Source organism: Desmodus rotundus, chromosome 1, assembly GCF_022682495.2.
Source record: "Desmodus rotundus isolate HL8 chromosome 1, HLdesRot8A.1, whole genome shotgun sequence".
In the NCBI taxonomy this organism is placed as follows: Eukaryota; Metazoa; Chordata; class Mammalia; order Chiroptera; family Phyllostomidae; genus Desmodus; species Desmodus rotundus.
In genome coordinates this window covers 34,010,552-34,082,640 of record NC_071387.1, presented here as the reverse complement: position 1 = coordinate 34,082,640, position 72,089 = coordinate 34,010,552, and the positions used below count along the sequence as shown (strand labels likewise).

At 40.7% G+C, this 72,089-nt stretch overlaps 1 non-coding gene across 1 annotated transcript; it reads right to left on the bottom strand.

Moving 5' to 3' along the window:
* Window positions 1-29,059: 29,059 nt before the first annotated feature.
* On the bottom strand, window positions 29,060-29,163 carry LOC112304646 (small nucleolar RNA U13). Its single transcript, XR_002974776.2, has one exon. It is a non-coding gene; the product is annotated as a small nucleolar RNA U13 (small nucleolar RNA).
* Between the last annotated feature and the right edge of the window lie 42,926 nt (window positions 29,164-72,089).

The window sequence follows — 72,089 nt, the reverse complement described above, 5'->3', positions numbered from 1 at the left end:
TTGCTAGAGTTCTTTATTATGAGATAAAAATGAAGTATATGCAAATGTACCTTGTGAAATAAAAAGATCTATACAAATGTGCATGGTTATTATTATTAATATATGCTGTAAGTCCTTTTCCACATCAAGATCAGAATAGTTTCTGTCTTTCTGTTTCTATTGTACAATTTTAAAAGCTTTGAAAATGTTTACAGGCAGAAAAAAATGCTACTTACCAAGACTAAAAATGTTATGAGCTGTCTTCTGAAATAAATAACAATGAAACCTCTTCAAAGAGCCACCATCTCTTCCCAGCCCTTCTCACTAAACACTAACTGGCAAATACAAATAATTTATTCTTCACTTTGTAAAAATAGTCATGAATCCTTTATTTCAAAAAGACTCACAATAATAGAATTATGAATCAGGATAATATTTTAATTGACTTTATCCCTGAGGGCATACGAAGCTGTATCTGATCAATGGCAATTGAATAAATATATTTTATTTTATTATAACAAGCTAATATAACATTAGTAAGTGATCATTGAATGCTTCATCATTTCAAAATATCATAAATTTATCTTTGCATATCTTCCTAGCCCAATGTCTGGTATTCAAGTATTTATTAAATATATTTGAATTAAGTTAATATGAGGCATATTAGGGCACAATAGTCTGATTTCCATTCTCAATTAATTATATCTCTCACCTCCATGAAATTCTTTTTTTAATGCCTGTGTTGATGGCCAGTGTAGAAATACGCAGGATTTCTTGAAACATAAACTCCAGAGGAATTGTTGTTATTTATGGGCAGATTTCTGGAATTCCCATTGTCTTCCAGTTGGCTTGTAATTAAAAAGAAAATCTAACCCAGTGTGTTAAGAATATCAGGCAAGAGTATTCTGGAGTTAAAACTCATCTATTAAACTAAAACTATTTGTTCATGTCTAGAGATAATTTATATTACTTAAAAATTTTTCAGATGGAAAAATAATTACATGGAAAGAACCCTTGGCTAATAGAGCCTTGCCTTGGTGTAGAGTTGAGATTCTGTCATATCTGCTTCATTGCCTGAAGAAGAAAACAAAAGTTTAACATCATGGGAATGTTTTATTTTAGAAATAACCTGGTGATGTGTACCATTTGATATCAAAGTTGTAACATGGAGCAGCATGTATGGAGGTCTTCCAAGTATATGTACACCCAGGCGGTTATTCACTAGGGATACATGTTCATACCCTTTCGTACAATCTGTTGCCTGTTGATTGTCCACCTCAGAGTGAACACACAGAAGAAGGGCCCGGTTGAGAAGATGGGCATGAGGGAACTTCAGAAGTAATCGTTGTATTTTTTATCTTTTGATAAATAAAATTCTGTGTGACTCATCTGCCATTGAGGATAGTTCATGAGGCTGCTGTCCCAGGGACGGAGGGCTAGGAATCCCTGCAATAAAGAGATTACTGTACCACCTCAATTCACAAAGTCGATTATTCTGGGCTCATGAGAAGACAATATGCTTAAAAGCCAAGCTTTTTAAAGAACATCTCTTTTCTAAATTCTTCCTTCCACACCTTTATGTCTCTCGTTTAGTAAATATGCCCAATATATATCAGTCCTGGTCTACTCAGAAAGCAGTTTTTATGTTGATATAGGTGAAAAAAGAGGAGGAGATGAGGAAGGCAATCCAAGATAAAAGAAAGAGCCTTTTCTTCACTGGGAGAAGGTGAACAGGAAAGGCTGGAGGAGATAGAGAGAAGAAGGAGGTAAGACTAGAATGAGAATGCAGCCTGGATCCCTGGCCACCCTAGGCTTCAGCCTAGGGGGCGGGTGAGACAGTAGAAATTCTGATGGAAATCTCAGATAGATGAGGGGCACTCGGAGAACATCCAGATTAGCTTTCCACTTTCCATGAAATCCTACATGGCACAGCACAGTAGAACAGCAAGGACAGCAGGAGACTTCTAAACAAATGAGCCTGAAATGGCATTCCCTAGTCTCCCTGCACATCATATGGGTTGTGAGGGCTCCAGTAGTTTCTACAAGTACTGTAGCTGGTACACAAATGACGACTGAGGGAAAGGCTGGCTAGCTTGCCAGGGAGAATTATCTCAACAAGGAACAAACAGACCACTGGGGCTCTAGAATGGTGTGCTCACACTTGGGACTACACTGTAGACTTGGCAAGGCCTTGCCAAATATACAGAACATGAAAGGGCCAAATTGGGCCTAATCAATGGGGAGAGGTGGCCAAGTTTTCGAGATCAATCGTGGCATCTCATCCACAACTCAGCCCAGCTATGCATGTTTCAGTTGCCAATGCCAGTGCCCAACAGAACCAAAAGGCACCATGTTCTCTTCATCAGGCCCCAGTGCATTAGAAGCCTCTGAAGACCTAGCAGACAGCGTTCCACTTCTGGTCCTTCCAGGGCTTCTTGCCAGGAGGCAGTGGAAGCACATCTTTCCAGTTTGGGAACGCAGAGAGGGGAGGGGAAAGAGAGGAGCTGTCCTGACAGAGACTTTAACCTTAAATTGAACTTGACTTAAACCAGCAGAGACTGGGTTACTTTCAATTTGGCAAGTTTACATTAGCTGGAAGACTCCAGAGAAAGATGAGTTCAGTAATGAAAAATAAAGGAAGTTATAATTTTCTGCACATAGAGAGCTTAATGCATAAATTTTAACCCAGTTGCCTACTTTAGAAAGGTCAGCTCTCTCCCTTGCTCTGAGAAATCTTGTGGCCATTTTCTTTGCCAAGGAAACCAGATTTTAATTTCTCACAGATTCTCCCCAAGGATTTGGGGGATATCTCAACCTAATCAGCTTTAGTTTTTGCAACCTTGTTGCTTTAACTTTTCGTGCTGGCATGTTTGCCAACCTTTCAGGCCTGGTAAAGCATGAACCCCCCACCTCATCTGGTCCATTAAGTTATATTCGACCTCTCTCCACCCCTTGGAAGTTCTGCTCTCCCACAACTACTACTTACTGCATCCATATCTCATTCGATTCCATGTTAAACATCCATACTGTAAGTTCTTAATGAAAGTCTGTATATGTGAATATCTGTACACATGTTTTTTGCCCATACAGAAAAGATATTTCTTACTTTCCTCTATTCACACTAGGCATTAAAAGTGCATCTATTTCAAAATGTATTTAGATACCTCACATAAGTATTACATCTAAACCAAAAAAATTTAAGGGCCTAACAGTAGCTAGTTTGCTTATCATTATTATTGGTTATATGTGGGTCCTCATACTTAGGCACAACTTATGAAACTATTGTTTTTCTTCTGAAATCACTGCCTATACAGTTACATGACACCAGGTTACATTTGTAGCTAATTTGTGACAAAGCTTTCTTTTGTTGTGTTTCAGTAGAGTAAAATCCCAGGGCTAATTTTACCGTTATGTACCTATAATATCACTTCCTGAAAATATATGAACATGAGGGTTTTTGTTGTTGTTTCAGTACAACAAAGTAAGGAATGCTATAGAAGAAATGGTTAGTTTATATCACAGGAATGTGCGTGAAAGACTAGGGGGATAGTTTTCCTCAAATAGCTGCTAAACCCAGCAGGTCCCAGCCAGCAGCCATTTAGCAACTAGATCCCCAAACTTTTACCTGCATGCATTTCAAGTTTCCTGCTATTCCACCAGCTTTGGGTACAAATGGAGTCACATTAACAATAACAGTCTGTATTTCACCCAACCAGTCTTCTGCTTCTCAGCTCTAAATTAATTTTCCATAAAAAGTTCCCTTAACTATTTCTGAGATAATCCAGGGAGGCTCACGTGAGCTTACTAACAAGTCTGGTCAGACGTTTCTTGACGTCCCCCAGGTGCTGCTGTCACTTGCAACACAAACCACAGTCCCTACTAAACCCCGCCGTCCCTCAGAACACGGCCAGCTTTCCTGTGTGGACAGCAAGCTCATGGACAGGCTCCACTCAGGCTCTGGCCGCCTTCTCTCTGTCTCACAATCAGAATTGCTCCCATTTTAGAAGGTCACTCAGAGAAAGATGACTGCTTTTCTCGCTGGGTGTACACGTTTACTCTTGGGGAGACACAAAGCAATGTCACAAATCGATGTTCATCGAAATTACTTTTTTAGTGTATACATTATGTGAGCTTTTTCTTAGGTTCCAGATGGGAATCCGAGGGACTGACTGGGCCGAGGGCAGAAATGAGTGACAGGCAACATTGGACCAGAAGAGCCCTAAACCTCAGCTGAGGCTTTGCCACCAGGCAGCAGGCTTATTCCCTTAGCTCATCGGGAAGACACTGACAAGTACAGCTCCCAGCTCAGCTCAAGCTGGGCACCTGCTACATACTGTTTATGTAGACATGGAGGTTCCATCTAAAGACAGTCTGCAGATGTACAATGAAGTCCACACTGGAAATTTAAAAAATAAACAGCAAAAGTATTTTGATCAAAACAACAATGAGATACCATCTTACACCCATTCAGATGTGCGATGTGAATAAAAGAAAAGAAGAAAAGAAATCACAAGTGTTGGAGGAGATGTGGAGAGATTGGAAAACTGTGCACTGTTGGTGGGAATGTAAAATGGTGTTGCCCCCGTGGAAAACAGTCTGGCCGTTGCGGTGGTTCCTCAAAATGCAAGCTGAGAATTACCATAGAATGTAGCAGTTCCAGTCCTGGGTGTGTACCCAAAGGGGTCGAAATCAGGGACTCCAGCAGGGTTGATATACTCACGTTCACAACAGCATTGTTTACAAGAGCTAAAAGGTACAAGCCACCCGAGTGACCACTGAGAAATAAATGGACAAATAGAATGTGTTCTATATATACAACAGAATATTATTCAGCCTTAAAAAGGAAGGAAATTCTGACATAGGCTACAACATAGAAGACACTTGAGGACATTGTGCTAAGTGAATTAAGCCAGTCACAAAAAGATAAATATTACACGATCCCGCTTATGTGAGGTACCAAGAGTTGCCAGACTCATGGAGACGGCAAGTAGGATGGTGGTTGCTCAAGTCTGGGGGCACAGGAGGATGGGGAATTTCAGGTTTATGGGGACAGAATTTCAGTTGCACAAGAGAGAAGAGCTCCAATACTGTCGTCCATCCACAATGTGAATGTACCGATGGCACTGAACTATATATTTAAAAATGGTTAAGTTGGTAAATTTTATGGTATGTGCATTTTACCTCAAATTTTTGTTGTTAAAAAAGTGTTTTGAGAGTTTAAATTTTAGTCATGGCTGAGTAGGTTATTTCAGGCCAAACCTCTTTCTAAGAACAACACAAAAAGTTGGATTAAAATAATTTTCTTTATAAATTTTTTAAAAACCATATATGTTTTGTGTACTTTACCATGTGTATGTTATGCTTCAATAGAAAAGTATTTTAAAAGTCTTTTTTGATTGACAATGTTCTAGTACCTATTACAGCCCAGGTTTTATTCAAGGCACCAGAGCTATAGCATTAGACAAAAAAAGCAAAAATTGTGACTTTATGGAGCTTACATTTTGGTAAAAGCATAACAATTATAATAATAGATGTGTTTTCCATACAAAGTTGATAGAAACTCTATATTTTCTGCCAATAATTTTTAGAATGAGTTATTATTGACCGACACCTGAATTGAAAAAAAAACTATCTAAATAATAGGCATGTTGGTTGCTACGTAATTATACCTTTGTTAAAAAAAATTAATAGTGTACTTACCCTGAAGTTAAGTATGACTGTGTTATTAATAAATACATATATTTCTAATTAATCATTAAAATTTTAAATATACTGCACCATGCTGACAAGAAAAAAGACAATGTTGGAACACATACACACAAAGACAAAGTGGGGGCTAGAGCACATTTCTCTGTCACGAGTGCAAGCCCATCTTCAACAGCCGAAGCCACTCCCGCAGAGGCACAGTGTGTTTGAATCCCGTGGCTCTGGGAACTGGCAGTGGCTCAGCACCTCCTCTGCCCCAGGCGCCGTGCTGGACGCTTTGTACATATTTTGACAGAGAATCACAGGTTCTTAAAGTTACAACTTAACTGATGACTAATGACTACTTCAATTACCTAGCTAACACACAAATAACTTACCCTTTTTAAAATTAATGTTTCAACCTAAGTAACATATTTATGGCTTAAAGGGTCAAAGTTAACCTCCCTCCTCCCAAAATGAAAGAAATCCAGCCACATCTGCCTAGCCTCAATTTCAGCTTTTTAGAGGCAACCATTTCCAACATTTCTAATGTTTCTTGTGGTACTTATGTTCATATTTTAAAATAACCAACTGAAATACTGCTGTTTCTTCATTCCAGTCGCCTTTAAATGTTCATTGTTTTTAATGCTATGGATGCTGAGGATTTAGTTCTACCTACTTTCTCATATACATATCCCCCCTTCCTTCCAATTGTGCTACATTACTTTTTTTTTAGTGGTTAAGTGGTCCATTTGTCTATTCAAGGGAATACGTTACATATTATACCTTAAGATACACCTTAACTATTATAAATTTTTATATACAGGCACAACCATTCCCCAACAAGTTTAAAAAGTGGTCTGAAAAGACAAAAATATATATACAGTTCCTCTTACTATTTTAAGCCCTGGATATCTCATGGAGATGGAACCAAGTTCTCGATGCATTTTCTTTAACATAGTCACAGATATTAAATCTACATAAGTTTTTTAAATAAATGGTCTTCTATTGCTTACATTATTATGGCTACATAAATATTATTCACACTGAGCCATATAATATACTAAAAGTACATTTTACTCCTCTAAAAATTTTGCTTTTTCTCGAGTTAATTTTTTGAACATATTTTTAGATTTCTAATCCCATCCTCAGTCTCTCACACAGGTGATCTACACGTTTCGCACTTTATCAGTTGTATTTAGATGTCTGGCTGCTTCTCATACAAATGTTCAGCCAAGCCTCCCACCCCTCTGCTGTTCCCCCCTTTTTGAGACATTCCTGTTGCTCTAATTCCTGAGGGTTTTCTGAGGCTCCACGACTCTAGGCGGGACAGATGCCCAAGAACTCCTTGATGTAGAAGGTGCACAGCCCAGCTGCCTGGGACTCCAAGATGAACTCTGTGGCATGGAAGCCAAGGGAGGCTGGACGGTCTCTGATGCCACTTCCACCTATGTTTCCACGAGTTTTTGCTGGGCTCTGCCTTTCTCCTTCACTCATCCTCTCTGGCTGCCTTTCCCACTCCCTGCAGTCCTGGGAATCCTTTCTTACAGTGTGTACCAGGTGATGCGGATGCCTTGACCCCACAAGTTTTTCCTTTGTTCTCTGTCACGCAGAGTCGGTTTTCTTTTTTCAGTTCATTTTCCTGTGATAACCCTGTCTTAGGACAACCATGGCTGCCCAGTATACCTGAAGCCTGCTTGCTACTGCGCAGGGATAAGGGAAATCTGGAGAGTGGCGTTAAGGGATTGTAAATTCTCTTAACCTCGACCCATGCTGACTGACTTCCTTCCGCACTACTAGCTCCATTCCAGGTTGGCGTTCATCTTCATCATTACTTCTCTTCATTGTTTCTCACTTTTCAGAAGTTCACGTTCACCGTGGATTGTGGATTCCTTCTCATTTTACATGCACGACTAAGATGGAGAAATAGGGTCCCTGGGTGTCCTTGCCAACGTCATCTTGGAACAGCAATCAACATCTCACCACTCTGGGAGGGTCCCCAGCTCCATGCAGCGTACAGCCTCTCACCCTCTGACTTGGTGTTTCCCCGTTTCTGCATTTACCGTTCCTACCCCTTTTTACTTCCCAGTAGGCTTGAAAATACACAAAAGCCAGTTGTTCTCCGCTCAGTGTTCACTCTGTAACTTCCAGATGTTTGCTTTTCACTATCAGGTAGGGGTTTTCTTTCTTCTTTTTTTTAGCATTAGGCAAAATGCCTTAAATTTTTGACACTCTAGTTTTTGTTTTAATCAGCTCCTAAATCAAAAATCTAACAAGATATTGAATCTCACACTTTTCTGTATCAAAGACATTTCTCCCTCCACTCTTTCCTCCCCTCCTTCTATTATTAGCTTGAAAAGATTTATCCAGTACATACTGCAAAAAATCAGGTTGGGCAAACCAGACAGTTCTCGTTATTTAACCCATCATCAGATATTTTTTAATGAGATAATTATATGGATTTATTAGTACTTTACTTTTACTTAAATTAGTGTAAGATATTTTTATACCTTTTTGTTCCTGCTTCAGGTAATTTTGCAAAACATGACAGAGGCAGAGAATTATATAACAAACCCCATGTAATGATTCAGAAATTAACTCATGGCCCATCTTATGTAATCTATGCCTCGTTCACTCCTTGACCCAAAGGTTATTGTGAAGAAAATCCAAGACATCATATAACTTCAACTCTACTTTATTGCTCTAAAATATAAAGATCGGTCCTTTATTTAAGCAATGTAATACCATTAAAAGTAGTATTAAACTACATAATAATTTAATACAATTATACTATTTATAACACCATCATCATGAATTAGTAATTTTTTACTATTACCAAATGTGTCTTCAGTGTTCAAATTTTCCTAATTGTCTCATAAATGCCTTTTGTTTTATAATGTATTGTTTGAATGAGGATCATAATAAGGACAATACATTGCAATGGGTTGATTACAACTCTCAAGGTCTCTTTTAATCTCTCACCTTCTTTTTCATCCGCTCTTTGCAGTGTATTCATCGACACAACCAGATCGTCTACACTGTAGTTTCCCAGCGTGGATTTTGGTCATCGCGCCCCTGCCCTGTTGTTTAACCTATTTGTCTGCCCCTGTGCTTCCTATAAGTCAGTAGGTAAATCCAGAGGCTCGTGCCATCTAGGTTTGCATCCCGACTGGACTGCACAACAATGTCTCTTTGTGGGAATGCTCTGGTTAGTACTTTCATTTGCAGGAATCAGTGTGGGGTGTGTGCACATTTTGAAAGGGATATGTATTTTTCTCCCTTTCCTCACTTAACTGACACTGATAAGTTCTTTGAACTTGCTTTCTCTGTGCTTTTTGGACTAAAACTTGGGCTGTTTTTATCTTCCCAGAGGACATTAAGGAGATTAAAATTGTGAGCTCGTTTCAGTGAAATCAGAATTCCTGAATCCAAGACTCTCCATTCAAGTTAATACTGTCTCAGTAACAGGCAGTTTCTCCATCTGACTTCCAGTGGCCACAATAAGTGCACGAAGAATGTGAATCTCCAGAATATTTTCAAGGAAGAAGTATTTAGCTGTGCTCTTTCTGACATTTCCCACAAATATTTATGTAATTTAGTCCACGTGGATATAGTTTGGCTAAAATAATTGTGAAGATCCAGTGCATTTTGGCTCCCTACTCTTTGACCATAGAGCCTTGTGTGTCTCAGGACCTGGCAAAAATGACTACACCTCAGCTACCAGCCTCAATGAGCTTCCAGTCTTGTATATAAGCACATACCTTACTAACTACAGTGCAAAATGTACCAAAATAAAGATCACAGGAGAAGGGTGAATAAAGTCCAATGAAGGTTCTTAAGAGGGAAAGATCCTAGCTAGAGAATAAAGCCTTCAAAGAGAAGGTAGGATTTGGGAAGAACTTTCCGGGATAGATAGGATTTTGACAAAAGGAGGCAGCAGGGACTGTGGGGGCGACAGAAGGTGTGGCAGGACAAAGGCAGAGGTGGGAAGCAGTTGCGGCATTTAGATTGACCCCAAGGAAGTCTCTGGCATGGTTCTGAATTGGGCTGCAATTAGAGTTTTGAAAACTACAGAGGCCTGTGTTTCTCCCTAGACCAATTGACTCAGAGTGTCTGGGGAGTGGAGTCTAAGTATCTGGTATGTTTTACAGTTTCCCCAGGTGATCTTCAGGGGGAAATACAGAGCTTATACCTGCATAACCTGAAAAGGCTGTGCCGTCCTGTTGTGGAGGGTTACGACTGGAGAGGTGCAGAGCTGGGCATGTTTGGCCGGACCATTCTGATTTGCAGTAGAAATCATCACACAGTATTATATAGAATAACAGAGCTGCCAGAAACTCTTAGAGATCGCATGGCTCAATCTTTCTCTTTGGATTATAAGTCCTAATTACACAAGTAATGTCAGAATGGAGTCTTGAGGTCAATGATCCAAACAATGAAAACGCGTACAGAATAAAACCCAGAAAGGCTCCTACCGCCATTCTCCTATTCCCTGACGCCCAAAGGTTACCATTGAAAACCATTCAGCTCTTCTTTTTCCCTGACCTCTCTTTATATATTAACATTCTTAGCTGTCGGTAAGACTTTTAGTTCACATCCGAGAGTAAGATAAATACCGCATTTATTTTTTGTCCCTAAACAAGTGTAATTGGTTCTGAACCCCATCTCAATAAGCTGGTGGGAAATTCCATTCCAGTAGACATTGGGGTTCCCTCTTACACCCTTACACCATCAGAACTGATTTTAGAAGACTTTATGCCTTCTAGAATATTCTAGGAGGGCTCTCTATTTTTATTTCATGCTAATCTATCCTGACAGACTTACTACCGTGTCTATATCTCCCTTGAGGACCATCAACACTCTGAAGTTTCTGGGGCAAATGTGGGCACAGGAGCATTTTGTAACAGCTTCCAATGCCACTACTCTTAGGATGCATTCCCAACCCAACCCCTGAGAATCCTAGTTCGTTCTCATCTGGATGCTGCAGAGAAGTGGAATCCAGATGTTGACCCCACACAGACACTTCTCATTCTTTCTTTTAGACTGGCAGGCTAACTGTCACCTCTTTCTTCAAGTTTCAGCATTTTTTGCTTCTTAAACTTGAAATATTTTCCTCTAGCGCAACCCCTTGTGGGTCAGTCCAGCACAATCCCCCTCATTGCATTAGGCTTTCACAATAAGAGCCCAGAGGGTGTTGTTTCTTTGGTTAGTATTCCGAGGCTCTCACAGGTCCTGCATAGCCTGGATACTCAGTTGGCAGTCAGCAGTTTTGCCATGGGATCAACCCTGGCATGGCAAACTGGCCCCTTGACAAAAGCTGGAAGCAGGCCAGGAGACCAGGTGGAAGGCATGGCAGGGACACACAGAGGAGGCCAGTGAGAGCCTAGATGAGATACAGCTAGTTCCTAAGTCCATCTGGCTATGACCATGTCATCTGAGACAGCAAACAAGTTCATGATCAACAGATTTCAGGGCAGCCTTAGGGCAGCCAACAAACAGGTGGTTAGGGAGACTGGAGCGGAAGACATTACATGGACATAACATACAGATTTGGGTCCTCCTCTCTGCTAATCCCACACCATAAAGACTCAATAATTTTCTTTATACACTCAAGTCATCTTGCAGAGAAACAAGAATAGTGTGTAGAATCCTGGAACACTAACTAGCATTTCTTCACCTAGAGCCACTGAGCAAAACCGTGATAGGCTATTTGCATTATTGAATTGATGTAAACTATAGCTATTAGAATAGGACACATATATTTGAGCTAAGAAGTCAGTTAAAAGCTCAAGGCAATGCTGCATCTTTCAGATACATTCCAGATTACCTACTGGATAATGCACACTGTACATTCATACCAACAACATAAGCAAAGGCCAGAGCTAGCCTTAGATTTTTATGTTTCCTGAGTTTTCTTGATTGCTGTCTGATCCTTCATGTTGTTCCAACATAGAGTGATTTTTAAAGGAGAATTTAATTTAATATAAGTCTGAATATCCTTTGGAATGCTAGAAACCAGCATTACTGCAGCAACCCTAATGAAAACCATAAGTTCCGTGTACCAATTTGCGGTCAGAGCCAGCATTCCAACCCTGCTCTCTCGTGGCTGCAAGTACTCCATCGTGCTCCTTTTCCCAGCCCTTTGCTAGTCTAGTTAAAGATGTCAGAGGCTGTGGCCCACATGGCATGCTAAACAGCCTCCTGCTTACAGCCAGCTCCTAGCTCAAGTGCAAAGCCTCTGAACTCAAAAAACACACAACCACCACCACTGCCATCACCATCACCACCATCACCTCCAAATGAAAGGCTCAGAGGATTTCCAATTAATGGCTTCACAGATAGAAGTGCACTTATATTAAAACACCCAAATGCACATAGATACATTCCCATATATTCAAGACAAAGAACACAGCACCTTCCAGAAGAAAATTAACACAGTTGGGTTGAGGCTGATTCACTCACATGTTTTATCACCGGTGTGGAATGCCAGTAACAAGGGCAATCATTTGTTTGTGAATTCACGGAAGACTGGACTTTCACACTGGCAAGGGACTTCCTAATGAATAGCAATGGGGAGACTTGCTGTGTATTAGCATATTTTATCTGCCCTTGTTTTGAAATTAAACAGAGTTGTGGTTGAAAAAGACCAGGCACAGATTGCCACTGGATGGGCTTTTTAGAAAAGTGGCATTTGGAATGAGGTTTAACTAGGTGGGCAAGTTCTAAAGTTAACTGTTGGGATCCTCTGGTTTGCACAAGACGTTTCCCCCTCCTCATTTGATAACAGAACTTCCTAGTCACTCTTATTCTTTCTTAAAAGCTACTTGTTCTTGGATACAATGCCTCTCTGTTTTGTCTGGAGTTACTTAAATATAAATCATGAGAATTCTGAGCTGAAGCAAAGGCTAATCTGCAAAGTTCAATTAAATTTTGTTCAACATGTATTTATTAAACATATACAATGTGCCCAAAGCTATTCTAAGAAACTTTGGGCAGAGTAAGGAGAGAATATGTGAATAATTTCAAATGCTTCTTGAAGGAATACTTCTTAGGGTTCTCTATCCACCTGGAGGGGAAGAAAATAGAGAGATGGATAGCTAGATACAGATATAAAAAGAGATGAATAAGACAATAAGTTAAAAATTAGGAGTATGTCATTAAGACCAAAGAGTATTTTAGAAGTTCAAAGAAGAAAATGATGGGCATGAACTGGAATGTTCAGGGAAGATTTCAAGAGAAGAGGTGAGCCTTCATTTAAATTTGAAAGTTTGCATGTATAAAGGATAGGCATTCTAGAACTGGGGGGCATTAGTTACTAAGCACAATAATTAACTGTGTAGGCTCTGTATTGTCGAGGTATAATTTACAAAGTTAAAAGCATGATTCTCATAAAAATATATTGTATGCACCTTTCAAAGAGCCACTTTGCTCATTAATGAAGGAATCAGTTGTATAATAAAGCTGACTCAACAGAACAAAGGAGAAATCAAAGTATATCTTGTTAACGAGAGTCAGAATGCTGAAATAAAGTTACTAAATTAAAAACAAAACTGGTTAATGTTCTACAAAACAACAAAGCTGTAACTTTCAGGGCTCCCTTTTCCACTGGAAAAAAATTGGTGTATGTCTACTGCACAAAATCATTTGCAACTTGACAATCTGCACTGAGCCTGGGCCCTAATCAATAGTCGATTTAAGTCAAAGATATAGTTCCCCAAAGAATCTGTTACTCCATGTTGAGGCCTTTTAGCCAATGCTCCAGTGTGACCTTGAAAAGGATATCAAGAGGGGGAACCCTCCTCTAAGTTTGGGGGTTTTCTTAACAGTATTCAGGCAGAAGGGAGTTCTCATCTTCTTCTGCCACTTGCCAGCTGTATAATATGGCAACTTCTTAGTTCCTCGGTTTCTTTATCTATAAGATATGGACAATAATAATTTTCAGCACATCAAGTTGTGGTAGAGATCAAATGAGATAATATACATTGCATTTTGAATAAGACCTAGCACAGAGTAAGGGATCAAGATATGTTCCCCCACACACACAAATGAGCAAAGACCCAGACACAAAAAAGAGCGAGTGTGTTTGGGGGCCACTGGATAGACCAGCCTGGCTGAAGGGGACATTTTGCTTTGGGAAATAGAGGAAAATAAATTGAATAAAGAGTTTAGCAAGACTAGCGAAATTATTTTTTAAGTTAAAAAAATAAGAAGAAACAGAAAGGCACACACATATTTTAAAAACTTAGATTTTTATCCTGAAGTCACTAGAGCTACTGGTTTTGGGGGGGTTTTTTGTTTGTTTTTTGCTTTGTTTTTTGTTTTGTTTTGTTTTGTTTGAGCTGCCAAGTGGCATAGTAAATGCAGAATTTTGGAGAAATCATCCCAACCCTCTACAGCGCAGTCCGATTAGAGTCAGGAAGCAGTAAAGAATTAAGGAGCCAAAGAGAAGAGGAACCACACATCACACATGATTACTAGATTTTGAAACTGGAAGATTGTAGAAATGGTGTTATCTTTGGTATAAATAAGCAACTTAATTAAAGACTATGTTTTAAAGTAAAAATAAAGAATTCTGTTTTGCATCTTCTGGCTATGTTTGAGAATAAGGAACATGTAAGTAGAAATGTTCAAGTAGCCAGGCGGAGCCTGGAAATCAGTGGTGGAGACAAATACGTAAGGGTCACCCTCACAAATGTGGCAGCTACAGCTGCGACAGTCAGTGCACTACCCCAGCACTGGAGAGAAATGACAACGAGACAGGGATCATATGTGTCCTTTCTTCTTCTTTTTTCAAAAAGTGGCTGTTTTCCAAAGACAGACATAGCAAGTCATTGGAGAGAGCAGGAACAAAGGTTTGTGACATCTTGAAATGAGCTCACGTAGCAGATGGAGCTAAAGCACACTGAGTTTGGTTGATTTCACCATTAAATAGAGGACACTATGGAATGGTGATACATTGGCTTAAATTCGCTCTAAGGTCTAAATAGCCCATATGACAGTGATTCCTAATGCAAGAGTTACATTAAAGCAAGGGGGAAATTTAAGCTAAGGAGATCAGAGTAGGCAGTACCCGAGACAAAATTTCAAAGGTTAACTTCTGTTTCCTGCAAGACCCAGACTGATACAGCACCCAGTTAGAATATAGGCAATTCAATGATAGAAACCCTTTCTTAAGCTACTCTCTGAACCTGTCCTTGCTAAAATACACCACAGCAGTTAGTAGAACTTAAATCTCTGAGATTCAGAGTGGACCCCATCAGAGGAAAGTGGCTGTGCCTGGAGAGAAAGCACTTTCGGTGAGGGCGTTGTAACGTCATTCTTTTTCCCCAACAAATACTGAGAGCCTAATATGCACCAGGCACTGTTCCAGTCGCTTGGACTATAGGATGAGCAAGACAGGTTTCTGACTCATAAGGTTAATTTTAATGGAAGGAGGTAGTTAATGCACACACATATACATTTAAAAAGGCAAGTTGAAATAAAGGTAAATAATATTTTTAAAGTACCCAAAATGAAACAGTACTATTTGGGGTTGGATGGCTGACAAATAAATGCTCATAGGAGTTAATATCTAAGCTGATCAGGCATTTTTCTTAGCATAACTGAGACATCTCCACATTTGGCCTCCTAAAATCATGGAGGGTAATTTTGAGAGATGCTGAAGCAATGCATGAGCAGGAAAGAGCAATGGTCACTGAAATCTGGATCTTAATGTTAAAAGGACTTATAACCCAGCACTCCAAGGCTGCATTATAAATATCTTCATCCTCATCACATGTTGTCTCTACAAGTTCACTAAAAACTGATTCATTGAATAGTTGCTACAATTCTTTCTACTCTTAGAGAGGCTGCAGCCCTGGTCAAAATGGTGTGAACAAGTTATTACTTGGGCTCTGCAAACAGAATGGAAATGCCTTTTGGCTGTGTGTGTGTGAGGTTTTTCTCAGGATGGAATGGTGAGGGTGAGCACTAATGTGCTAATAAACCACTCTTTGCTGGAAACACTTTTTGTCAATGAGCTTTGAGAGATGCAGGATAGAGTCACAGGAAGTCCTAAAATGGGGTCAACTTTACAAGAATTGGAACTAAATCCAAAAATTTTGTGGTTCAGCCATTTAAACTCCTACTTAAACTTTTGGACATGTATCCATCTCTGGTCCAGCCTGGAGCCACTGTGACTTTCACATGAAGTCCCCTGCAAGCTACTAATTACTGTCTTCACAAAAACCACAGCGCAGGCAGTAGCTGAATGCTGAAGATGGGTTTTCTGCTCTCAAGGAATAATACCAAAGGGAGAAAATTTGTAGATAGCTAGTATTACTACCCACAAGTATTTCCCCAAGCTTCAGCTTCCTTGTTCTTAACCCCATAACTGCCAGCTCCTCTCATCCCTTTGGCTTCTTCCCCTGAAAGCACTTTGATTGTAACCATGCATAAGGTTGGTTTCTAGAGCAAACTGACTCAGGGCTGTGAGAAGTCATCTCAGGTGACTGTGATAGCTTATGGACGGAGACATTTGTCATGGGCCCTTGTCAAAGTGTTAAAATGCTTACACATCAAAGGTCTGTCCAGAAAAAGTCCAGCAATTGTTAATATAACAAGAATGGTTTGCACGACATCAATGTAATCTGGCAGCCAAGGAGAGTGGACTGGAATGTGAATGTGTAAACAATGATAACTTCACTGTACTAGTCAGCAGGGGCAGTAGATGCCATTGAGTGAGTGTGTGTACTGTGTGGCTGTCGCATTCAAAATGACTGAGGTAGTTGAGCAACGAATCTGCATCAAATTTTGCATTAAGCTTGAACATTCTGCAGGGAAACTAGTGGGATGGTTCAGAAGGCTGCAACTATGGGCAACTGGTGATTGGCAGCTTCATCATGACAACAGGCTCTCTCATACATCACGTCTTGTACAGAGTTTTCTGGCGAAACATCAAATCACCCAGATGACTCAGCCCCACTAAAGCCCAGATTTGATGTCTTGTGACTTCTGGCTTTTCCCAAAACTAATATCAGCTTTGAAAGGGAAAATATTTCATACCATTGATGAGATTTAGGAAAATATGATGGGGCAGCTGATGGCGATTGGGAGAACTGTGGGAGGCCCAAGGTGCTTACTTTGAAGGGGACTGAGGCATTATTGTCCTGTGTACAATGTTTCTTATATCTTCTATCTTCTTCAATAAATGTCTCTATTTTTCACATTACATGACTGGATATCTTCTGGACAGACCTCGAACACATGCCTGGTAAGGAACGTGCCATTTGCCTAATGTAACAATGAAGGCTTGGTAGCATACAAACTTTTCATATAAATGACATGTGAAAGGCAGTGGTTCTCAGACTTTTTGGTTTCAGTACCTTTTCACATTCTTAAAATTATTAAAACTCCCAAAATACTTTTGTTTGTGTGGATAATAATGGCTATGGATGATCCCTATGTTAGAAATTAAAAGTGATCGTTTTGGTCTTAATTTATTTTAAAAATAACAATAAAAACATGACATGTTAATATAAAAAGCATACTTTTATGAATAATCAGTGCATTTTCAAAAGAATAAGCAGTAGGAAGGATCGCATTGTTTTTCAGTTGGGTGACTCTCTGTCATTTAACGTCTGGCTGAAGAGAAGACAGCTGGATTCTTGTTTCTGTTTCTGTATTCGACCTGCCGTCATATCGCGTGTTATGTAGATGCTGGGAAGCTCACTGCAGACTTGTGAGAGAATGAGAGGAAAGAAGACAATGTTTGACCAGGCTGATAAAAGTAGCTTTGACCTGGCAGATCTCCTGAAAGGGTCTCAGGGACCCTCCAAGCTCCCAGATGACACCTTGAGAACCACTGTTGTCAGGGAAAAGTGCTACTATTTTTCCCAGGTGATATGGAAACAGCTACACAAGGAAGGAGAGTGGTCGGCGGGAACATCAGAAGAACTCTGCTAATCCCAAGAACGTGCCAGTGAGATTTGGAGCGTGGCAGGAAATAGGGTTTTACCCCCATTTCACTGTTTAACCCTTTGGAGCTACATAGACAGATTTCTAATATTGGAGCTGGGTGGGAACTTAAGATCACTTGACAAACCCTTCATTCTAAAAAACAAGTTGATTCAATGACTACTTATTGGGAGGCCCAGCCAACACCTGGGGTGTAGCCTGAGCTTGAATGATGGGTCCCCAGAAGCAAGAGGAGGAATGGAGTGTGCTTCCATCCCCCCACACCACTTCCCTTTTTTATTGCGGAATTGTTCTCTCCAGCAGCATTGGGCTCCATCCAGTGAATGTATGTTCTGCTAGCCACTTAACAAACTCAAGCTGTGGTTTGGGGCTGATAAATAATTATGTTAATTAACAGGTAGGAGGAAAAAATATGATGTTATTCGTGTGGAATGCTCTGAGAAGCTGGAAACACTTAACTGCAAAAACGACATGTGGTGAAATAACCAATAATTTGCTTAAAAAGCCCACATCTGGTTTGCTGGCTCAAAGCAGGGGTTAATAGTCATTCGAGGGTAGCTAGTGGTAGAGGGGGTCCCAGGATAAACAGCCAAGCCTTCACAGCAGGAAATATGCTTGTTCTTGTAGCACAAGCATTTATGTTGGCTTCTAACCAGGATGAAACGTAAAAGGAATTGTTTAGTTTACCTCTTTCTTCTTCTTACAACATACAATACAAGAATGTCTTTGTCATATTTGTACACTTAAAGATGGGAAAGAGAGAATAGCCATGAGAAGAATGTAAGCAATTATTTGTTCCAAACTTCCAAAATGATGCAGCAAGCACATCTCAGCAGAAAGGAATAGAAAAGTGAGTTTGAATGTGTATGCATAATTATCTATTATAACAGACATGCTGACTTGGTAAATATTTATCAAGCATCCTCCTTGCACAAGGCACAGACATGAGTGCTATACCTCATGCATAGGTGGGTAAACTGTGGTCCCAGATCCCAAAGATAAAAGAGTTCAGTAGAAAGACTAAGACAAATACACGATATGTGCATAATACAAATCCCAGGGCGATATGCCATTAAGGAGAGGAGAGCAAGTGTTCCAAGGGGAAGGAAACTCCATGTAAGATCAGAGGAGTCCTCAAATGTCTCCTATCAACAGTGGTATTTCAGCTCAGGCATTAAAGATGACTAGGACTCCCACTGGCGGAAACAAAGGCAGAATGGATTGGATGGAGCACACCAGCCCATCCACAGCATCCATTCTATAGCAGGAAACAGGCACAGCAAGTAAACCCCGTTGACTAGAATTCAGAGTAGATGAAAAGAGATTGGAAAGGTTAAGCAAGAAAACATCTTAATTGGAACTATCTTTCAGAATATCGATCTGGGAGCAGCACCGTGTACAATAAAGTGGAATGGAGCAAATCTGTGGACGAAGATGGAGCTCAGAAACAGTCTCATGATGGTCCAGGAGAGGACTGAGGAGGCACTGTAGGTTGACCATCACCATCTAGACATTAATGTAACATGAAGACTGGTAGGAAATGAGGGCCAAGTATGGAGAGCAGTCAAAGATATTTTCCCAGGCTCCATCTGCAGAGACTAAGAGAATGTGCCTGAATTTCTGAGCTGCCGGGTAGACATATCCAACAAGTGGTTACAAATTAAATGTAGAGGCCGGAATCATGAAGGAATGGGGACAAGAAGAGAAAGCACAGCCATTAGAAGGAAAGAATATGAAGCAGGCTCCTTGAGTCCGCTGCGGTCTTCTTCCAATGCCCTCAACATGTAGCCATCGACTTCTGAGATACACAGATCTGACCATGGCATGGATATGCTAAAGGCATTCCAATGGCTTCCCATGCTTTTGAGACACTATCAGATCTCAACATGGCCTACAAGGCCACACGAGTTCTGGTAACCACTAACCTCTCAAGCACCACTGTCTCCCTCCCTCCACGTCTCAGCCATGCAGCTTTCTTGTTGTCCCTGGGGCCTGCTAGGCAACCTCCTGCCACAGGGACTTTGCCTATGAGAGCATTTTCTTTCATATCTTTGCCTCATTGCCCTCTACACATCATTCACAATTCAGTGGCCACTGCTTAGGGCAGCCCTTAGTACTTTTCTGATTGAGAGGGTCACATCTTCCCATTACATCCTCTTTTAGCACATTATATTTTTTTCTTTCCATAGCTCATCACAGCTCAAATGTTTACCTTTATGTAAAATCATTTGGTTTATACTGACTCCCTCAAGAAGCTGTAAGTTCCTAAAGACAGAGCCACCATTGCATCCGTCAATCCCAGAACAGTTCCTGGTCCTTAGCAGGCTCGAAAGATATAGTTGTTGAGTGAATAAATGTTTAACTATGATACAAAAATGCTCTCACTGGCATTATGGCATTTGCTCTCCATGACATACCTAAGAGGTAGATACTCTAATCCAAGTTTTACTAACAGATAAACTTGAAGTTGGTTTGCATCTGGCTGAACACCATATAGGAGTTAGTGGCTGCACTGTGACCCTGACTCTTCCCACAATGTCGTCAATCTCCCTCAGGAGCAGAATCAAGATCACAGATGCCGAAAAGGGACACAGCTTCCATGTGAAGCAGACACAATGACAAGTACCAAATGTCACAAAGGGGCTGTAGGGTAAGTGGAGGCAGGCTGGCTTCCTCACCCAGGTGTCTGGGTAACTAAGGGAAGCAGTGTTCCCATAGCCTTGAAAGGGCTGATAAGTAGTGTTCTCATAGTCTTGAAACTGGGTCTGATAAACTGTTCCCGTAACATGAAGTGGGTTCACATGCATAGAATTGTGCTATGTTATATAATTTTCTGGCTTTTTGCTGGCTTTGTTCACCTGTAGTAGGAAAAGACAGTAGGTGTGTCTCACCCACCCGTGAATAAAGGCATGTCAAGCATCTCCATGGCTCCATGCATATTCTTCTATCTCCCAGAAGCTACAGTGGACCTGCCCAGCCTTGACAAGCTGCAGCACAGGGGTAACAGAGGATACAGGTAAGGGTACTCCACTGATTTGGGACATCATGGATGGTCTTTTATAAGGCAGTATCAGAGGAACAACTAGAACAGAAATCAGACTGTGAGTTTTTAAGTAGGGTGAATCAAAGAAAGCTTTTGAAAAGAGGTAGAGAGTTGCAAAGTGATTAGAAAATGTCATGTAGGTTTTTCAGATGGGGCTAGAAAAAATGGGAACGGTGGGGACTATCAGCACTGCAGGGTGGAATCCTCCCCGGTGCTAATGAAAAGACAGATCAGAACCACGCTTCCTAAATAAGGACACTGGAATGCTATTTCAAGACAATTCATGAGAAATAAAAATGGCAAAACTATAGGAAAAAATTACTAGCAAATAATCAAAGAAATAAAAATTAGAATTAATGGTATCATTTTTCTTTATCAGACTGGGAACTTTTTAAAAATAAAGATGTTTGATGTTGTATTATTATTTACCTTCTGACATCCAAGAGCCAGACAAACCGTACACGGCATAAGGGCCACGGTCCAGAGAGTTTGGTGTCCTTGAGGGTGATGAATGAACATGGTGGGTGTTTCAAAGGGAAAAAAAATACCAATTCTCTCCCTTATTTGGCAGATTCTTCTGAGAACGTCAGTGTGAAAAACCATCTGCTCTACAAACTGCTGTTACAGAACATGCTTCCTGGGTGGCAAAAAGGCCTCGTCATTTTAAAAGCAAGGGAAACATATAAGGTATGTTTGTATGAGTAGTAGTCCTGCAAGGCAGATATTGCCATTAAAATGCATGAGTAGAAGCTTCTAATTAAAAAAAAAAAAAAAGTAAAGAGTATGGCTATAACTCGCCTGCTGATATTCCAATCAAACTATCTGTAAAGACATATACAATGAAAGAGGAAAACACCTTACATTGAAACTGATACTGGAAACCAACCTACTGTCAGAATTTGGGAAGATCTCCAGTACTTCAGGAACGGCGGACTAGTGTGTGACTCATGTCTGGCCACCTGAAACAGACTGTCCCTGCCGCTGGAAAGGAGAGCCCGGGGCTCTGCGTGTCCCCTACTCTCAGCCCTCTGACTGAAAGATGAGAGCTCCACCCAACTTAAAAACACTCCTTCTATAGCAGCAGTATCATTTTTTAGAAGATTTCTCTGCTTTTCATCTGTCTTTCTCATGAATAAAAGTGTAATTTCTTAACCCCCAAAACGGTCTTACAAAAAAGTGGCTGTGATGACACAGTGCATTGTGGGAGCTGTAGACCTACTACGTAAAACACTGTAGAAAGTTTCAGGGCATGCTGAGGAAGGGAGTTTTGTTGTATACTTGGGTATTTTTACTTTTCAGAAAAATAGGCAGACAAGGAGGGAAGAAGATGCCTCCTCAGTCCAGCTGAATTTACTGGGGAGCTGTAGGTGGAAGAACATCCTCCTGACCAGCAAGTGGACAGGCAGCAGAGACTGTGCAAGTGAACACCTTCACCAACAGTGCCTGGGCCCGGGTGAGCTTCCCTTCCCACTGAGGTGGGGGAAGTGGACAAATGAGAGACATGTAAAACACTACAAAGCAAGGGAGCTAGAAATGTATAGTAAAACATTCAGAAGAGCAAACATGTCTATGTCCAATAGATGTATAAAATAGAAAAAGACAAAAATTTTTTGCTTATAAAATTGGCAGATTCTTAATAAAATATTTAAAGGCTACAAGGTTTTGAGAACAGACCATGAAAAAAGTATTCTCATATGCCATCGAAGGAAACATAAATTGCCAGAAAGTTTCAGGAAATGACCTAGGTTTACCTACCTTCATCATTTCAGTATTGCCTAAACAACCTTTGGCCTAAAATAGAAAAATAAGTAAATGTTTTTTATAAACACGGTTGCATAATAGTTCACCATAAGGATACACTTTGATTTATTTAATGACATTGGGAAATGTTTATGCTATAACTTTAAGTTTAAAAAGCAGAATACAGGAGGTTTGGGGGAGTAAGTGAGAAAAGTAAAGGAGATTAAGATGTACAAATTACCAGTTATAAAATAGCCATGGCAATGTAAAGCGCAGCATAGGGAACAGAGCCCATAATACTGTAGAACTGTGTATGGTGTCAGATGGACACTAGACTTGGCAGGGCGATCTCTTCACAAGGTATGTGTTTGTCTAATCACCATGTTGTACACTGGAAACTGATACAATATTGTACATAAACTGGAACTGGAAAATAAATTAATTTTTTAAAAACTAAAAGAATTCAAAACAAGAGCTAATTATTTTTAAATGCAATATGACATGGATTTAAAAAAACAAACCCAAAACAAATATAGGCACAAAAAAGGATTGAAAACACTAAAAGAAAAATGGAAGAACTACATCTGAATGTTAACAGTAGTTATGGCTTAACGTATATAAGATTTAGGATTACCAGTAAAGCACAATTTGTTATATTTTGTAACAAAATACATAGATTCATAAAAGAACTGTGGAAAAATGGTCTTCAGAGATAAGCAGAAAGGACGGGCAGAAATGGAGGTGGAAGATCTATGTGTCTAGCACACTCACCAGCCCAGTGACGACATTATTTGAAATGAACACATGTCAGAAACAATTTTCTTTCCCCCTAAGCAGGCCCCTAGAACATTTAAAAATGCAGAGGACTCGAAAGGCAAACACATGCCTGATGGATACCTAACAAATCAGTCGTGAAACAGTTTTATTCACAGATGTTTTATAGGAAAATGATCTCATTCCACATGGTGCTTGTGAACCCATACTCTGAAGTAAGGGAAAACTATCATAACAAAAAGACTTTATGGAGTCATAAATTAACCAAGGACACCTACGCTAGCAAACAGATGAGATGGAGAGAACCCCGGAGTCTGGCTCAGGGACTGTCCCGCCCCAGGCTGCAGGTGTCCTTGGACAGGTCGTTTACCTCTCTGGGATCAGGGCCCGCCTCTATAAAATGGGGATTGGAAGACCCCCAGCTCCCCTCACTGAATTATCATACATAACAAAAGGCAAACGCATGTGAACACAGTGCTCGGCAGGCGTAAGTCATCACTGCATTATTCTATTAATGAGAGACGTGCGAGGGACTCAGGGGCTGTGAGCCTCCGCACAAATGTAGTCTTGGGTTGGCCAAAAAATCCCTATGGAGTTTTTTCTGTAAAATATGACACATTTTTCATTTTCGCAGATAACTTTATTAATTTGGGATTTTGAGTATGTCAGCTATCTCCCACATGGTAGAACATTGATTGTTCTCAATTAAGGTCTCAGTTTGATCGCTGCCAACTTCAACTGGTCTACCCATCCAGCAAGAAATGTTCAGCATGAAACTTCGCAAACCACTTTTGACACGTTTGATCAGTCACAGCACCTTCTCCACACACTGCACACATCTTTTTTTTTTTTTTGCATTTCAGTTGCATCTTTACCTTTCTTGAAATAATAAAGCATAATATGCCAAAAAGGTTGCATATTTTCTTCCATTCCATGTTCAATATTAAAATGGCTACACAAAAATTCACCGATTTTGATTTCTTTAAATGCTTGCTGATATGACAGTTGTCACAATGCAACCCAACAAAATTGTTTCAAATGAAGTTAAAGACAACTAAGCGCTGCTACAGCCGTCTTATGGAAACAACCCATGAACTGTTTGGCCAACCCAATATTTTGTGGCTCTGTATTTCCCCTTACCAATGGCACTAAATATCTGCATCCCTAAAATGAAAAACTTGAAAGATGATTTTTTCCAGATGAAATTATTTCCTGAAAAGCTAAGCTAAAATGTGTTTTATTTATCATGCTGGTGTTTCTATCTGTTGTTTTTTCAGAACACTCAAATTGTTGTTCACATTTGAAATTGGTAGTTCTCACGTACTTTCCAAAGGTAAGACTGAAATGGGAAAGCATCTATAAAACGTTAAAATCAGTGTGTTTGGGATGTATTTGATCAGTGTTGTCAAGAAGAACCTCACTTTTCTAAAATGTTCATAATCATGGACGGGTGTGCCTGTACACAGTATGTGTGTGCCTGCGGATGAACGCGTATATTCCAGTGAGGAAGAGGACAAATAATTCTGTGAGCTGTAAGATGCAGTAGTGACAGTACACCCAGATCTGTATTCCTTCCTGCTGGTCCCCAAAACATCAGGACAAGTTCTGTAAAAGGGGTAGATCATGAGTGATTGGCTGGGGATGCTTACAGTTTTTTATAAGGGAAAAAACATTCAAGGCAACAAATAATTAGTTAAGTTCCACTGAATATAAACTGTCTGTGGATAAAAAATAATACACACAAAATATATGTCATGTTTGTAATAGAGAAGAAGTACAGATCTACTGAGAGGAAACTGGTTAAAATTCACTCATAAAATCTAGGGAATTTTATGGGCTACTGTCCAAATATGATAAGCATCTCCTATTCAGATGTTGAAAAATATGCATGAGCTAGCAGAGTGAAAAAATACTATGTATATCCAATATATACTATGATACAATTTTTAACTATAATCTATAAGTATATTACATATTAATGTCTATATTGCATAGGAAAAAACCTAAGAGGGTATACCCTAAAATGTTAACACTATTTATTGCAAAGTGACCCAAATTGAGATATTTTTAACTTTACATTTTGCTATAATTGATGGAATTTTTAACAGTTTGACTATACTATTTTAACAACCATAACTAAAATAAAACCTTTTTCACTTTGAGAAAAATAACAAAATATCTTGTCCACCAAAAAATGCTAAGACTCCAAGCTTAGGAAGTTAATTGAGAATAAAAAGTGATTATTAGGACTAAGAAGAAATTAAGGATTAACCTCATCCCTTCCCATCAGAGTTAGGTAATGTATTTGTATCTGTCCCTCTTAGCCCAACTCTGACTTTGAAAAGTTAAAGTTTAAGGAGGAATCAACAAAACAGCTCAGTTGCTCAAGAAAATAGCTTCAGATGATTGATGTAAAAATTCCTAAATCTTAAATATCCAATCAACACACTCTTTTCTCTCTGAGCTTTCTTGTCTCATGGTGGAATAGTACCAATAGCTTTGACAACATTTTTAAAAGCCACAGATAAAGGTAAAGCTTGAGTGGAAAGCCAAGTAATTATTTCTGGAGAATTAAAATCATTGTGGGTGAGGATATGGAGCCAACTAAAGTTGATTTAAAGTAGGTTTAAATCAGGACTTCCAGTAGGAAGAACTAGTTTGACAAATCTGTTACACCTAGTGCACTAGGTAAACAAAGATTTCATGTCAAAATAGCATTAACTATGATGTTTGGTGAATAGAATGAAATGTTTTCCTTCTTCTAATTCTTTCTTTAAGGTAGATAGCAACCACAGGGACCTATTATGGAATTAAAATTAATTCATATTTTTTAGTTTTTGTATGTAGCCAATAATTTCTCTAAAATCTCCCTAGGCAGTCAAGCATTATTTTCCAGAAAAAAATGTTAGCAAAGTAAGGAAGGAAGTGTTATGAATTCCAAGAAATGTTCTCCTCCATACTGCAATTCCCCTTCATACCCAGAACTATGCCAATCCAGGAAGAAGCCTCATTGGAAACAGTGGGTTAGAACAAACCAGAAAAGGCAGAACGTAAGGAAACATCTGTCACCTCCTGTCCTCTCACTTGAGAGAAAAAAGTCCTTTGTGAAAATTTTTAAGCACACAGCTGCACTTCTGTGGTCTGGTTTTCACTTTTACACTACCAGCATGGTCCAGGAAACTCCAAACCAAAAAATTAACCTGAAAAAAGGTTGTCCTGGGGACCAACCAGGAAACCCTCAATCCAGACTAAATAAGATTCCCACAAAATAGGAGCTAAAAGCAAATGTAAGAAGAAACACAGGCAGAATCACATAATCAAAAACATCACTATGGAATTATTAGAAACTGCCTAGAAAATTAAAATGAAATCATGAAGCAATTATAAGAAAAAAACTAGATCAAATATAATTGTCCAACACAACTTGAAATAGAATCAGATAGAACTTACTGAAAATGGAAAGTCTTTGACATTGAAAGCTCTTTGGATAACAGATGAATGGATAAACAACAGTGGTACATCCACGTAATGGAATTCTATTCGGCAATAAAAAAACTACTGAAATATGCTACAGTATAAGTGAACCTCAAAAACATTATGCTAAACGACAGTAACCAAACACAAAAGACCACATACTGTATAGAAGACCATTTATATGAGATGTCCATAGAAGGCATACCTAGAGAGACAGAAGAGATTAGTGGTTTCCTAGGGCTGACAGTGGGGATAGGAATCAACCATAAATGGTCATGAGCCATTTTATGGGGATATAGAAATATTCTGAGGCTGGATTATGGTGATAATTGCACAACTGGATACATTTACTAAAAGTCATTGAACTCTAAATTTAAAATGGTTGAATTTATATATGTAAATTATATGCATTGTGTAAATTATACATGTAAATTATATCTCCATAAAGTTGTTTTAAAAATTCACTGGGACATTTCAAGAGCAGTTTAGACTCTGTCAAAATTGTAATATAGATTCAAAGAAATCACACAAAATGCAGAACAAAAAGAGGTGGAGAATATGAAAGACAGGGAGAGTGGGAAGGGCAGTGAGAAGGTCTGATATGTATCTAATAGGAGCTCTAATAGGAGCAGATACAGAAGTAATGGAGAAAAAAGAAAAGGAAGAGAGGAAAAAATTTTCTCAAAGAAATGAAGGTTGAGAATTTTCTAGAAGTAATGAAATATATCAATCACGAGCTAAGTTGTAAAAAAGAATAAGCACAGGAAACTGGTAGGAGACAAGTTTAGGGAGGGACACACCGCCAAGGTAGATTAGAGTGGATGTTGAAAGGCTCTCTAAAGATTTGGATTTACTGATCCACCATAATTAAAAATGATCCCTGGTTGATTCATAATGGATATGCTTTTTTTTTTAATCAAGTAGACTCGTGTTTCACAGTAACTAGAGAAATTCTATAACTTTAAAACTGAAAAGGCATCTTTCTAAAAGTTGGAATGCATTTTCCATTGGAACCCTTTGGAGTCCGGAAGTCCAAGTTAAACCTGAACCTGGAAAACATGGGAAGCTCCAGGTTACTGCTGGGACATATCGGTGCTCATCAGGCAGACGATGGGCACTGCCTCAGCCTCCCCTGTATATTTTCTTTAAACTCCTATTAATTTAACAGGCCTGGGAAAAGGGTGAGTCATAAAGGTGGAAAAATATTTTGGCTGTAGCTTTGGTGAAAGGTGAAATGCATTAACCTTGCAATGAGTCATCATCACCTCAGGCAGCTTAAAAGAAAAAAATCCTCAACCACAGTGGGTAAGGATCTCAGAGTATGTCTGACGGACTGGTAGGATTTGGTAACTTCTTGTCTGGTGTGTGTGCAGCCTGGTGTGAGTTTCTCCAGAAGAAGGCCTGAAATGACTCATTTCTAACAGGCAGCCTGTAGGGCTGGCTCTCCCACCCCCCAGACCTCAGTGGGAGACACAGCTGCAACCCACCTGCTTCCACGGAGCCAGTTTCACTCCATTGTGAAGGAAGTACTAGCTGCTGGTGCCAACCAAGGCCCTAAAATAGACAGGCTTTAAAAATCAAGTGTAGCCCATTAAAGTCTAAGAAAATGGCATTGGTAATAGAATTATGTGGAATTACGTTTCTGAACTGTGACTGCCAAATCACTCGAAATAAACCCTAACAACTCATTAGTAGGTTTAAATATGAACAAAATTAACCATTCTTCCATTATATCATTTTAGAAAAATAATCACAAATCCTTCACCTTATTTAAAAAATGAAAACTGCCTGAATATCACGTTCAGGCATGTATTACTGTCAAATGTTTACAAAGAAACTAATGGCCTTGGATTAGCTATTGGAGGTTGGAAAGGGTTTGAAGGTCTCTCAAGCTGTATGAGTAAATAAATGCTTGTTTACTTAGAGATTAGCTTCAGGCCTCCTATAGCCCAGGGAGGTAGCAGACAGTACTGGCCAGATGTGGAACTGAATTTGAAACTAGCTGCTTAGAAGCATGTGATCTTGACCAAATTACTTAGTCTTGCTGAACCTCCCCTTTCTCAGAAATCAAGTGAGGGGATAACATCAGTTACAGGATGCGTACGAGGACATACTGAGACAACAATTGTACCGTTCCTTGGTACTGAATAATGCCAGCTCCTCTTCCCTGTTTCCTCCCTTCTTTTTAAAGTATATTTTATTGATTATGCTATTAAATTTGCTGCATTTATTTTCTTCCCTTTGTTCCCCTCCACCCTGCACTGCCCCTCCTACCAGCATTTCCCCACCTTAGATCCTGTCCATGGGTCGTACATATAAGTTCTTTGGCTTCTCCATTTCCTATACTATTCTTAACCTCCCCCTGTCTATTTTGTACCTGCCATTTATGTTTCTTTTTTTTCTTTTTCATGTCAGATGGTTAATGTGCCAGTGTCATAACAAGGTTTGTGGGAGGCGCATGTCACACAAGAGCGTGGACACCCAATCATGACGCCTATGAACTACAAAAGGATACCACTTATGCTTCTTATTCCCTGTACATTGTCCCCCATTCTTCCCCTGCCCCTCCCCACTGATAACCCTCCATGTGATCTCCATTTCTCTGATTCTCTTCCTGTTCTAGCTGTTTGCTTCATTTGCTTTTGTTTTTGTTTTTAGGTTCAGTTGTTGATAGTTGTGAGTTTGTTGTCATTTTACTGTTCACAGTTTTGATGATCTTCATTTACTTACATAAGTCCCTTTAACATTTCATATAATAAGGGCTTGGTGATGATGAACTACTTTAACTTTGCCTTATCTGGGAAGCACTTTATCTGCCCTTCCATTCTAAATGATAGCTTTGCTGGATAGAGTCATCTAGGTTGTAAGTTCTTGCTTTTCATGGCTTTGACTACTTCTTGCCAGCCCCTTCTTGCCTGCAAGGTTTCTTTTGAGAAATCAGCTGATGGTCTTATGGGTACTCCTTTGTAGGTAACTGTTTCCTTTTCTCTTGCTGCTGTTAAGATTATCTCGTTCTCTTTCATTTTGGGTAATGTAATTATGGTGTGCCTTGGTGTGTGCTTCCTTAGGTCCAACTTGTTTGGGACTCTCTGAGCTTCCTGGACTTCCTGGAAGTCTATTTCCTTTGCCAGACTGGGAAAGTTCTCCTCCATTATTTGTTCAAATAAGTTTTCAATTTCTTGCTCTTCCTCTTCTCCTTCTGACTCCCCTATGATTTGGATGTTAAACCTTTAAAGTTATTCCTGAGGTTCCTAAGCCTCTCCTCATTTTTTTGAATTCTTGTTTCTTCATTCTGTTCCTGTTGAATGTTTATTTCTTCCTTCTGTTCCAAATCGTTGATTTGAGTCCTGGTTTCCTTCCCTTCACTGTATATCTTTCTTTATTTCACTTTTCACAGCCTTCATTTTTTCCCTCTATTTTGTGACCATACTCAACCATTTCTGTGAGTATCCTCATTACCAGTGTTTTGAACTCTGCATCTGACAGGTTGGCTATCTCTTCATTACTTAGTTCTTTTTTTGGAGTTTTGATCTGTTCTTTCATTTGAGCCATATTTCTTTGTCTCGGTGCACCAGTTACATTGTAAGGGGTGGAGCCTTAGGTATTTGCCAGGAGGGCAACCCACATCACTGCCTTACAGTGCTGTATGTGGGTGAGGGGTTTGAGAGGGAACAATGCCTCTTGCTCAGCTCTCCTTCAGATTTCAGTCACTTCCCCCACTTCCCACAAGCAAATTGGGCCTTTCTGGCGCTGATTCCCCGGTGGGTGGTTTTCTGTATGTTCTAGGACCCTGTGGGTCTCTCCAATGAACTCTCCTGTGGGACTGGGAGTTTTTCCCACTGCTGCAACTCCCATAGGTTTTACAGTCAGAGCTTTTGATGTTTTCTTTTCCCACACTGGGACCCTGGGTTGCTCCATCTGTCTCGCTCCCCAGTTGTTTTCCTGGTTTATCAGCATGCAAATGTGGGACCATCCAGTCTGCCAGCCTTTGCCTTGTCACCTCCAGCTGCTTCCTCTCCATGCATCCTCTCCTCCCCGGCTGCCAGTCTCCACCCATCCTACCACTCTGGCTGAATGTTTCTTATTTAACTACTTGGTTCTCACACTTCTGTATAGTTTGATTTTCTGGCAGTTCTGGTTGTTTTTTGTTTCCACATTTGTTGTTATCCTCTTTTGGTTGTGCAAGGAGGCAAAGTGTATCTACTTATGCCTCCATTTTGGCCAGAAATGCCCTCTTTCCATCCTAAAGCCTTACCTGAAGGCACATCAGCTAGGTTAGTCCATGAAAGGAATGGGTAGCAACTGGATGGGCAAAGGAGAAATGAGACGGTGTTATTGATAGCAGAAAAAACATGAGCTACTTTGAGGGGAAGTTGAGAGACAGTGAGGTAGGCATGTAGTTGAAGGAGCTGCTAACAGCCTAACTGTGATGGCGAGTCAAGTGTGGCTGGAGAAAGGAGGACCTTGGGTACTAAACTGAAGCACTTGGAACCTGTACCACAAAGAGCAATGAGTCTGTGAAGGTTTTGGAGCCGGGAAAAATTCATCTGACATTTATGACTTGATTCTGACTATCTCGTGCTCTTTTGCTCTGAGTCAGTTGGGTGTGTTCCTCAGAACCAGGGAAGCATCAATACTTCCTAAAACTGCCTTCTTGCTTCCTAAGTAAGAGACTGACACTGAACTTTTGCTTTTCCAACCACCCCTCATTGATACTATGAAAATGCATTGAAAGCATCAAAATGAAAGGAAAACTTTGGGAAGCACATACACCATAGGATGCAATAAAGTTGTAGGATTCACTATGCCCCCATTATTCAATTCTCTGCCTTAAAAATTCATGATCTCTCCCTAACTATTAATGTTGAGGATCTAATTCTTGGAGATAGCTAACTTATCTCTAAGATGTCAGTAGCTTCATTCAATACTATGAGCATACTTGTGTTGATGGGAACACAGCATTTTAGCAGATTTCTTCCCTTAGTAGCCCAGCCCAGATTATTAAGGTGTTAAGACATGACCAGAAAACTATGTCAGACTGCCAAGAGCCTGAACTGAAATTCACAGCCCAGCAGACAAGAACACTGGCGTCTGTCTGGTTTAGGTAGTTATATACTGGCTGGAACTCGAGTGCCCTAATAATATATAGTCAATAAGCTCAAAGTAGTCATCCCAAAAGGTTAGTCGGCAAAAGGTACTTAAAGGACTTTCTATAAAGGACCTGGTATTTGAGCTTCACCGGTTACCTCACTTCTCAGCCAAAGAGAATAATGACAGTGAACCCTCTCTAAGCTCATTCTTTATCTACCATCTAGAGAATCTTCTCTTTCACACTCCTCAACCCTGCAGGCCTCGGTGCTTCTCAACTTATATATACAGAAGCAAAACAAAAAACGAAGACTTCTCCACCCCTGAGTAGTTTAGCATCAAGTTTCCATACCATCCTGAGCAATTTAGGATTAGCTAGAGGTTGCCAAATGAAAGACCCAACTGTATTACATAGATATGCTATCAGTGAGAAATGGCAACCCCATCCTTCTAGACTATATGGATAGGAGAATAACCTCTTTTAGTCTTCAGAGTTATTAAAAAATCTAAGAAAGTATGCACCTTACAATATATGATGTACTCCAATCAGTACTGGAGGTGACATACCATAAATTATCAAGGTACCCTGAAAAAAGGTCATGCGTTATTTCTGTCTTAGTTTTCTCTCATTTCCTGCCTAACTATAGGAAACATGTTCTTGAGTCCATATGGTAGAAGAAAAATTGCAAAAGAGATAAAGCTTCTCAAGAGAAAATTGAATACATGTGACAATAATGTAAGTTTACCTTAAGCATATTTTGAAACAAGACAGATTTTAAAATAGTGATAAAAGCACTTTCAGTGATTTTTACTCAGATTTTGACTTGCCTGGCACTGTTCCAATTCTGGATTATTTTCAGGTCTTTCTAATGAAATGGATCAAAGATTGTGCTCTCCAACAGAATCTGCTGTGATGCTGTTCTGTGCTTAGGGTAAAACTAAGAAAGCTCTCTCAGAAAGAGAATATTCTCATATAGACACCTCAGCAAAGAGTGTGAGCTGTCCTTCTCCCCTTGCCATCCCTTCTCCCCTTTCTGTTCTGTGCTACACATCTCAGCACTCCCACAAGTAGCTTGGCCCTTGCTGGTTTCTGCTTGAATTTAGCCAATAGGGGGCACTATCAGCAGAGAGGAGGATAGGAGAAAAGAGGGGTCCGAGTATTTCTTCTGTTTCCTCCCTGTTTGTTGCCACAACTCCAGTATTATCTGTGCCTCACCACGTCTGCTGCTCCAGCTAAAACCCAGCTCTCCATGGGCTCCAATATGCTGTATGTCCTCCTTGTCCCTCCATCCTAAAGGAGCTGGTAACAGACTTCTGCTGGTACAAGTCTCAAGGTTTCTCAATATCTCTTCTTCTTGCTCTTAATCTTGCTTCTCTGCAAGGAGTGCCTTCATTAAATATCTTTACCTGAATCATCAGATAAACTTTTATTTCCTACTGGGATGGTGGCTGATAGGAAGTCTTAATTGCCCTCCCAGTAGGGTTATGTTAAGCTTATCAGCAGGAGGGATGAAGGCTATGGAAATTGCCCTCCTATTTCCTTTCACATAGTAACACCTTTGCTTAGTTTTACTACCTTCATTCTATGTGCTTGGTCATTTGGGATAAAAGGGACTTTTTCTCCAAAGGTCACCTAAAAAAGCAGACTTGTACTTGAATCCTGTCTTTTGTATTTTAGAAAACATTAAGTTTCCCAATTAATAATGATAATGAGCATCAACAGTATTTAAGTACTTATTGTATAATTGGCATTGTCTTAGGAAGTTTGCAGTGTTCCAGGTAGTCGTCTCAGTCTATTGCAAAACAATTTTAGTCTTCATTTTATTAGCCAAGAGCAGTGCAGTGAAATGTCCAGGATCACACATCTCAAGCCAGTAGCTGAGGGATGTCTGTCTGTCCCCTGGGCCATTATGATCTCCCTGTGTCAGCTGTCACCTGACCTAGCACTTCAAGGAACCCATGTGCAGACAACTGTTGTAAGAAACTAGATGACACAACAGGAAATTATGAGCCACCATGCCGCCTTGTTGAACAATGGGCACCATACAACTAAATGAAGACTCATGAAAATGTGGGGCCATTTTGTTCTAACCTGCCCTAGGAGAAGTGATGGACACTGGGTTCATATACGCCCTTTCTGGGTTTCCAATGGCCGTAGGAGCGACAGAGGGGCTTTCTTTGAGTTTAAGATTTCTCCAGTCTCACTCTGAAGTGTTTGCTCTTAGTCTGTCTACAGTGGAGGCTGAGAAGGTACATTTTAATAACTACCCCAGGGATGCTGAGGCAAACAGTCCAGAACCACACACTGAGAACTGGTGCAAGAGAATGCCAGGAAAATCATCTGCCTCCATCACTGGCACGTTCTAGTGCGGAGCCAGTGCTCTGATCCTCGGTTTTGAATGAATGAAAAATATGCAAAAGAGAATCAACATCTGAACTCCCTTTTGCTCAAGGCCTTCATCATGTGTGCTGAAATCTAGTGGTCCTTCCATGTGGCAGTGCTCCTGATTGTTTAAAAAACACCCACGCATTCTGCCCTTGGGCATGTGGGTTGGTCTGTGGTCAATCCATTGGACACATAGCTGATTTTGAGAGGCACAAGTGGATACTTGGCAAAATGTCATTTTTTTTTCATACTAGTAAATCCTTCAACATACGCTTTCAAACTAAAATGCTTACTTCATAACACTGTCTCTCATCCATGTATTCACCAATATTTGTTAAGTGAATTTAGTAATTGCCTACTTTGGGCCAGGCACTCCACTGGATATCAGGTGAACAAAATAAAACAAAGCCCCTGAGCTTACAGAGCTTACACACCAGGAGCAGAGACAGTGTTAGCTGCATGCTCAGACAAATCAACGTGACATTACAGCTGTGGGGTGCAAAGAAGAGATAATGGCGTCATGAGAAGGTTTGGGGATATGGGGGCTCATCTAGTGAGCAGAAGGCCCAGAAGGATTTCCCTGAGGCAGAGATGATGAAGTTACTTGAGGCAAAAAAAGAAGGAGAAGGTGAAAGAGGGTAGGTGGAAGAGCGTGGCAGGGAGAGGGGCCAGGAAAAGCAAAGTATGTTAAGGATGTCTGAGGACGTCTGGGTAAAAGAGACAAGCTGGTGAGCTCATGTTGAATTGTTAAACATGTTGCTCAAAAACAAAGACAAAAGCAGAACTCATGGACTTTGATCAGAGCTAATTGTGATTATGAAATGCAGCATGCAAAGAGCTTTCATTAAAGACATTGCACCCAGAAAACTGTTACAGTAGGAGTGGGGTCTGTTTGCTGGTTGGATCCTATGTAACTCCCAATGGCGTCACACAGCGACAGAGTGATCATTTTTTTCAAACTGCTAAGCTGGACAAAATACTTAATGCTTCTTTAGACCACCATGTGATTATCTTGCTGAATGGCAAAATTGCTTTACTTATGCCAGACAAGGTCATAAATGACAAATAGGTGTGACAAATAAACATAAGAGAAACACTAAGTATGGTAATAGTCTCTGCATTGTTAAATGACACCAAGAACGCACTTTAAAAATACATAAAAAGGAGTGTTCATATTTTGATTTACAAATTGTCCTTTTCATGTACATTGATAAAACTATATATGTTTACATCTCTATTATATCAGGCATGCAGGGTAATTGAACAATTCTGTGATAAAATATGAATCTGTATTGTTTACACACAAACATACTTTGTTTTGAATAAAGAACAATCTAATATTGACATCTATTAGCTGAAACTACTTTAACTTGTAGAAAGTTGACAATATTTTTACATTCAAAAATTTCTGTTGAAAGTATAAATTTTTAAAAGCACACAGGAACATTTCTGTAGACAGTTCAAGGAAAAATACTGCAAAAAGACTCAGATTCCACAAGCCCTGCTTTCACAATACTCCATCATCACCGAAAGTCTTAGAGGTACTAAATGGAATATAGTCATTTTAGCAGTGCTTTGCCTAGTTTTTGCTCAAGCCAAATGTCTTTGGCTAAATCCTAGATGCAATAAGCAACTCTCATTAAAAATTAAAGCCTGTAATATTTGGCACGGTGGAATAAAAGACCCTTTTAATTGCCTTTCCAGTTTGCAAAGTATTTTAAATGCATTGCTTTACGAACTGGTTATTAAAAGGTCTGATATTTCTTGCAGTGCGCGTGATTTTGAGCTGTTCGTTCATTTACGTTGATAGTATGTCACGCACTACATTCTCAGCTGCGCGTTGGAACCCGTTTCATCAGGCATGCTTATGAAAGGTGTCGGGAAGGATCCAGAACGAGATAGCTGGAGAGCCTGTTTCTCCCAGTCAGACAGGCTATAAATTGCAGCCAGTTAAAAGTCTGTCATGCTCTAGGATAAGCTTCAAGTTATTTTTATCATTATTTATTTAGTATTTTTCATTTCTCAAACAAACCTGTTACTTGAAAAAGTCTCAAAGGAATAATTACAACTTTTTTTGATAGAAACAACTTGATTACAAATTAATTTAATAGGTAAGTCCTTTCATTATGAGATGGGGTTCACCAGAAAGACAGTTTGTATGCAAGAGTCTGCAGTGCACTTGTCTTCAGGTTTGGCCTGACTGACATCTCTCCAGAGGGGGTGGGTCTCTCGGCTCATCCACCCAGCAGCAGCCTGCAAGTGTTGCTCCTCCTCAGTTCATCTTAATTCTGACGGTTTGTCTGTTACCTAAAACCCCAAAACACAGAAGGGTACTGGATTAACATGCTTGGGCTACCATAAGGAAGAATACAAACTGAGTGGCTTAAACAACAGAAAAGAATTTCTCCTAGCTCTGGAGGCTGGAAGTCCAAGATCAAGGTGTTGTCAGGGTTGGCTCCTTTTGAGGCTGGGAGGGAGATCCTGTCCCTCTACTAGCTTCTGGTGGTTTGCTGGCCATCTTTGCCATTTCTTGGCTTGCAAAACATCATTCCTATTTCTGTCTTCGTCTTCATATGGTGCTCAATTTGTGTGTATACCTTTGTCCAAATTTCTTCTTTATATGAAGGACACCAGTCATATTGGATTAGAGGCCCACCCTACTCCAGCATAACCTCATTTTAACCTAATTACATAGTTAATTAGTTAGTCAAACTACCCTATTCCAAAATAAGATTATATTCTCAGGTACTAGGTCCTTAAATATGTGAATTTTTGAGGTGACAAAATCCAACTAATAATATCTACCATATAAATTGTAATTTAATATGTAGTAAAAGTACTGAAATGATACATACTAAGCAATTGACCATGGTTACCTCTGGGGATGAGAGTTAGATAGACCAGGATGGGGGTAGAAGTCAAAGAGGATTTACCTCTTCGACAAGTTTCACCTGTCGTATCTTCATTTTTTGCAAGGAGAAGTGTATTGCCTGTGTAAGTAAAAAATAAAATAAATAAATTAAGGTTTGTAGGGATTCCTAGTGGAAATGTTATCAGCTGCCAAGGTATGTTTTGGAAATCTGTGGAGGGTTCTGTTGGCGGTTGCAACTGTTTGGGGCACTTCTGGCAGTTAGTGGATGGGAACTTGGGGGTGCCAAGCATCCTGCAATGCTGGGGATTGAAGATGGTGCCTGTGTCCCACACCGTCTTCAAATGCCCTGCTAAACATTGACATATAAAACTCAAAGGACTTTTTGACATGATTTTAGTATATACTGAATTTTTCAGGAATTCAACCTCTGCACCCGTGGGGGAGATTGTACTTTGTTTGGGTCAGAACGTTACCATGAGTTTTCACCTTATTGGAAAATTATGTCATCAACATCGATATCACTCTCAATATTTGAGTCACTGCGAGAACATGCCCACAGTGGCTGCAGCGGCAGCCGTCGCATTCACGATGATTCTTTTCACCGGGGCCCACTTAATTCTGTTTTCCAATGTGGGTATGTCGAGCCTTCGTGTACTGAAGTATGTGTTATACTATTATAAACTTCTTTGATTCCATTTTTCCTTTACACATGTTCAGGTAGATTATGTTACTTATGACTTCTGTTTCAGGGTAGTAAAGGGGGTGTAACCAAATATTTTCATGAAATGGGACCATTTGGTCTGTGAGTGCTGAGCACTGCCAGGCTTCTCTGATAGTCTGAAGCAGAAACACTGAACACCTGAAGTAAAGCTTTGGAAAGGGAGGAGAGGAAGTGTATGCAGGAGATATTCTGAAAGCAAAAACCAGAAGACGTGACTGTGTATCATATCTTAGATTGAAACAGATGGAACTGTCAAAAATGCCTCTGAGATGATTAACTTGGACTAATGGGTAAATGAAAAATATAAATGTGGGGAGGAGATGCTGGATTCAATGTGGGACATTTCACCCAAGTCACCAAAGGGGGCAAGAGAGAGATGTCCACAGCATTAAATGACACATGTATGAGTTTAGTGACTAGGAGACCTTGAGCTGGCAGTGACCATATCACCATGATTGCTAGAACCCTACAAATGGAGAATGTATAGAACAATAAGGGGAAAAGCCTCTATATAACAAGCCTCAAGAGAGTTCTGAGGACACACACAACTGAGGAAGGTCATGAACAAGACTTGTCTTTCTTCAACCTTCTCTCCCTGCTGAGCTTGATGCTTCTCAACATAAAAATCAAAAACAAACAAACAACAACAAATCACAAACCCTGTGATATATATCACTTTGGTATTCCTCACAATGCCTAGCGTAGCACTGGATATGCTATTCAACTGGTTTTCCGTAGCCTCTTTCCTCCTGGAACATTCGGGAACGGGGAAGAACATTTGTGCCATGACTGGGCTTCACCAAGCACAGATGGCCATACTGATCCGTGGAAAGATTTCTCCCAAAGCTCACTGACTATCTCAAGGCTCAGAACTCTCTGGCAGGCAGAGAGGAGACCACCTTTACCTGGGTACTGCCATGGCTGTGTTAAGGGGTGGCTATCACACTCAGAAACTGCATTTGCCCAAGAACTGGTGACTTCACCTGTGAGATAGGCCATCTTTCCCCACCCCCACTATTGGACAAAACCATAACTAAATTTAATATCAGAGGGAGTGTTATTCCCAAAATGCCTCATCCAGCCCAAATTCAGAAAAAAAAAATGCCACAATCATCCAAAGCCCGTATTCTACACTCGGGTGCACACTCTCCTGACAGTGACCTGGTGACCTCGGGGGCACTCCCTCTGGGTCCCTTGCACATTCCACGTGCCTGCCAGGATGTGCAATATGGAATAGGAGATCTGTCACCAAGGGCACATACCTGTGGTCACATAAACACATAAACACTTTCACTAGCAGCCACGTTCTCCAGCTCCGGTCATGAGAGGCAGCCGACAACCAGACAGGAGAGACGCTGCTGAGTGCTGGCTGCTGCACGGCATCCACCGTCCACTCTGGCAGGAAATGGGTTCCAGATGTGTCCTCAGCTGAGATGCTCGTGGAGTCAGACTGTCATAAATGGGCCTTCTGGCCTGGGTCTCCAGCCTTTATCAATCTCTCTCAGCAATGCTGAGAAAGGGTAGGGAAGGAAGGTGGGAAAATGTAAGACTACTCTGCATTACAAGGCAGAAAGAAGACAACGTGTTCTGAGTTTTCAGGCCCTGTTTTTCTGTGTTTGTTTGTTTGTTTGTTGTTTGGAGATAACGCTCTGTGTGTGTGTGTATGGAAACACAAGGGGGAGGGGAGCAAAGGAAATGGGGGAAAGGAAGAGGAGATCCTCTATCAGTTACAAAAAGGTATTGTGCATTTTAGACAAACTAAAATAATATCATAATCCCATGTCAACCCAGGAAATTCAAAAACACAAAAGAAAGATCAATACTTTATCTCTGTTTCATCTTTACATATGTAGATGCTTCAGGATTGTGGAAACAGAGCTCCTAATTCAAGTTTGTTGAGTAATCCTTTTCCTGTTAAACTTGTTAAAAACTGTTTCCTCCTAGCTTAATGACAGTTATTTGACTTTGTCTCTGGAGTCTTTGATGAATAAAAATTTTCCCTTCTCTTTCTTCTTTAACTATTCTTTTTTTTTACTTTTTAAAATTTATTTTTTATTGTTCAATTACAGTTGTCCCACTTTTTCCCCATTGCTCTGCCCCACCAGCTCCCCCTGTCAATCCACACCCCATTGACTGTGCCTATGAGTCCTCCATTCACGTTCCTTGCTTGCCCTTTCCCCTAAATTCAGTGTAGTTTTTAAAAAACTATTCCCTATTTATTTTAAACTTTATTTCTATTGTTGACACTATTACAGATGTCCCTATTCTTCTCCTTTGCCCCCCTCCCCCCAGCCCCTGCTTCCCCTCCCTCTGGCCGTCCTCACACTGCCGTCTGTGTCTGTGGGTTGTGCATACATGTTCTCTGGCTGATCCCTTCACCTCCTTTCATTCAGCCCCCCTCCCGCCCCCCCGACATCTTCTTTAACTATTCTTTTTTTTTAAATATATTTATTGATTATGCTATTACAGTTGTCCCATCCCCCCCCACTCCACTCCATCCTGCCCACCCCCCTCCCTCCCACATTCCCCCCCTATAGTTCATGTCCATAGGTCATACTTATAAGTTCTTTGGCTTCTACATTTCCTACACTATTTTTACCTTCCCCCTGTCTATTTTCCACCTATCATCTATGCTACTTATTCTCCGTACCTTTCCCACTCTCTCCCCCTCCCACTCCCTTAATGACAACCCTCATGTTCTAGTTGTTTGCCTAGTTTACTCTCATTTTTGTTTTATGTGTGGCCGTTAATAACTGTGAGTTTGCTGTCATTTTTACTGTTCCAATTTTTGATCTTCTTTTTCTTAGGTAACTCCCTTTAACATTTCATATAATAAGGTCTTGGTGATGATGAGCTTCTTTAACTTGACCTTATCTGAGAAGCACTTTATCTTCCCTTCCATTCTAAGTGATAGCTTTGCTGGATACAGTAATCTTGGATGTAGGTCCTTGCATTTAATCTTGGGTAATGTAATTATGATGTGCCTTGGCGTGTTCCTCCTTGGGTCCAGCTTCTTTTGGACTCTCTGAGCTTCCTGGACTTCCCGGAAGTCTATTTCCTTTGCCAGATTAGGGAAGTTCTCCTTCATTATTTGTTCAAATAAGTTTTCAATTTTGTGTTCTTCCTCTTCTCCTTCTGGCACCCCTATAATTCGGATGTTGGAACGTTTCAAGATGTCCTGGAGGTTCCTAAGCCTCTCTTCATTTTTCCAAGTTCTTGTTTCTTCATTCTTTTCTGGTTGGATGCTTGTTTCTTCCTTCTGGTCCACACCATTGATTTGAGTCCCAGTTTCCTTCTCATCACTATTGGTTCCCTGTACATTTTCCTTTGTTTCTCTTAGCATAGGCTTCATTTTTTCATCTGTTTTTCGAATAGATTCAACCAAGTCTGTGAGCATATTGATAACCAGTGCTTTGAACTGTGCATCCGATAGGTTGGCTATCTCTTCGTCGCTTAGTTGTATTTTTTCTGGAGCTTTGAAGTGTTCTGTCATTTGGGCCTTTTTTTTTTTTTTTTTTTTTTTTTGTCTTGGCGCGTCTGTTACTTTAAGGGGCGGAGCCTTAGGTGTTCTCTGGGGCGGGGTAATGCTGGTGGCTGCGCTGTGACGCTGTACGTGGGGGAGGGGCCGAGTGGGAGCAATGGCGCCGGCCACACTCTCCTCCGGCTTTCAATCTTTCACTCCGCTACCCACAATCAAACTGGGCCACTCTGGTGCTGGTTCCCGAGTAAGTGGGCCTGTGCACGCTCTAGGCCCCTGTGGGTCTCTCCAACAACCTCTCCTGTGAGGCTGGGAGTCTCTCCTGCTGCCGCCCCAACCCCCACGGACGTTTTCAATCAGGTTTGAGGCTTTATTTCCCTGAGCTGGAGCCCTGGGTTACGAGGTCTGCTTCGCTCCCTGCCGTTTGTCCAGTTTATCTGTGGGCGAATGTGGTGCCGCGGGGTGCTACCCGCTGCTCTGCCTGCCCCGCTCTCTGCCACTCTGAGTCCGCCCCTCTGGGTTTATCTGTGCAAATATGGGGCCGCAGGGTCTGCTAGTGCTCAGACTGCCTGCGCCATTTGTCCCACACTCCGCCAGTCTTAGTCCCGCCACAGCCACGCGAGTCCTCTCCACCCCGGTGCCCGTCTCCGCCCCTCCTACCAGTCTGGATGAATGGTTATTTTCTATTTTCTTGGTGTTGGTCCCCCTTGCTGTTTGATTCTCTGTCTTAACTATTCTTTATACACATATGCAAGTGCATAAATTCATTTGTGTAATCAGTATCCCACACGTGTTTCTTTAGCGCAGTCTCTGTTGTCCTTCCTTTCACTTGTCTCAGGCCCCTCTGTCTACACCAATCTTAACTCTTTTTGGGCTCCTGCCCTGCACCCCTTTCATTCAGCTATATGGGAAACAATAAGGAAAAACATGAGATTAAAAAATAAAAATGGGGGGAAATATAACAGGTAAATGCTACAAACTAAAAGAAAGTTTGTTACAAATATGTTACTATCAAGCAACACAGACTTTAAACAAAAAAAAGATTATTAAGAATAAAGAGGGTTACCACAAAACTGATCCAATTCACTAAGAAAGTGAATTGGATCTAAACTTGTATGCACCCAATAACAGAGACTTATAAGGCACAGAGCAAAATTCTGTTTGATTAAAACAAAAATTGCTTTCTCTAGAATTGTCTTTTCCTCTTTTCTGTTAGCACAGAGTTGATTGTCACAGCAGCATGAAAATAGGATTTAAAAGTACATGAGATGAAGAGCAAGTCACTAAAATATATTTTAGTAATAGGGTAAATCATACCCATTTCTCTTATAAGACAGTACCAATCAAAAGGATCAGAAGAGATCCTTTTGTTTATGGAAGAGTAAAGGAAATCAAGGTAGATTTAGAGAAAAGACACTTGCAGTAAATGAGAAACCAAACTTTCAAGGAAAATTCCTGAAAGAAAATTTTTTAGGTTTGGCAGTTTGTGTGTGTTTTGCATTTTAATTACAAAGTTCAGTGTTTCAACACTTGGTTAGGGAATCATTTATAATTGGGACCTCCTGACCACAGGCAGCAAACCTTCCTTCACCTCCAGGAGGTTTGGGAAATCAAAACAGAGCCTATCTGCCAGAGAGCTGTGGTCCTCATCAAACAAAAACAGCCCACAATTGGCACAGCGGCGCACTTCTGCTTAAGAGATGGCCTCAGCTACCAGATGCTGAGACTAAAATATCTCTCGGGCTGGTTGGAAAGTGGGTAAATTCATAGTACAGAAACTGGCCTGTGTGAAAATCCCTCACTTGGAGTCAATCTGCATGTGGCTTGTGGAAAAAAAGAGACATTTAATTTCTGTTTCTTTCCATTCCGTGTTATAAGCGCAAAATTTGCTCTTCAATATTCAGCGAGTGGCTCTAGTACCTTTCACATTCTGAAATGTGGGGGGAAAGGTGTAGACACTCTTAATTGCTCTGCACAAAGATTTCTCCAAGGAGGAAAGGGATACATGCACCTGAAATGAGAAGAATCGTGAGGAGTTTGCTTGCAAATACTTTTACCAAAAAACATGTCATTTAAAAAAGGTATAGTTTTCTAAATAAAATAGCTTTACTATTAACACCTCCATCCCCAAAATGAAGGTGCCGATAACTCCTCATTGGGTTGTTTCTCACGCTACCATTATCAAGGTTTCATAAACCTGAAATATATGACAAATATATGAAATGCCAGTGAAAACTGGAAAAAGGAAGGAAAAGACACATTTACAAAAATCACCAAGCCAGAATTTGAAGGATTTCATCCTAAAAGGCTGTTAGATAACCTTAGGAAGCTATAGTCACAAAAATGGTTAGATATGGTCCTACAGATTTTTATTAAGGATCATCTTTCCAGACCATTCTAGAAAGTTTCTTCCAACACTTCAAAATCAAGATAAAAACAAAGCTCATCCTCATAAAACCTCCTGCTTTTTTATTTCTGTTAAATAAACTCCACAGAAATGTATGGCAAACACGCCTCTTTGCCCTCACCTGTGTGCCCAGTTGGTTATCCAGGCTGTCCATCTACCCCCAGATGTCACTCACAGTTGTTCCCAACCCCCTAGTCAGACCCTGTAGGTCTCACCTGGACTATTGCAATTGCATTAGCATTGGTGTTCTCCAAGCCCTCTCTCTCGGATCCCTTCTATGTGCTCTTTTCAGAATAATCCTCATAAGAAACATATCACACCTGGCCATCCAACAAAATAACTTAAGTAGTTGTCAATTTCTAACCACTTTCAGTGAATATTTAAGCCCTCTCTACATTTCTTATAAACTAATGCCCAGCTAAGTTCCCACTGTCCCTTATATTAGTAGATGACCCCAACTAATGGCTGTCCATTAACCACCCTACTACTTCTTGCCTCAATGTCTTGTTCAAATTTTTCCCTCTGATTAAAATCCTATTCTCTCAGCTTCACCCAACAAAGTCTGAGTCTTTGTCAAAGGTAATGTCAGATTCTCCACCCACATGAATACGCTTCCTGAATCTCTGCTCTGAACATCACACCCCTCTGCGTCTCCCTCAATGTGCTTTGTCAAATTCTGTCTTTACTGGTAATACCAAACCATGGGACATCGCGTATACCCTCATTCTTCCTTCCTGTGTCCAAAGAAGACATCATTAATCAACCTTGACGCTCTTACTAAACCCAGACAAGGTCTCAGGATCCACCTCAACACCATGCTTCAGGCAGCCTCTGTCAAATCATTAGAGTTGAAACATAAAAGCAAGACCTGGATCATAGTAAATACCCAATAAATGGTAGCTATTATTATTCCCTAGTATAATACTCATCACATAAAAGAGAAGATTGTTGAAGATAAGATTATCAGTTAAACTGCTTCTAAAATATTCTTTAACATATCTTCACTTTGTATTAAATGAAGAAGGCAGGAAACTTACACTCCTTACAAGCCAGAGTCTTTCTGTCATACTGAAGAAAACCATGCTTTTCCCCAAAATGAAATGTCCTAATTCCTCTCTCTTCATGTACATGCTGATTTGTAATAAGTGCTATCAATTCTCCAATCCAGAATGAGTTGCAGTTTCATCAACCCCCGAGAACTTTGAGGAAATTATGTCACCACTGAATCTCCAGGATGGCTGATGCTGTTGCAACTTGCTGTAACAGCTGCATTCCCATGGAAAAGCTGGGTCCTGTTTGAAGTGGTTTGTGTGCATAGTTTGACTGTCTGGGTGTTTCCCCAAGAGAACAGGGGAGGGGGAATTAGGCACATGGGAGCCCATGAGGACACGTCTGTTCTTAGATGTCACCAGGTGACTCAGGGTGCTTGCATGTTAACTCTTCCAAAAGCTGAAGTACTTCAGTGATTGGTGTTCACAGGCTGTTTCTTGTCACTCTATTAACAATGACAACGACAGTGATGGCTATAATGCTGCTGGTGATGGTAATGATGGTACACCACATCTGCACAGTCCTCTACAATTTTCAAATGGAGGAATGGCTGGCACTTAAATATAAACAGGGAGGAGGACAGTAAGGCAGGGATATTCAAATTAAAAATTATAACCCTGACCCGTATGACTCAGTTGAGTGGGCATTGTCCTGCAAAAGGAAAGGTCACCGGTTCAATTCCTGGTCAGGGCACATGCCTGGGTTGCAGTGTGGGCCTCCCAGTCAGGGCACATACAAGAGTCAATTGAGTGGCATTTCTCTCTCACATCATTATTCCTCTCCTTCTCTTTCCCTCTCCCTTCCTCTCTCTCTGAAAATAAGTAAATAAAATCTTTAACAAAATAAAAAATTATAAAACTTCAGATGGAAGGAAGATTCTAAGCACTGTTGCAAGACTAGCTCCAGGAGCCATACCCCACTCCTTTAAGGGCCTCATTCCGAGTTGGACGGTGAGTCTCAGAAGGGAATGGAGGCACAAACCATGCCTAGACCCTCTATGGGTATGGGAGATTCTAGATTCAATGCCAAAATCTCTAGTCTCGATGTTAGACCTTTATAACATTATTTCTCCTTCCCTGTGACCCCTTCAGGGACTGGGATTGTTTGTCTACCCACAAGATCCCTGAGATCAATCATTCCCCTGCAGCAATTAACTCCAGCTTCGTTCGTGTATGTGTTGTTTTACTCGACTGTTTCTTTGGGGAAGGGTGTCCAGCTTTCGTAGTGATGACAGAATAATCCACTGTGGTGTCTCTTCGCCCTCTTGGGGCACCAGTCACTGGGGTGGAGCAGAAGACCACCATCGGTGCCACGTTCGCTCCTCGCCTCTAACCATGTGGATTTTATCACAAGTAGAAGCAATGAAGATGATCATGTTCCAGTGGTTGGGCTGAACATGCCTTTGCTGTTCTCACTGATTTGTAACTTCAGATACTGATTTCTTATAACTCCTGATCTTCAGCCCAGAAATCTAATCTTGTCAGATGCTGACTAGTGTATTTCTATCCCTGAAATGTATACAATTCCTTCATCATGGAGGAAAATGCTGTAGAAATTTTTATTTCAAATGTTTTCTATTATAAATTAGGTGTCCAAATAAACAAATAAACAAAAATAAGATTTGGTAAACTTTTACTCAGTTATCTAAAAATCTAGGAGACAGAATTCTCTGTACAGGACCTTTATTTTGAAATAGCTAATTTTAAAAACCACACCAACATGAGTAATTTATAATCGTATGTGACCCATGGTGTCAGTATCACAGGCCTGGCTTCAAATTTACCAGCAGGTGATACCATGAAAACATAGGAAATTCAGTTAAAGAGAGAGGTACCAATAAAGCAAACAAAAATTAACCAAATAGACTCTATAAAGGAACTAGGTCATGATGGGAATATCTCATAATTTCCATTGAAGACAAGATGTTTATTATGTAGTCAGAGACCCCTGAAGCAGAAAGAGAATTCCAAACAGGTGAGATAAAGCAAGGACAAGGGGGTGACATGTAGAGGTCCTTTAAGAGAACCATCTCATCCACTTGAGTCTGCAGGTGCTGTCATCGCAAATGCTCACAGGACATTTGTCCTGTCACTGCCAGCAGCTAACAAGGACTTCCCAAAAAATAAAACCAAATATCTATATATCTTTATAGCCACATATATAATTGAAAGAAATATTGCTGTTTTTAAAACAAAGAGCATGTGCAAATTGCAAGTTTATTTTCAAACTAAACTGGTAAGAAAAATTTACCATTGGGCTTTTTAATCTAATGTGTTTTCCCATTTTCTGGTAAACCTGGGTGTTCTAAATTACTATAAAATAACAAAGACAATATATTTTTGCAACATACTTTATATTAAATATAATGCTTCCTGAGACTGATAGTCTCTTACAATAAAGTACACTCTACCATTTTCTTTTTTTATTTTTTAATAATTTTTATTTTTTTAATTACAGTGGACATACTATATTATATTAGTTTCAGGTGTACAACACAGTGATTAGGCATTATGCAACATTATTAAGTGACCATCCTGATAAACCTAGTACCCATCTGATACGATACATAGCTATTACAATGTTATTGACTCTATTCCCTGTGCTGTACTTTACATCCCCATCACTATTCTGTAACCACCAATTTGTACTTCTTAATCCCTTCACCTTTTTCACCCATTTCCCTCACCCTCCTTCCCATCTGTCAACTGTCAAAATGTTCTCTGATTCTATGAGTCTGTTTCTGTTCTGCCTGATGATTTATTTTGTATTTTGGACTCAATTGTTGATAAGTACGTATTTGCCACCATTTTATTATTCACTTTCTTCTCCTCCTCCTCATCCTTATCCCCCTCCTCCTCCTCCTTCTTCTTCTAAGAAAACCCTTTAACATTTCATGTAATACTGGTTTGGTGGTGATGAACTTCTTTAGCTTTTTGGGAAGCTATTACTATGTCCTTCCATTTTAAATGATAGCTTTGCTGGGTAGACTAACCATGGTTGTAAATCCTTGCTTTCAATCACTTTGAATAGTTCTTGCCAATCCTTTCTGGACTGAAAAATCTCTGTTGAAAAATCAGCTGACAGTCTTATGGGAGCTCCCTGGCAGGTAATTAATTGCTTTTTCTCTTACTGCTTTAAGATTCTGTCTTTGTCTTTAAGCTTTGGCATTTTAATTATTATGTGTCTTGGTGTGGACCTCTTTGGGCTCATCTTGGTTGTTACTCTCTCTGCTTTTTGGGCTTGATGTCTATTTCCTTCACCAGGTTAGGAAAGTTTTCCATTATTGTTTTTTCAAATAGGTTTTCAGTTCCTTGCTCTCTCTCTTCTACTTCTGGCATCCCCATAATGCAAATGCTGGCACGTTTGAAGTTGTCCCAGAGGCTCTTTATACTATCCTCATGTTTTTAAGTTATTTTTTCTTTTTGCTGTTCTGATTGGGTGTTTTTGGCTTCCTTATCTTCCAGATCTGTGATTTGATCCTCTGCTTCATCTACTGCAGCAATTTTCAACCAGTATTCTGCAAGAGGCATATTGGTGTGCTGCAAGAATTTTTAAAAGCTGTAATCCCTGACCTTGTAGTCAAGAGCACTGACTTCTTTTCCCTTAGATTTTCAAATTAAAAAATGACAATAACCAACACAACAGTACCCATCCAGTGTGAATGCCCTGTGTTGAACCATAAATATATAGGTCATGTAATAAAGTTGCATCTTATTTGTCACATTGTATAATGAGTTTGCCTCTGATTGGTTAATTCTTGGTACCAGAAATCCTTTTATACAAGTATAGGCACCTGATTTTTTTAAGTACTATTTTATTAATTATGTTATTACAGTTGTCCCACCTTTTTTCTCCACTTTATTACCCTCCACCCTGCACTCGCCTCCCACCAGCATTCTCTCCTCCTTAGTTCATGTCTGTGGGTCGTACATATAAGTTCTTGGCTTCTCTATTTCCTATACTATTCTTAACCTCCCCCAGTATATTTTGTACCTACCATTTATGCTTCTTATTCCCTGTACATTTTCCCCCATTCTCTGAGCTCTCCCTCACCACTGATAACCCTCCATGTGATCTCCATTTCTGTGATTCTCTTCCTGTTCTAGTTGTTTGATTAATTTGTTTTTGTTTTTGTTTTTAGGTTCAGTTATTGATAGTTGTAAGTTTGTTGTCATTTTAGTGTTCATATTTTTTTATCTTCTTCTTTTTCTTAGATAAGTCCCTTTAATACTTCATGTAATAAGAACTTGGTGATGAACTCCTTTAACTTGACCTTATCTGGGAAGCACTTTATCTGCCCTTCCATTCTAAATGATAGCTTTGCTGGATAGAATCATCTTGGATGTAGGTCCTTGACTTTCATGACCTGGAATACTTCTTTCCTGCCCCTTCTTGCCTGCAAGATTTCTTTTGAGAAATCAGCTCATAGTCTTTGGGAACTTCTTTGTAGATAACTGTCTCCTTTTATCTTGCTGCTGTTAAGATTCTTTCCTTATCTTTAGTCTTGTCTAATGTAATTATGATGTGCCCTGGTGTGTGCTTCCTTGGGTCCAACTTCTTTGGGACTCTCTAAGCTTCCTGGACTTCCTGGAAGTCTCTTTCCTTTGCCAGATTGGAGAAGTTCTCCTTCATTACTTTTTCAAATAAGTTTTCAATTTCCTGCTCTTCCTCTTCTTCTGGCACCCTTGTGATTCGGATGTCAGAACATTTAAAGTTGTCCAGGACTTTCCTGAGCCTCTCCTCTTTTTTTTGAATTCTGTTTCTTCATTCTCTTCTGATTGAATGTTTATTTCTTCCTTCTACTCCAAACAGATCTGAGTCCCAGTTTCCTTCCCTTCACCCTTCTCTTTATTTCACTTTTCACAGCCTTCACTTTTTCCTCTATTTTGCAACCATACTCAACCGTTTCTATGAGCATACTCATTACCATTGTTTTGAACTCTGCATCTAATAGGTTGGCTACCTCTTCATCACTTAGTTCTATTTTTGAAGATTTGATCTGTTTTTTTCATTTGGGCCATATTTCTTTGTCTCAGTGCTCCTGTTAGGTTGTAAGGGGCAGAGCCTTAGGTATTTGCTAGGGCAGGGCAACCCACATCAGTGCATTGTAATGTTGTATGTCAGGGAGGGGTCAGAGAGGAAAAAATGCCACTTGCTCAGCTATCAGCCAGCTTTCAGTCACTTCCCCCGCTATCCACAAGCAAATTGGTCCCTTCTGGTGCTTATTCCAGGGTAGGTGGGTTTGAGTATATTCTAGGACCCTGTGGGTCTCTCCAATGAACTTCCCTGTGAAGCTGTGAGCTTCTCCTGCCACCACAACCCCCACAGGTTTTTGAAGCTATCTTTTCCCACACTGGAACCCCAGGTTGCTCAATTTGACTTACTCCACAGTTATTCCTCCAGGTTTGTCCGCATGCAAATGTGGGACCACCTGGTACACCAGCTGCCACCTTGCCCACCCTGGCCCACCAACCACCACCTCGTCTGCCCAGTCCTTCAGCTGTCACCTTGCCACCCATTCTCTCCATCTCAGCAGATATCTGATTTTTATAAAAAGTCACTTTGGAACAAAAAGGTAGGTAATTACTATTATTATTTTTTTAATCAATCAAAATTGTAACTATTTTTTGTGAGACTGGTAAAAATATTTATTTTTTTTGGTGTGCCACAGAATTTTAGTAATTAATTTATGAGTGTGTGAGATGAAAAAAGTTGAAACTGCTAATCTATTGAATTGTTGCCAGATGCTGCTTGTTTGAGAGGTTTTAGGTAAGTCTGAAACTTAAGCTAAGACAAGTTGTTAGTATGAAAAAGCCACCCAAAACAGCTTGGGTGACTCTGCATATTGAGTGGAGTGAGGTCTTATGAAATCACCGGGTCGGAGCAAACAGAGTTAATCATGTTGATGAAGACTCAGACATGGTACCCACTTACTGGCTCTGTTGGGAGAGGGCTCAGAAGAGAACAATGGCCTCTGCCAGCACTTCTGTCTGGGAGAACGCTGATCCTCCACCTCTCGTTCTGATGCTAGAGATTTAGCTTTCCCCCTTATGTCCCAAGTGCCTTTTGAACTGCTGCCTCAGTGCTAGAGCTTAGAGCAAGCAAGTCCAAGTAAATTCATGCACAGGCCCTTGAAGTGGAAATCCTGGAACACCAGCACCCCTCCATCTCAATCAGCCACAATCCCCACTGGTTTTTACAGCCAGAAGTAAAGGTGTCTTCTCTTCCTGGCAATGGAATCCGGGACTGGAGGCCTGGTATGCAGCTAGGACCCTTTGATATTCTGGGGGGACCCCTGCAACTGAAATAACCCTCCAGATCTGAAACATGTGGGTGTGGGACCAGCTCATTCTGCATCTTCACCCCTTTTACCAGTTTCAGTGTGACTTCTTCCCCTATTCTTAGTTATAGGACTTCTGTTCAGCTAGATTTCAGGCAATTCTAAATGATGGTTGTTCTAAATGATGGTAGTTATAATTTTGATGTGGTTGTGAGCAGATGAGAGTACCATTTATCTATGCTGCCATCTTGACTGGAAGCCCCTATCATTTTATTACAGCTCACATTTGGTGGCATATTATCACAATACATATATCTCTTTAGGGACACTGCACTTTTCCTGGAACAAAGTATTTAGAGGCCTTTGGATATCTGGGTCAAGTCCCAGGTACTTTTTTTTTTTTTTTTTTTTTTTACTGCAGAGACATTAATTATATTCTACTGCTTGTGAGGATAAAAATGCTAAATGTGTTTATGCCCATGAACTCTCACATTTGAACAAGAACTTATAATCTTTTTTAAGTCTAAGAAATCTAATTTCCAGGAAACATAAGCTGCTCTGATAGTTTTGTATTCTCTATACAGAACTTAAGTCTCCATCTTTTAAGGTCTCTCCTGTGTCACTAAAAAATTAGTACAAAGACAACCTCCCAGGTTCTGGCAGATATTTATGCAGTCAAGATAGTCAACCAATTGTTTTTGTTCTTCCAGAAGAGCAATCCTTCTGGACAAGAAAAATTTCTCAGGCAGAGTTCCTATCAATGCAGTTCATCTGTGAAAGTCCTGTCTGTGTGTATTGGTGGCTTGCTTTCTTCATTCCTAGGAGTAAATGGAAGGTATTTGCTTATTCTCTGAATAACTTCTTATGCCAATGAAAAATTTCCAGAAAAGACAGAGGTGATGAACCTCAAAAACATTCTGCTCAGTGAAAGAAGCCCAAGAGGAAAGACCACATAGTGTATGATCCCACTTATATAAAACATCCAGAACATGCAAATCTATAAAGACAGAGAGTGTATTTGCTTGGATCTGGGGGTGGGAATAGGTATTTACTGTAAATGGGCCCAAGGGATCCCTTTGGGGTGATGGAAACATTTTAAAACTGAATTGTGGTGATGGTTGAACAACTCTGTAAATTTAGTAAAAGTAATTGAATTATACACTTAAAGCAGATAAATGTTATGGCATGTAAAAAATAGAATGCATATCTAACAAGGTAATTATCACCTTTACTAATGTATGGGATATACTATGTTCAGAAAAAAGCAGTCACCAGTAATTGCACACCTGCAATCAAAGAAAATTCAAAGAATTTTCTCAGTTTGTTTTATATTTTAGTAAAAGCTCTGAAGTGAATATGCAGTCATGCCATGCTTCCACTGTGCAGTAACTTCTCCCTCAGCCTGTAGTTTTCTTTATTATATTTCAAATCCATGATTTTAAACAAAGCCTGTAATCTAGGCATTGTTGAGATTCCTAGGGAAATTCCAAGCAAATTTATTGGAATTACCCCTTTTAAACATTACCCCAAAATTACTTACATGCCTTTAATCTGTTTATGCCATTATTATTGTAACTTTTTATTCTGATATAATATCAAACTCACAGAAAATTCACACAACTAGTACAAAGAATTCCAAATGCCATTAGCCAGATTCATGAATTGCTCACATTTTTACCATTTTTATTATCTTTTTTCTGTATACATATATTTTTTTTCTTTTTCAGATATAAACACATTGCATGTGCATCAAAAAACAAAATTATTTATAAGTATAATTATTTAAATAACTGTAATTTTTCTTCCTCCCTAAAGAAAATCATTATTAACAAATTTTTTATTATTTTTCAGAGTTTTTGAGAGAAGTCAATTAAATAATCTGTGTTAAAATGCTTTACAAATTGTAATGTGCATATACAAACATGAGTTACTATGAAAAGCAAAACAGATATAGTCAATTCTAGTTTCCTCTTGCCATTAAGTTGGCAATGACCTTGTGCTCTACATCTCTTTGTCTTCAGAGGGACTTCTTTGGAAGGCAGTGTGGAGGCTTGGATTGGGCACAGCTGAGCTGACTGATTATTGGACTGAGTGAAATGGCTAAGTGGAAAGTCCCAGCAAAACAGAAGCAATGACTACATTTCTATGATATGTACCATGGACATTCAGAGAAAGGCAGAGACACCTGTGTGCTCACAGACCCACACAAAGGAAATGAACTGACGTTGCTAACTGTGTTTGTAATTGTTTTTCCTGGCCATCCACGTCTAAGCCATTGGCCTCCCATCAATGATCACATGTAGTTGGAATCACAACAGACAAAGCACATCTGAGCAACACTAATCAGAGGCAGTTCATAGAAAGGACCCCTGGCTGCAACCCTGCTGACAATGGATAGAGAGAAGTAAAAAATAACAATGAGTGAAGAGGATCTGTGCTAACAAGGAACATGTTAAAACAACAGCCACCACAAGTGTCCCCATGTTCATGTTTACAATGTGCTTTCCCTTCCTGTGGCCACCCTAGTCTACAGTTTCTCACAATGAACCCTCCTAGCCTCATGCATCCTCCCAGATCCTGTGCAGATGCCCAGCGGGTATGTAGACTGCAGCAGTGGCTGTGAACACAGACTTTAACTGTTCCTGGGAAGGGGCTTGACACAAACTCTGGATGGGCAAGGTGTTCTGAAGCCATAGGGAAGTCTTATACACAGGAGCATGAGCATTTCTGAGAGTAAACGTGCACACCTGGGTGTTAGTGCACATGCAGGTGTGCCATTTGGTTCATGTCTAAACCATGGCTGTCATGAAAATTAATCCAATGTGACTGATGTCCATGTAAGAGGAAGACGTGAGGATATAAGAAAGAAATAGCCATGTGAATGTGAATGCAGAAAATGGAGTTAGGCAGCTGCAAGCTAAGGAGCCCTAAGGATTAATACATAGTCCCTTGTAAATGATAAGCAATTAAGGCATTTTTTTCCTTCCAACAGAACTCATCTTCAGAACACATCTAAGCTTATTTTGATCAAAGCAAAGGCTGTAAAGGATTAGAGGGGGGAAGTGGGACTTTAGTTAACACATGAGTGCAAACAAAATCTCCTGATTATAGCTCTTCAGGAGACAAGTCATTAATTCTCTGAATACCAAGTTTCCAGTGAGAACTTGGAATTCCAACATTTTGAAGTAGATGACCCAGTGACACATTGCTAACATGAGCATGGGCACATCCATTCTAACTAACTTGGGTGCCCAAAAAATCCAAAATGTGCATTAGCAGAAATTTTTCCTGGCGGAGTCAATATAGGTCTTACTTTAGATACGGTGGTTATGTTGAGATTTCAGATCCCACTAAACACTGTGGCAGAGACCTATTTTCTCATCCCATAGAAATGAAATTCCTTATGTTTATAGTCCCTATACTTTTTTCAAAACTCTTAGTTAGCAAGTATCTATAATTGTGCATCCCAATATTCTTCAACCCTTATCTCTGTCATATGGATGGATGGAATACTCATCTTCTAGAGTAAGAGGGAGGTTTCATTTGGTAACAACTCTGACAAAAAAAAAAGAGGTACAAGAAGCTTTATGTTGCTAAAACTCAAGGACCAACTTAACCACAATGATGTCCACTCTTAGTGAGCTCCCTAGAGGAGCTAATTTTTCCTTGGTCTCCCCCAAATCCTCAAATAGAGTATTTCAAATATGTCAAGTTTCTCACATTCATTCTGACAGTATCAAAAAAGACAATTAACCAAAATGACTTAGCCCCATTGAGAAAGCTTGATCCAGCCTTGGAGGTACAAAGTGTATAGTATGATCACTGCCATCACATATATTATGATAAAATAAAATGTAAACCTTGAATGACTAGGACTTAGACATGCTGAAATGAGTAGTTTGACAGGATTTTACTGAGAAAGTGGGTCAAAAGCCAGGTTTTCTAGGACACAAAAGATGTAGACTCATGGTGGGGAGCAAGAACATGCCTGGTAGGAAAACACTCATGCTCCTTTAAATGGCTCTTCTCTCCAACCTTGCCCTCCATCGTCCATACTACACATCACAGACACACTGGTTGTAACAAACATTGGGTGTGACTCCTCAGTATCCATTACATTCATCCCATAGTGAGGGCATTTGTTTCAGCTCAAGGGTAGCCCTGACTGAGACCCAGTTCTAGAAAATAAGACCCCAGAAGATTCTCCTTACTCTTAAAAGAAAATTGAGAACCAATATTTCTCTCTTGTTGGACAGAGTAAGTATGCAAAAGTATGTAACATGTTAAGAAAACTAGAGGAAACTAGCCTTGAGATAATGCCAAAACTGTGGATGACAGATGGAACCTGGTCCCTGATGACATTGCTGAGCCACTGAGTCAAACAATTCTTATCACATTTCTCTTGACTTCTGGTTATCTGAGCTATTCTGTTCTGTTCTGCTCTGTTCCATTCCATTCCATTCATTCCATTCTATTCTACTATTTTTTCTTTTAAAAAAATCTGATTTAGCCCTGGCCACTGTGGCTCAGTTGGCTGGAGGGTCCTTCCGTGTCTGAAGGGTCGCACATTTGATTACCAGCCGGGACACATGCCTAGGTTGTGGGTTCCATCCCTCGTCTGGACACATACAGTTCCTGATCAAGCGTGTATGGAAGGCAACCAATCAATGCTTGTCTCTTGCATTGATGTTTCTCTTCCTTCTTCTCCTTCTAAAAAAACAATTAAAAATATCCTTGGGAGAGGATAAAAAAATAAAGTACCTGATTGAAACCTACTAATTGATTTTATAATCCTCAAATGAATCATGACCTGCAGTTTGAAAAACACTGGACCACAGCTTTCACATGTTCAAAAACATGAGGTGGAATACAGAACTGGAGATAAAGCTTGAATCAGTCCTTCTCAATAGTATATTTTAGCTAAAGTATCCTGTGTCACATTTAATATTTGTGTGAGCATTAACGTAAGATAATATATTAAACAATCTATTATCATTTTGGTTAAAATATTATAATTTTAAAGAAAAGTTTTCTCTACATTTCCAAGTAAAAGCTCCTGCTCCAAAAAGTTGTGCACGGCTAACCCTGTGGACTCTCTCTCCCTGGCACTCTGCTTGCTTCTACTCCCAGGACTCTCATTGTCTGTAGGAAGTGCAGGCCAGTGGGACAAAGTCCAAGCTCCTCTGCAGGTTTGACTCAACTTTCTGAACAGAGCCCTTCCTCATGGTGTTCTGGGGCCACTGGAAAACCAGAAAGTGAAATCTGAACTTACACTTGTTGAGACTAAAAGGCTGCTAAAGATGTTGTGCATGGAAATTATATGTTATAATCAGTATGTGGGTAAGCAATTCATAGGAGTTAGAGCATGAAATCAGGGCATATGGAAATTTAGTTTGACAGGAAAAGAGGAGTGGATGATTCGAGAAGACAAAACTGGGGGTAGGGAACAAAGTCTAAAAGACTAAAACAGCCAGATGATTACAGTAGTGATCCAGAATTGAGAGGTGAGGGTCTGAGCTAAGGCAGAGAAAACATCACAGAGGAGACTGTCACCTGGCATTCTGGGGCAGTGGTATATTAAAAAGATTGATTAAAATAATAGGCAGGGACATATCAAAATTCTCCTGCAGGAGATAGGGAAGGCCCTCAAAGCCAAGACAATCAGGAGAAGGAGGAGTTCCATGTGCTTGACCTGAAGAAGAGAAATCCTAATAAAAAAGAAAATGTGTTCCACTTTTAGATGGCTCTTAGAACTAGATCTAGTTAGCAGATATTACAGATAGATTAATATTCAGCATTGGGAATATACTCCTAATTACTATAGTTAATTTTACAGTCAAATGGGTGACTACTGAAGGGACAAAGTCTCTAGGATTGAAGTTGTTCAGCACTGATACTTACCTGAGTTAGAGTCCAGTGACAAGCAAGCAGAGAACAGACTTCATCAGCATCCCACAGCTTAGCACAGATGCCAGCATGTGACAGGTATTCAAACACCACCAGTTAAATGACATATGGCCAAGATTCCTTTCCAACTAATTATTTGGTTCTATGAAGTCTGGGGAGGTGCAGGGGGGTGGGAGTGCAAAGATACACTGGGGGAGGGTGGACACAGCATGCTTTTAGACAACACATAGTTAATACGTGTCTTTGGAAAATGCTTTCAAATAACTCAAAGCAAAATTTCCGTGGCCAGTTCTGTGGCCCCTATCTTAGGGTATTGCCAGCTGCTATAACAAATAAGCACTAATATTTCAATGATTTGATGTAATAAGTTTATTCTTGCAGACATACTGGGCAATGTAGGTGGGGTCCTGATGAATAGCTAACTCTCCCCAACCTGGAGATTCAGATATCCAGGCTCCTTTTTTCTTGAAGTTTTGCCTTCCCTTAAGACTCAGAGCCATTTTCAAGGGAAAGTGCTTGAAGAAGCATGAATACAAAAATGTTATGGCTTAGAAATGGCACATATGTGTTCTATTCTCATTGCATGGAGAACTTGCTTTCACACTTAACTGCAAGAGATGCTGGGAGCAATTGTCAATAATTTTGGTGGACAGCTACTAGTCTCCTCTGCTATACTCACCTGCACCCTTCTTCCCACATGTAGATCACACTCAATCCCTTCCAGAGATCCATTTATTAGAGCAATCATTTCAAATATTAGCTTTTTTGAGAATTTATCACCAAATCAAGTGGCTAGTGGTGGGCTGATGAACTTTGCAATGAGCCCAATAAAATGTTGAGAAAACTGCCAAAGTCATATTGCAGGAGTTTATTTTCCAAGCAAGAGAACCCATGACTGTCAGGTGGCTTCTGAAGCCAATGACAACACTTCATACCATATTCAATTCTTCCTTCGAACGTTAAAAGCGATGATATCTCAACCAGCACCTGAGATGATACATTCTAGCTTTTCAATTATTCTGATTATTTAAAAGGTTTTTTAGTACCTAGCCAATGTTTCCTTCTTCCCAAACATTTTGCTCATGTCTATCACTGGGCACCATTTGCCATGCCAATAAAAGGAGCAGCAAGCTCAAACATGAGGAAGCACTAATACCTTTGCATTCCCATCTCCTACCTTTGCATTCCCGTATCCTGCCTTTTCTGGTACAGAGTGACTGACACATTCTTGTTCTGTGACATCTGAGCTACATCCAGGAGTACAATATCTTCAGAGTCCTTGGGAAGCCTGCTGAGCAACCTACCACTTATCCAACCCCATCAACTCAGGCCTAATAAGGCATTATTTTCTCTACATTAATGACCAATTACATTTTCGTTGCTAGTTTGTCAACCATCTCTCTTTTAGTAAAATTACTTTCTGTCTCTGGGCCATAAAAAAGAATGAAGTCTTACTGTGTGGGACTACATGGCTGGACCTAGAGGGTATTATGCTAAGTGAAATAAGTCTGACAGAGACAAATACCATATAATCTCATTTATTTATAGAATCTAAAAATAATGAACAAACAAAACAGGAACAGACTTTTGTAGATTCAGAGAACAAACTGATGGTTGCCAGATGAGCGTGGGATGGTGTACTGTATTAAAAAGTGAAGGGATTAAGAAGTACAAATTGGTAGTTACAGAATAGTCATGGGGATGTAAAGTACAGCATAGGGAATATAGTCAAAATATTGTAATAACCATGTATGGTGCCAGGTGGGTACTGGAAATATCAGGAGGATTACTTTGTAAGTTATCTATAATGTCTAACCAGTCACTGTGTTGTATAGCTAAAACTAATATAATGCTGAATGTCAACTCTAGTTGAAAAATAAATTTAGAAAGATTACCTTCTGTTCTTGGCTTTTTGTTTTAAATTTTTTCTTCCATTTGATATTCCAGACCAATATTTTTTATTTTAATAGCAATGTCTTTTCACTCAGCTACTGAACTATCAAGTTTTTAAAAATTAGCTTTCTTATTCCAGAATATCTGGTTTTATATTATTTTTATTGTGCAAGTTGTGATGTAGGATCTCCTGCAGCCACCTGTTCTCTGAGTTCATCTTGTTCCGCCTCTCTGGAGTGACCTTGGAGGTTCTCTTTGCCTGCTCCTGTTCCTCTTTATCCTGTGGGCTCAAGTCAGTTTAATGCAGAGCCTTGAGCAGTAGCAGCCTGAGGAGTAGTTGGAGGCACAGGTTCCTGCTGTCAGAGTGGCCACCTTGTGTGAGGCACCAGAATAGAACATCTCTTCCCCTGGGGGTGCTTGGCAGAGCATTCTGCCTTCAGCCAGCCTCAAGGGAAGGCAGAAAGTTAGCACACTGGCCATCCTTTCCCATAGTTCCAAAACCTGGGAGGCCTAGAGGTTCTCTTAAGATTATGTGCACATGCTCTGGGGGCCACAAATCTCTGGGATGCCGTGCAGTTCTACCACCCTTACTCAGGGAGCAGATTCCTGCACCTGTTTGACATCTTCTGGCCCCTGGCAGAGCCTGAAGGTCACAGCCTTCCTGTCTTGCCTACTTACAAGCCCAGCAGCTGTGCAATGAGACAGCTGGTAGTTGATTGAGAGGAGCTGCACAAGGAGGGCATCAGAAGGCCTCACTCACTGCCAACTTCCCCAAATCTCCTTCACTAGATGCAATTTTAAGAATCTTAAAATTCTTTCTGATAAAATGTCATTGTTTGCTTATCTCCTTTAAAGAGTGGCATTTGGCTGCAACTCAGATATTTCAGCCAGGACTCTTGAGAACCAAGAGATGATTCTTCAGTTGGCTTGAGGATTTAGGGACAAAAGACCTTTTATTCTGACAGTTGATTCTGTTTCAGGAATCTATCGGGCTCTCAGTTCGTCACTCATGTTTCTGCATCTCCGCATCTCTGTCCTCATGGAACTGGTTTAGGAATGTTAATTACTTGGCCAGACCCTTTAGGGGGAAAGAGTTACCAGAATGCCAATCATCACTGTGCGTGGGAATGTCAAAGGTTGGTAATCATTACGCTGTCTCACTACACGCCAGACTGTTTTCAAAGAAAGTATTTTCTGCAAATAATGCCATCAAATTATTATAAGAATCCCAAATCCACCTTGCTGATGCAATAGCAGGGCTAAGGAGTGTAAGAGCAAAGACAGTATGACAATCTCAGCGTTCTAAAGTCGGTAGTGGGAGTCAAACCTCGGGCCTTGTCTCTTCTGCTGGAGTCAAGATTCCCAGACTTGCGATTGCCAAGGAATGTTAAAATTGGCATATTTTGGTAACGAATATAGGCCTGCCAGCATTTTTGTTGCCAAATATCTTCTCTGGGAAACATCTACTCTGTATTTCACAAAATAAAATATTAATTCCAAAAAATGTCAAAAAGGCAAAGACTCGTAACTTTAAGAGTGAATAAATATAAACTTTATGAAAATCTCACCAAAATGTGAAAATTCCACCACCAACTGGCATCACATTACAGAGACACTTGTGGAAACCAATTGTTGGGGGGCTTCCACGGCCAGAGGTACTTCCCTCCGGGAGAGAGCAAGACGGGTGGGAGCAGGTTCAATGGGAGCCCCCAGCCCTAGTGCCCACCCTAGCACCTACTTACGTTCCCTCCAGTTTCAAAGGACATCCACGTAGTAGGTGTCATCTACCTCCTTCCAGTCTGCACAAGATAACAACAGAAGCAGCCACAGGGATGTAACAGTGACAAATGATTCCACAGAAGAAGTAACCACTAAAAACCTGATCTTTTCAGTAGAGTGTTCTGGGCTCAACTTCTGGAGCCAGGCTGCTGAGTCGGAATTCCAGTGCCCCATTTTACTAGCTTAATAATCATGGGCAATTTTCCTAACACCTCCAAGCCTCTATTTGCTCAGCAAAATGGGATAATACCTCAAAGAGTCATGAGGCTTAAACAAGATGATACATGTAAATGTCTACAGAAGTGAAACTTATTAAATGCCAGATTTTATTACTGTTGAGCAACTACAATGCTCCAGGCACACTCTAAGTGTTGAGAATAAATAGATTGTTACCAAAAAAAAATAGCCACATCAACCCCCTTTTCCTTCATTCTCTTCTACAACATGACTTTGTGGGTCCTGCCATCAAAGGATGGAGTCTGTTTCCCCTCCCATCAGTCTTGGCACCCATGTGTCTTGCTTTGGCTTAAGTGTTGCTGTGTGACTTCTGGACTAAGACTCAAGAGATGTTGCATTTTCCATGTATCCCCCTTAGAAGCCAGCTGCCATATAAGAAGGCTCCAGCTGGACTGCGGAATGATGACAAACCTCTGGAGAGAGAAAAGCCACATGAAGGACAACTGAAGTGCCCCAGCTGACAGCCAGGGCCAAGGCCCCAGATGTGTGAGGTAGGCCATGGTAGATACTCAGCCCCAGCTGAGCCACTGCACCTAAATTCCTCACCCCAGAATCGTGGCCAATTAAAGGGTTGTGGTTTTAAAGCATTAAGTTCTGGGGTGGCTCGTGATGCAGCAATAGATAACTGAAACAGAAGACATACCCCATCCATAGTGCAAACTAGCAGAGATCCACAAACCACTCTTGGGCCATGTGGGAAATACTGTGATAGAGATGCTGGGTCTAGGCCCCTACTGTGGTCACTCTGAGGGACAATGATTCATCCTGCCAGGGCCAGAGAGTTGAAACAGAGAAGACTCGGGAGGTTGGAGGGGATCATCAAAGCTCCTTGAGTTGGCACAGCCCCAAAAATTGAAGAGCAGCCCTGGTCTCCACAAAAGGCATTCCACATCCCAGAAGGGGGAGCTCACAGGCCTGGACACCGCAGAGAGGATGTATGTTCCTATGCTACCTAGTTGAGCCTTTCTCATGAAAGGGACAGGCAGAAATTTAAGCCAAGGATGGCCTGCCATTGTTTTGTCATATGTATGGACTCTATCTTCTCAACAAAAATTATAAGTTCCCTGAGAGCAGACCTTCTCTTTACTTTGTCTTATTTTCTATCCCCACATCCCATTCTGCCTTCCCCACACCCTAGCATAGTGCTTTGTGTTAGTAAATATATAGAAAATAACAGATTCATGCAATCTCATCTTTGAAAAGAAATTCGTAGTTCCTCTAGTTTAAGCTCCCTCCCAAACTCCTTCAAAGCTAGAGAGATAGCCCCAGATTTGGCCACCGCTGACTGGTCCATGGGTAAGTGTTACATACATCTCCTGCCCCACCAATGAAAGGACTCAGACACGTGAGCCTCCAGAGCCTTCCCAAACCCTCAGGCTGAAGCAGGTCTGAAGACCTTACCACTCTCACAACTCTTTGTGCTCCCCAAGTATAGAAATGATCCAAGTACTTAATGGGTATCTACCTCTTTGGACCGTAAACTTGGAGTGCATGGAAGCATTTACCCTGCTCTCTCCCAGACTCTCAAAGCCTAGAATGGTGCCTGCCACAGACTGTGTGTTGTGCGAATGAATGAACTCCGGTTATAGACATAGTCTCAGATACCTGGCATTTATTCATTAATAATATGTCTGGATATTTATGCTATAGCCAAATAAATAGCCAAATTCATGTCAGGAAAGAGGTCCAAACATCTGTGTTCTATATATATTCCATATAATTTCCATGATAATAATTAATATAAGTCGAATGCTTACTACATGCCAGGCACTGCACTAAGTACTTACATATGTTTATCTTATTTTACACACAAGGGGTTTCATTAAGGTAGTTCCTATTACAATACTGATTTATAGATGAAGTAATGAGAGGTACAGAGAGATTCAGTAACTTGCCCGAGGTCACACAGCTGGTAAGCAGCTGAGCTTGGATTCAGACACAGGCAACTGCACTGCAAAGAGACTTCCCTTTACACAACACAGTAATGCTTCTTTTAATGAAATTCCATTTAAATTAAATAAATAAAGAAGAATATAAAGAGCCACAGAAGCCACAAGTGACAAGATATGGCCACTTTTCCCCAAGAGGTTATTTTTGTGTGTGTGCCCAGTTTCAACTAGGTGTGTATTGAAAACTTGTTCTTCAAGAACTAAAACTAAGTCCAAGAGAGTGCTCCCTAGTGGGAAAGAGTACAGGCATGACAGCAGCCACTGAGTGCTCAGCATAGAATGCAGGCGATCCTTTGAATGAAGCTGCCTGTGGATCGCGATGATGGGGCAGGAGCTCCTGCCAGAGAAATGTCCTTCCTCTTGAAAGAGTAGAGCTTCATAGGGAGGGCCAAGCATGTGTTGAGAGGAAGCATCAATTTAAGGTCCAGCTGTATCTTCAACCAAGCGCTAAGGATATTCAGGGTCAGATTCATCCATACCAAGATCTCCAGGCTCTTTCCCAGCAGCGAAATGCTACAGATTATTTGGGAATTTACATGGAACCCTAACAGTTCCAGAAAAAGCAGTTCTAAACATCACATGACAACTCCTCAGTCTACTTCCATGTGCTAACCAAGTGTGAGCAGTAGCAGCTCGTGGTCTTTAAGACAATTAAACCAAGTCAAATCTTGATGGGCATTGGGTCCTGTATTAGCAACACGATAGCTATGAGAACTACAAATACAACTTGCTTCCAGACCAGAAGTCTTTTATATGATTTGTTTTTAATAAACAGAAAAGAGCCATAGTTATCACACTCTGTTTGGTGTGAATTCTCTCTTAACAACCTTCTGGCAGACATCAACAGAAATAGCAGGAAGGAGAAACTGCCATTACAGAGCTTTGGCAAATGTCAAAATCTTCTGGTAAGAAGTGTTCTCCAATATATCAGCTTGATTCTTTAGTCCTTTCTCCACATAAGTGAAGCACACATTGCTTCAGTGAAAGGACAATAAAAAATAAATATCTATGCTGAGATTTCCACAGTCTCCACTTGAGGGCAAAGGGAGCTTCAGATCCACATGAGAGAAAAAGTAAGAAGACTCTAGTGTTAGAGGGAAACCCATTTTCCACTTTTCTTCTCCTCCCATCTTACCCATCTGTAGTCCCTTCTGCTTGATACCCAGCTGGCGTTGACCCACTTGGAAGTCAGCACTAAGAGTTTAAAATACTGTGACACCCTTGTGTGTTCAGTTTCGCTGAATAACAAAAGAGAGAGACTACGAAAGCCCTCATTGGAAGCTGTCTGATTCTGTTGGATGTAAAAGATTTCTCCTTCTGTTCTCATCTCCCTCTTTGTACACCCAGTCTTTCCAGCATTTTCAAACTCTGAAAGTACACTGGCCTGTAGCAAGACCCTGGCTCATCAACTATAGCTGTATGATCATGGGCAGGTTGGTTAATTTCTCACTAACTTCATTCTTTCTTCTGTAAAGTAGAGATAATAAATTGTGACAAGTAATATAGAGTTGTCATAAGGGATTAAATGGGTCAGTGGGTGCAAAGGACATCTGCATAGGAAGCATCCAGGAAACTCCAATTTTAACTATTAGTAATGTTATTTTTTTTATTAATCACCCTTATTGCCTCATTCAATGAAAAGGATCTGTTAACCAGTACTAGCACCAAGACAGAAACTCAATGATACTAGTGTGTAAATTGATGATGTATGTTCATGTTAGATGTTATATCTCTAACTGTGAAATGAGAGATTGTTTCCCCAGGTTGCATGTATTCAACAAACATTAACTAAGAACACACAGTATGCTGGGTGCTAATGTATATTCCCAGTACAAAGGAAATGTAGACTGGTGGATGAATGAATGAATAAATGAATGACCCTATCACACATCCTCCTCTTGGATGCAGTAGCAGAGGCCACTGGGGCAGAGAGTCTTGTCCGTCCCTTTATTTCAGCTCCTTCCATATCTGAGTGTTCCCCACTCCTGCCGAGGGCTGCAGAGCCCCTGGCTTCAACCCTTCTCCTGTTTCCTTGCTTGGCTTCCAACCAAGATGTTCTAACAAAGAAGCAGTCATTAGAACACATCCTCTTTGTATTACTATAGTCAGGGGTTATAAAGATGCTCAAAAAGAATGCATCTCACATGCATATGGAAAGTATCTTCACCCTTTACTCCAATCAAGGACTTGTTCTTATTTTGCCCTGTATAACAGGGCCATCTCCCAAACTTTAAGTACTGAATGAGAAAGGAATACTTTGTACAGAGCTGGCCTAGACCATAGTTAGCACACGGCATCTGTGCTTTGATAGGCTCTTGGAATAATCCACTTTATCTCCCAGGAGTGGACATTGACTGATTTTTGACCATGAATGCCCCTCTTCCCTTATTTTGATGATTTGAGTCATGCACCCTCTTCTGGAAGTTACTTGGGTGGGGTCTTACTTCCCCCCAGTCTCCAAAGTGGAGTAAATGTCACAGCCTGGACTGCCAGGCCACTCAACCCACAGAGCCACAGGGACAAGCAAGGAAGGACGCCTCACTCAAGTTGGTCTAATGACAGTGAATCCCGAGACTAGGACAGGTGATTCCAGGAGGAAACATTCTCTTCTTTTACATTTACTATGCACTGGGGGCGATTAACCCTGGAACTACAGGAGCCACAGGATGGCATCTGGGAACGAAGCAAGTACAGGGAAAGACAGAGCTGATCCCCAGGAAAGATAGCTTTGATGATTTCACTTGAGGCCTGAACTGACCCATGCTGGAAGCTAGATTTCCTCTGGATTTTCAGCTCTGAGAGTAAATGAATCCCCTGTCCCTGCTTGAGCCTGTCAAGGTTCAGTTTTTATTTACAACCAGGAGAGTCCTGTGTTACCCATAGATCTTGTCACAGTGCCTAAGTTTCATATTACTTATTCCTTTGCATTGATGCAGGAAATAAAGTGGTAAAACTGCAAATGTGTTGTAAGCAATCATCCCAAGAGGTCTTTGTCATTTGATAACTATCATTTTCATTTATTTGGTAATATATTCACAATTAGACTATAGGCACCCCAAGGATATAACCCCAAACCACATTGAACAATAGAAGAAAAGTCCACCATGAAGTTTCATAGTCTAAGCCACTCCTGTCACGTAATCTCCCTTGGAGTTTTGTGAAGAGCAATAACTGGGGCACAGGGAGGTAATTAAAACTTCTTGGCTGTATGGGGCTTGCAATGAGCTATAAATGGTAAGACTGTAGAGGCAGAGGTGAAAAGAAAAATATTCCTTTCTCTTTTTTTTTGTCAAGCCTTTTTACCTCCAGTAACTTCCAGAGACATCATGGGCCATAGAAGGACAACCCAGAATTCTCTTCCTTGGATTCAGTTACCTCAGCTGGATTGCCAGTGAGCCAGTTCTTCAATGTCTTTCTCCAAAGCTGGCAAATAGGTGGAGCTTTATGAGCCCATGAGCCTGAGATTCTTTGATTCACTCAATCAATGCTATTTATTGAGCACCTACTGAATACCAGGTGCTGTACTGGTTACTGGGCACTGGAGATTCAAAAAGGTAAGCGAGCACAATTCCTTCACCCAATGTGTAGAGTCCATGAGTAATGCAGACAATTTCCCTCACAGCTATAATAGGGTATGGCTGATGCCTTTACACAACTGAGCTTGTGGCAATGACAAGGACACCTGGCCCAAGCAAAGAGATGGAGAGAGGGACTCAGGACCAGATGGTTTTTGAGCAGGCATAAGCCAAGCAAATGGGGAGGGAGTGGCATTGCAAAGGACAATAGCATTAGCAAAAGCATAATGGTATGAGAAATGCTGGGACATTCAGTGAATTGGATCTGGTAAACTGAGCTCCAGAGCAAGAGTGGGAAACAGTGCAAGAAGAAACAAACACCTCATCATCAAAGGTCCTTTCTGCCAAGTCAACAACAGCATTTTACTGGAGAAGACTTCAGTGGCACCCATTTGCTACAGAATAAAATCTAGAACTCCGGGATCCTTGAATCAAGACCAGCGAGACATGGTTTTGCTTTTTCACATCCTGGTAGAAAATGGAACCAAATGTATGATGATTGCAAAACTTGAAGACACTCCCTGGTATGGCATTTTTGTTCACATCAGCTGTATCCTTTCCCTTCTGTCCACTTCCCAGGTAACACGGGGCCCAGGAGGCAAGAGGAGCTGCAAATATCCTCATGCAAGTCCCATGCTCACCCCCGCAACAAGCCATACGCAGCTTAGAATCATTTTTCATTTGGTATGAAGTCATTTTTAAAGTGCCTGCTTTTCATTAGAAAGGTAACACGATAGCCCCTGTGGGAATGCATGTGAGGCAGAAGCGAAACAGCCTTTTCCTTCAGGCGGCGGCATTTTCTTTCCCTGGTTCTCCTTCTGAGCATAAGCGTTGCTGATTCTTTTGTTCAGAAAACTCTGCCTAAATGTTAGACTCTGTGGCATTTGGTGTTGTTGCTTTGTTTGTGCATTTATGTTTGTTTTGATAGGCATCTTTTCATAAAATGGGCCGGATCCAAAAACATTGGCTCTTTTCCCACATGAGTCTCTGCCATGGGTCAAATGTGTCCCAGGTGTGGCTCCCTCAACATTCAGTGTGCACATGATTCTCATTACACAATTCCCAAGGGCTGTGAAAACATTTTCTTGAGCCTCCCCCAAACAGCCACAACTATGAGTTGGTAAACACCAATTGGAAAAGCACTATTTATTTCAAATGTGACTTGGCCAGTCCCCTAGCCGGATGCCTGCTCAGGCTCCACGTGGCTTCATCGCCCTCCTGTCCATCACTACAAAGCTGTCTCCTATCCCATCGTACTTCTTGGGTCTCTCAATAGTCCCTCAGCCCTGCCCTGGGTTTTCTGACTCCAAGGCACAGAGCACCAAAAGCAGAAGTGACCTATGCAGGCGGGAGGAACTATCAGGCCTTCTGATGCCTCCTCCATCCATCATGATTCCACTCAGCTAGCTCATGCTTCAGCTTGTGCAATTGAAACATGCTTATTTAGCTTTTGAAAAATATTATTATTGAATAATTCTTTAACTAAAAGCAGTCTATGGAAAGAAATTAACATGACCACTAAGGGAAAAGTAGTCTGTGGAAAAAGCACTGGACCAAGAAGAGGGAACAGCATTTGTGAAGGAACACTTTGGGATGATGTTGGAAAAGTCCCTTTCCTCTCTGTGCCTCAGTTTCCCCATTTCTAAAATTAGGGACTAGATCAGATGGTCCTTAATCTACAGAAATACTATGATTGGTACACTATGTTGAAATACTGATTCTATTATATTGAATATGTCATTAAAAAGTAAAATTGTAAATTTAATTTGACTAATATGTAATGTCTTTTTTGTGACACAGATAATGAGAAATGAATATCTCACATTTGTCATCGATAAAAATAATCACTTTTAGAGTGGGAATGAAGGGGGAACGTTTAAATTGTGTATAATACATAAACTAGAAATTAAGATGGGGTTCTTTCTTGTTTAAAGAATTGAGCATGAAAATATTTCTATAAAAGTCAAACTTGGGATAGTTGGTAAAGTCCTCTTCTTCACTGACCCTAGAGGTTTGAAACCATCATGTCATGCAGCAGCAGACATGAAAATGCAGAACAAAGTCATCAGAAGTGTGGCTAAGCTCCTCCATGCCCCACACCATCCTCTGATAACTTTGAGAGCATCATCTGGTAGAACCAGCACATTTGGGGACACTGGGCCTGACCTAGGGGAGGTCCTTGGTGATAGAAGCAGCCCTCAGTCTCCCACCCTGGTCAATCTCCTCTGAAGAGAAAAGAAAGAGGGACAAAAATGCAGCTCAGTATGGACACCCAGTTATCAGAACTTACATCTGAGTTTAATCTGAGCCCCTGAGGAGAGTTGCTTTGCAAGTGAGGCCAGAGAAGATGACACAAAGTAGAAGACATCAGAGTGGTTGGCAACAGTAAGGTTCTAGAAAAGCAACTCTCAGGCCCAGGATATGACTTGGGGGCTAGAAGTATGGGGTTGGGGTCCAGGACTCAAGGAATCTTGCCATGGTTGCTGGGTACTGGCCCCAGCAAGAAACCGGAGTGTCGACTTTGAACCCAGCCTACTCTCCAGTGAGCAGGGCCTGCTGAAGCAAAGCTTTCTGGGAGGATGGGCTCCAGAACCTGATGGTGGTATCAAACCTTAATGAGGAAAGAAAAGTCCACCCTGACCCTCTCAACTTCCCCAAGCTGCTCCTACTCCACTCTTCTTTCATCTAGTTTAGATACTTTACTTTATCCCCTGTTTACTGTCCTGCTTCTAGCCAGGTTCCTGTGTTCTCATTTAGTTGGCCTGAGCTTTATCCTCACCTTTCCATACTCATTACATGCTACAGAGCCAAGGGAAGGCTACTGAATCCTTGGTGACCCTTGGGATACTGTCTTGCCTCCAGCCCCCAGCCAACACCTTAGCAAATACTGCAGGATCCAGATAGGATAGGGATCTGCTGACAAAACCCCAACTCCAGGTGTACTGTTTGTTTAGTCATTTATTAAATCATGTTTAACATTAGCGATAGAGCCTGGACCCTACTTCGTAGACAACTTCCATTTAGGTATTTCCAAACGGGTGCATTGACAAGCCATCCTGTGTACATCTCCCATGCCTAGGAGGCCCTTGATCAGTAATCAGCTCCAACGCAATCATTCAGGACATGCCCCCAGCCACGCTGAGTCCTGCCAACTAGAGTTCCAAGTCCTTACACCAGTGACTCCAAGTTCTAAGTCATCCTGGACCCTCTGGATTTTTATATCAGCTCTTCCTGCTTTGGGGCTTCACATCTTTTTAAAAGAATCTAGACCTGCCTACTCCAGTCTTCTCAGATAGGGAAGCATTAAAGGTCAAGAATTTTTCAGGCCACATTATGCTCTGAGGCTTCAAGAAAATGAAGGAACTCCAAAATAAAGTTAAAAACTGAGGTTAAGCACCCAACAATATTTTTTAATGCAAAAAGTAAAATGCAAGATAATTATGCTACTCTCAACATAAGAGATTAGTTAGAAATATTAGTTTGTGGAGAATGTAGTCTGGTAACGAGATCTAAAGTTTTAAATGATTTTCATTCAATCTTTTACACTAGACATCAATTCATTTTGATGTCAACTCAAAGGTACAAATTGGATACAAGTGAAAAAGGGCCCTGGATGGAGTGACCTCTTGGCCCCCACTTGAAGGTGAGTTCATATCTGTTGAGCTCACCCTTTCAATATCAAACTGCACCTCAGGTTGTCACACTCCCCCTCCCCTCACCCTGTGAGGCTGCAGGTGCTTAGACACACCCCAACCCCAATGCCTAAAGCCAGCGGAAGTACCTGGAGGGAGCAATAATACAAAATGTATTCAATTTGATTTCCATATGCATTCCCACCCTCTCTCATTCTGGCCATGACTGGATTTCTGACTTTTTTTTCCAGAATAATGGGGGTCCTTTGTGGGGATGAAATGATGGATGATGGGGAAGAGAATATGAAAAGTTCAGATGACAAAGGTCATTCTGGCTTCTGGACATCCAGGAGGGAAGAAGCCCTCCCACCTTGTTCTGATCTGTCTAGGCTGCCTGCTGAAAGCATCCTGAAAGGTGAGGCTGCAAAAATGTCAATATGAAGTTGAGCCTGAAGCAATGCCAAATTTTAGCAGACTTTCGATCCAGTCTCCAACTACCAGCCCGTGAATATTAAGATGGATAACGCTCAGGCTTTCCTGGCTTCCCAGCATAGTTTCCTATGTTGATGAAATTCCTCCCTTTGTCTTTGTAAGTAAGGGTCCCTTCCCCCTTCTAAAGATGAAAAACCTTTATATTCATTTTCCCAGCCCTCTCAGCAGCTAGAACATGGCCACATGACTTAAATGTGGTCAGTAAGTGGCACCCACCCAGCACTTTAAATCTTGAGGGAGGGACACTGCAGGCTAAGGTCCAATTAAAGTTACTCACAGTGGCTTCAGGGAAGTGGGAAGTGGCACAGGGAACGGAGTGCCTGCGATGCCAGAGGGCACAGCTCACAGAGGCCATGCCTGCGGTGGGCCTGTGGTTGTGCTTCCCCTCTCCCTCTGGAGCCTGGTTCTTCAGTCTTCCCATCAATTTTGTGATTGCCCAATAACCTTCCCATAAATCTTTCTTCTGTTTCAGTGCAAGAAAGTTCACTTCTGCACAAATAAAATACAAACCATGCTGGAAGACATTGATTCTCTCCCCTTCGTTGAACTCAAGAGTAACCACATACCTTGCTTAAGTGGAGGAAGTATGAGCAGAAATGACCAAATGTCACTTCCACGAAGAAGTTTTAAGAAACAGTCCATAGCTTGCTCTTTCTCTTTTCCTTCTGCCAGAGGGGACAAATCATCGATGTTTCAGATAGGCCAGGGATCAGCCAACTCGTTCTGTAAAAGACCAGACAATCAAGATTTTGCATTGTGAGCCATCAGTCCCTATTCCAAGAACTTGATCCCATCATAGTGCAAAAGCAGCCATGAATAATATGTAAATGAATGACTATGTCTATGTTTCAACAATACATTATTTACAAAAACAGATGGTAGGCTGAATTTAGCCCATGACCCAGAGTTTCCCACTCCTGAGACAGAGGCAGCTTTATCAGCCTCAGTCCTAGAGAAAGGAGACAACGAGCAGAAACACAGCATCTTACAACAGGCAGGTAGCATGAGTGAGAAATACAACTTTGCTGTTGTTGTTGTTTTAAGCTTCTTAGCTTAGGGGGGATCATTTGTTACCATAACATAATTCAGTTTATCCTGACTGATACATAAGTATACAAAGATCACCTCCATGAGAGCAAACAAAAGTTCATTTTATATAATTTGATGAGGTTGGATCTGTAGAACGAAGCAAAAACTTCTGTACATCTCAAGGTCAAAGACTCTTTAGTTCTGAGGTATGGCTTCAAATGGGCTGTTGGTGCCTGTATCCCCATCACCCTTATCATCACAGAGCAGTAGACTGGATTCTAGTCCTCACTTCATCTGAAATTAGTCATATGACCGTGACTCTGAACCACCCACCTCGCTCTCTGCATCTCCAGTTCCCCAAGGGAAAAACAGAAGGGTGTACTAGCCCAGCTCCATCTTCTTCAACAACTTCCCTTCAAGGGCTCTCCCAACAGCCCTGTTTACCATATGACTGACAACAACAGGAGGTGCAGAAATGACCATGGCTAACAAAAAGCTCCTTTTGAAACAGATCCTGTCTGCTGGCACATGCACGTCGAGCTCCTGGAAAGTTGGGGTCATTTTCCAGACCCACAGGAAGCAGCAGGATGGAGCCAGCCGAGCAAAGCAAAGCCGCCGGGATGAAATGTGAGTTCTGTGCCCACGCTTCTCTGCATCCCTACTG